Source organism: Hemicordylus capensis, chromosome 2 (genome assembly GCF_027244095.1).
Source record: "Hemicordylus capensis ecotype Gifberg chromosome 2, rHemCap1.1.pri, whole genome shotgun sequence".
Classification (NCBI taxonomy): Eukaryota; Metazoa; Chordata; class Lepidosauria; order Squamata; family Cordylidae; genus Hemicordylus; species Hemicordylus capensis.
The window spans coordinates 49,187,163-49,255,337 of NC_069658.1; the positions used below are offsets into that span (position 1 = coordinate 49,187,163).

At 43.1% G+C, this 68,175-nt stretch overlaps 1 protein-coding gene across 3 annotated transcripts; it reads left to right on the forward strand.

Annotated features, from left to right (window-relative positions):
• The first annotated feature begins 17,627 nt into the window (after nucleotides 1-17,627).
• ENC1 (ectodermal-neural cortex 1) lies at nucleotides 17,628-36,040 on the forward strand. Of its 3 annotated transcripts, none has more exons than XM_053295149.1 (3): nucleotides 17,628-18,086; nucleotides 24,825-26,626; nucleotides 32,366-36,040. In XM_053295149.1, the coding sequence occupies exons 1-2, from the start codon at nucleotides 17,679-17,681 to the stop codon at nucleotides 26,604-26,606; spliced, it is 2,190 nt and encodes a 729-aa protein (XP_053151124.1). In that variant the 5' UTR covers nucleotides 17,628-17,678; the 3' UTR covers nucleotides 26,607-26,626; nucleotides 32,366-36,040. The 3 variants fall into 3 exon arrangements, with proteins under 3 accessions (XP_053151124.1, XP_053151125.1, XP_053151126.1); XM_053295150.1 differs by lacking the exon at nucleotides 17,628-18,086 and adding an exon at nucleotides 18,727-18,859; XM_053295151.1 differs by lacking the exon at nucleotides 17,628-18,086 and adding an exon at nucleotides 20,183-20,309.
• The last annotated feature ends 32,135 nt before the right edge of the window (nucleotides 36,041-68,175 follow it).

The following is a 68,175-nucleotide window of genomic DNA, read 5'->3' on the forward strand; positions in this document are numbered from 1 at the left end:
GCTTGCAGATCATCCACATTCTCTGCTATCAAAGTGGTGTCATCAGCGTAACACAGGTTATTGATGTTTCTTCCTATGCTCATCTTCTTCCAGTCCAGCTTCTCTCAGTATATGTTCAGCAAATAAATTGAATAAGGAGGGAGAAAGTATACATCCTTGTCTTTCTCCTTTGCCGATCTGGAACCAGTCTGTTTCATCTTGTTCTGTCTGGACTGTGGTTTCCTGTCCTGTGTATAGGTTTCTCTTGAGGACAATGAGATGTTTTGGGATGCCCATTTTCCTAAGGATATTCCACAACTTGACATGGTTGACGCAATTGAAGGCTTTTCTGTAGTCAATAAAGCACATATTGACGTTCTGGTATTCTTTGGCTTTCTCAATTATCCAGTGTGCATCAGCAATAATGTCTCTTGTTCCTCAGCCTTTTCTGAAACTAACTTGAATACCCGGCATTTCCCTTTCCATGTAGGGCTCTAATCTGCATTGGATGATCCTGGGCATTATTTTGCTAGCATGTGAAAGTAAGGATATTGTGCAATGGTTTGCGCAATCTGTTAAGTCTCCTTTCTTTGGGATGGGTATGCAGACTGACCTCTTCCAATCTGTTGGCCACTGTGTTGTTCTCCAAATTTGCTGGCATAGTTTGGTTAGAGCCTTGACTATGTCTTCTTCTGTTGCCTGTCATATTTCTGTAGCTATTCCATCAATTCTTGTAACCTTCCAACTTGGTAATGACTGGAGTGCTGATCTAACTTCATCTTTCTGTACTAGAGGTTCTTTCAAGTTGGGAATATCTTCTAGAGTATCTTGGATGTTGACGTCCCTGCTGTACAGATTTTCAGTATACTCCTTCCATCTCTGTTTGATCTTCTCAGAATCAGTTACTATCTATCCTTTGGCATCCCTTAACATACCAATTCAAGGTTGGAACCTCCCTCTGAGTTCAGAGATCTTTTGGAAAACTTGCCTTGTTTTTCCATGTCTATTTCCATCCTCAAGTTCTTTACAGATGTCATTGTAGTACTGCTCCTTGTCTCTTGTAACAGCTTTCTGAAATTCCCTATTAAGTTCCTTCCTGAGGCCTTTATCGTTCTCGACTTTGGCTTCTCTCCTCTTCTTAGCAATTTCCACTGTCTGTTCTGACATCCCTTTTGCTTTCTTCTGTTTCTTGGTCTTTGGCAGTCTCTTTTCACATTTGTCCTTAACAACTTCTTTGATTTCATTCCACAGTTCCTTTGGTTCCCTATCAATGAGGTTCAGAACTTCAAAGTGGTTCCTGATGTTCTCCTTGAAAATGGTGGATACATTCTCAAGATCATATTGTGGAAGCTAGATAGCTTTGTTTTTCCGCTTTAGCTTGACTTGGAACTTGCACATGAACAGTTTGTGATCTGTTCCACAGTTGGCCCCTGGCCATGTCTTTGCTATTATAACTGAGCTCTTCCACCTGCTTGCACCAATAATGTAATCAATTTGATTTCTGTGTACTCCATCTGGTGATGTCCATGTGTATAGGTGGCACTTTGGTTGTTTGAAGAATGTGTTAGCAATGAAGAGGTCACTGGCTTGGTGGAAACTAATAAGTCATTCTCCTGCTTCATTTCTGTTTCCTAGGCCATATAGGCCAACTGTGTTTTCCTCTTTACCTTTTCCAACTTTGGCATTCTGTCTCCAACTACCAGCATCACATCTTGCTTGCATGTTCTGTCAATTTCAGACTGGACTTGAGCATAAAACTAATCAACTTCCTCTTCCTCTGCATCAGTCATTGAGGCATAGACTTGAAGAACTGTCATGTTCTTGTCGTAGTCACTGTCATAGACTTGCAGGGGGGAGCAGATTTTCTAGCTTATGGTTTTCTCACAATGTATTGGAATATCTTTGTGTGAAAGTACAAGATCTCTTCTGCAGGAGTGTTCGAGGAGTGTATCTGAGTTAAGGGTCAGCATGGAACAATATCAGGAAATGAAGGAGGCACCCACAAGGTTATGCTCTAGCTTGCATTTCAGCCGGCCTGGATTAGGTCTGTCAGCTGTCCAGAAGCTGGCCTTCTCCTATCTCTTTAACAGAAATTTGATATGCATAAATCAGCTGACGAAGCTTTTCATGGCATGCAGACAAACGAGATCACCTGCTAATTGTTACAGATCAAATAGTTAAAAGGGACAGCTACAGTGGTCAGTTCAGAAACTGGCAGCCTGTTCTCAATTATGTAGGAGTTGATGCACTCCTGGTGCCTCACAAATTGAGGATCAAGATTAGCAAAATTAATACAAGTGGTATCCAATCACAAATTATCAGTATAGATCATTACATGAAATTCCATGCAGCTTTATACCTCTAGCTTTGCAATACTTTTTTCTGGGCCTCTGCTTTATTTACTAATTTAACTAGTGATATGGGAAGCTCTATGTCTTTATTGCTATTTGGAAAGCATTTTTCGTACTTGTTTTGAATCACATAGTGGAAACATTAGAGGGCGCTCTTGTTTCATCCAAAATGCTAAAATATCCTACTATGTACACTTTCCCTAGCATTGCTGCAAGATGGAGAGAGAAGTTCAAGAAGAAATAAGGATACAATATTCCCAGCCTGTCTAGGTTTGGAACTGGTTGCAGTTAAACAGGGTTTATTGGGGGCAGGGGGAGAAGTACATTTATCCAGGAGATAATAAATACTCTAAAAACTGCCTGCCTTTATTGCTGTTTTAACAACTGTTTCAAAGTAATTTAAATCTGTTGTCACTTTTATTCTGTAATCTGTTATTTTTATATCATTTTATTGTATACAATTTAGAAATTTTTAATAGAAAAGAGCCCCAGCTATTTTTAAAATAAACAAAAAAAATAAAATATACATACCCCACTACAGTCATTGGAAATCCAGACTAAGTTACTATATAAAACCTTGCACAAATTTAAGTGTTACAGTTAGGGAGGCAAGCTACTACAGTCACTGACTCTCATCTACGCGAACTCAGAAGCAGTTTTACTGAAATTAATTTCCCATTAATTTCAATGGGAATCCTAAGTGCTAATTTTCTGAAGTCTGTCAGTCAGGCTGAGGGGAGGGGTATACCAAGCTTCAGCACATAGTCAGCCAATCAGGATCAGTCTTCACCCTCCTCCTTCCCCTTCTGCAGTGGACAGATCTGCTTCAAGCTGGTGATTTTCAAATGGGGAAGTTGGAACAAATAGTGTGGCCGTGGTGAGGCAGGAGGGCTATGAGCATTCCTTGGGAGCTCTTCTAGTACTCCTGTTGGGAATCCCAACCACCCTGCCCTAGTGGTTTATGTATGTGTTTTAAGTGAAAAGCAACCTAGGGAGATTGCAATCAATTGTAGAGGAATGGCAGGTGGAGGGAGGGGGTTCTTAACCCTTTCCCTATCAGCTGTTTTTCAGCCAAAAAAAAAAAAATTGCCCTCCTCCAGCTGAAGGGGGAAAATTTGGGTAAAAGGAGGTTTGGGTTTTAGCATTAAAACAGTCAGCAGGAAAAGCATTAAGCAATCCTTTCCACCTGCCATTCTGATTGCAGTCTCCTGAGCCTGCCTTTCATTTTAAAAGAAAAACCAACAATCTGCACACAGTATCTAGTTTGGCAATGGAATTTGCACACGTGCAAACCCTACAATTCAAATACGTTGCTTATGACCAGTTCTAGTCAGTGGTTTCTGCGTTGGTACAATAAAACCAGCATCTTAAGTGATGGAAGGCGATAATAGGAATGCTATCTAAACACAAATTTTCACACGCTCTTATGTAACCATTGCATTTCTGTGTGTATTTAAGTATTACTTTTCCAGTGATCACATACCTGCCTCCATATAAAGAGCAGGCTGCACTGTTTTCATTTCCAAATAGTTTTGAACTGAGCCATTTAATTAGACTGAGACATATACATACAATTTGCTCAATAGAGATCCTTTCTTTCAGGTGCAGACATGTCTGGGCATGCTTGCCAAATGGTACACAAACTTAAAATATCAACACTTTACTGCTTTTAACAGTGACCAGTCATTTAATTTAATTAATAGTCAGTCATTCAGTTTCCCAAACTAAACAGGACTCTCCAGTCTATGAAGGTCACACAGTTTTATAGATGCAAATCAATAGTCAGTAAAGAAGCATTTTATTGATCATGTTAAAAAGCCATTCAAAGCCCTACCATCAAAATGTGTGGGCCTTAGAGAGGCTTAGAGTTGAGTCAATACTGGAAACACAAAGATAATGGCCACAATCCTGAAACCACTTGTTCCCATTATCACTAAGGGATTTTTTTAGGATTCACTTTCTCAGTGGTTTCACAATTCTTACTAATGTGCAAACATTCTCTTCATGTATGCTATTTCCCTTTGGATGTAGAGTTGCAATGCCCCTTGAAATTCTGGGTTTCACTCAGATTTTAAGCATCTCAGATTGCTTAGCCTTATCAGATTTGCCCAGATTTCAGATTTCATTTAAAACAAAAACAAAAACAAAAATCTAAGCTCCAGCCCTTGTAGAAGCGTAGTTATGGAGCAAAACATGCAGTCACTATTCTGCTCAAAAACTATTTTCAAGCCAATTTACATAATATGCAAATTAGGCACCCGGATTTGGAAAGCCACAATATGGCAACCCTACTTGGGTGGGACTGAATATGCAAACACTTGAGAAAGCATTTTAATTTACAGTAATGCCTAACTTCCCTGTGTGTACGCATTATTTTTAATTAAGACAGTTTAGTTATAAATAGAAAGAAAGAGGAATCAGAGCAGCATTTATAGTAGCACCATGTAACAATTTTTACATTGTTTAATTGTTTTTAAGTTTTTGTATATGTTTTAAACTGGTTTTATGTTATTGTAAACCGCCCAGAAACGAAAGTTTGGGGTGGTATACAAATTTGATTTAAATAAATAAATAAATACATACATACATACATAAATTCTTAATAATAAAATAAAATAGCCTCTCGATTGAAGAGGTTATTGAAGTTTTTGTCTGGGGGCTGTTTGATTGAGCAGTGCTAAGATTGCCTTATGCTTTGGAACACATCACTCATGAAAGCTGTCAGTGCATGATAAAAAGTGAGAAGGGAGCTGCTTTAAAACTCAACAAGCTGGGCCGGGCGCAGAACATCTGCGCCTTTAGTCCCCCCCCCTCGGTTTTCTCTCCTCTCCCGCCACCACTTTTCCCACTGACTCCCGCCATTTTTTGTCCACCTTGCCCGCAAGCCTGGCTGCTGGCTCTGCCGCTTTCCTCACCCCCTGCCGGCATCTCGCATGTGAACTCTTGCGAGAGCTGCCACACATGGGATTAACAACGTGTGTGTGTGTGTGTGTGTGTGTGTGTGTGTGTGTGTGTGTGTGTGAGAGAGAGAGAGAGAGAGAGAGAGAGAGAGAGAGAGAGAGAGAGAGAGATACCTAGCATGGTGCAATGACGGGAATTATGGCTTGGATGCAGGAGGCCCATGTTCACCCCTGGTGGCCCCTCAGAATGAGGGAGATCATGAAGAAAATAGGGAGGGGTGGACCTGGGGGCTGCTTAGGAGCTGGGGGCCTGGGTTCTTTGAACCCATTCACTCCATTATAGCTACACCCCTACTTGGATATGGGAGATACAGGGTTCAGCAATCAAGCTCACTGAAAAGCCAGGAGTGTCACTGTCTCTCCATCTCTCTGTTTAATTTACCACACAGGATTGTTGCAAGGATAAAACACTATTGTAAGGCCTGTGAGTAGATGTGTGTACAGCCCTGCCAGTGCTGCATGGAAATGGGCAGGGGCATAACTATAATAGGGCAAGGGGAGACAGTTGTCTGGGGGCCCACTGCCTGGGGGGAGCCCCCAGAGGCAAGTCACATGGCTGACTCCCCCAGCCATGTACCAGCCCGGGTTTCCTTCAGTTGTATTCATCCTCCAAAATTGATGTGAGTGTTAAGACCTGGAGCTTCCAGAACAGCAAGTCTTTCTCTAGTACCATTAAATGACTTGCATCGTCCACAATTTACAAAACCTTTTAAAAAATAATTTAGGATGATGTTCTCTTGTCACACACACACACACACACACACACACACACACACACACACACACACACACGGTGTGTGTGTGTGTATCTCTCTCTCTCTCTCTCTCTCTCCATGCTTTTTGTTACCACTATTCAGCCTCATTTAAGATTTCTTTACTTTACTTCATGAGCTGAGTTTCCGTGAGGTGGGGGGCCCATTTTAAAATCTTGTCTCTGGGCACACTCCAATCTTGCTATGCCCCTGGAAATGGGCATCCCCAGCGTAGCTAGCTCTGCATAGTACCTGCCATTTTCTGCATAGAGGAAATCTCTTCTGGGGAACTGGAGCCCATGGGGACACTGGGAAGTTGCATGGGGATGTCAGTTCTTCTAGACTAGAGCACTTTCCGCATGGGAAAAGTGACATTGCTGGGCGCCTGCCCAGCTGTCCTCATGGGCTTCAGATCTGTAGAAGATGCTTCCCTGGCACTAGAAATGGGAGACATACATCTATTGGAACTGGGCATTCTGACATATAGGCCTACGTACTGTGAGCTCCTTGGAGAAAGGCAGAGTGGCCGGGCTGCAACAAGGACAATCATGTTGTAGCTTTAAAACTATCAATAAAGTAGGAGACATAGCAGCCGTTGCTATTTTCACCTGGTCCTTTTGTCCAACCCCTTCCCCTACCTGCTAGGGGGCTCGCTTGGAGTCCTGCTTGCTACAACATGTGGGAAAGTATAGACAAAAGGATCAGGGTCAAAAACAGGCAGGAGAAGCGGCACTTCGGGCATAATCGGTAGATTTAAGCCTACAACATGAATTCTCCAGGCTGCAATCTGGCAATGCCAGAGGAAGGATGGGATTTTATTGACTGATGGATTGATTTGATTTATATACCACCCTTCCAAAAATGGCTTTGGGTGGTTTACATCAAAATAAAAACAAAACAATTAAAATCAAAACGAAATCAATTAACCAGTTAAAATCATTTAAACATCAAAATCATTAACATTAAAATCATTTAAAACCAACATTAAAAATTTAAAACCATAAATCTAATTAAAAACCATAAATCTAAAAGGATAGACATGTAAAAAAATGAATGAATAATCCTAGCCATTAAAATGGGCAATGTAAAATGTGATTGAAGTCCTAAGGCTTGTGAAAAATGGCCTTAGGACTTCTAAGAACTTATCGGCACATTACAGCAAGGCCAAGGAACAAAGGACGGTGAAATAACTTACATGCTGGGTGGACTTCTGGAACAGCTGGCATCAGCAGGAGTGCTGAGCCAAAATGCGAGGGGTGATTTGTGGGCATTTTTTTTTGCCCCCTGTGAAATGTGCTTCCTATTGTTTTGGCAATTTTTGCAGCCCTTTGTGATAGGATATGAATCTGTAAGAGTGGTGTGTGTGTGTATTTGTATGTTTGTGTGTGTCTTCGAGGGAATGCATCCAGGTTGTTAAGGCAACTGGGCTAACACACCTCACCCTGATCAAGTCACACATAGTTGACTAGTTGGGGGAAGAATGTGAATGGGGGTGCACATTCCAGTGCCCATTCCATACCTTCCACCATTTCACTGATGAAAACAGGGACATGCCTGTAAATATGTAGGCCAAGCAACCTGGGGGCCTGGGGTACAATTCTAACTGCAAGCATGCCTCGAATGAGTGATGAAATGATATAAAACTTTTAATGAGTTGTTTGTTTTTATATTTGTGTACCCCCTAGAGCCATCTGGGTGAGGCAGCATAAACGTCTGTCATCTGATAGCTAGCTAGATAAATAAATAAATGGAAAGCCAGTAATAAATTGCAGGTAGAGCATGTTATTCCAGATGGACAAAGCAGATGAGCCAAGCCCTTACCCTCCAAACTTTTGCAGATGAAAATAGGAATATGCTTGTAATGACCACCAGTTCTCATACCAAGGGTTATTATGCCTTGCACCATACACATTACTGAAGACTGGATTCCACCTGCTATAAGCTGTGTACTGCATAGGGCCTTCATGTTGTGCTTCTCAGTGCACCTATTTACATTCAGGTGCACTAGAGGCATAAGGCATCCATTCATCCACTTGGAGATTTAATTTCTAGAGACTCTGGGAAGGGAGCTGAATTCTGAAGAATAACAACTCTGGCAAGTCATGCGTGGGATTGTGGGTGGGTGGGGGGAGAACAATACTTTCCCAAGAGGCAAAAATAGGGATAGTGATATATAAGGTTCCAAAGTAAAGGGATGATCCCTGGTAAATAGGGGCAGTAGAAGCCTATGTCATGCATAGGAACATGCTCTATACTGAGTCAGACCATTGGTCCATCCAGCTCAGTATTGAATAGACTCTACACAGACCGGCAACGGCTTCTCCAAGGTTGCAGGCAGGAGTCTCTCTCAGTCCAGAGGCGTAACTATAATAGGGCAAGGAGAGACAGTTGTCTGGGGGCCCACTGCCTGGGGGGGGGAGAGGCAAGTCACATGACTGAGTCCCCCAGCCACACACCCGCCCGGGCTTCCTTCAGTTGTATTCATCCTCCAGAATTGATGTGAGTGTTAAGACCTGGAGCTACCAGAACAGCATGTCTTTCTCTAGTACCATTAAATGACTTGCATCGTCCACAATTTACAAAACCTTTTAAAAGATATTTTAGGATGATGTTCTATTGTGGCACATAGGTGTCTCATTCATATATACATATACATATATCTAACACCATGCTTTTTGTTACCACTATTCAGCCTCATTTAAGATTTCTTTACTTCATGAGCTGAACTTCAGTGGGGGGGGGGCTTTTAAAATCTTGTCTCTGGGCCCACTCCAACCTTGCTACGCCCCTGTCTCAGTCCTATCTTGGAGATGCCAGGGAGGGAACTTGGAATCTCAGATGCTCTTTCCAGAGTTGCCCCAACCTCTAAGGGGAATATATTACAGTGCTCACACATGTACATAGGAACATAGGAACATAGGAAGCTGCCATATACTGAGTCAGACCATTGGTCTATCTAGCTCAGTATTGTCTTCACAGACTGGCAGCGGCTTCTCCAAAGTTGCAGGCAGGAATCTCTCTCAGCTCTATCTTGGAGAAGCCAGGGAGGGAACTTGAAACCTTCTGCTCTTCCCAGAGCAGCTTCATCCCCTGAGGGGAATATCTTGCAGTGCTCACACATCAAGTCTCCCATTCATATGCAACCAGGGCAGACCCTGCTTAGCTATGGGGACAAGTCATGCTTGCTACCACAAGACCAGCTCTCCTCATCTCCCATTCAGATGCAAATCAGGGCAGACCCTGCTTAGCAAAGGGGACAACGCATGCTTGCTACCACAAGACCAGCACTTGAAAATGATGCAGTACAGAAAGACATTTATACTGAATTCCTTTCAGTAGAATGCACAGACAAATATGCATTCAAATACACATCTTCATTCCCAAGTAGTCAGGCAAAACTACATACAAATAGAGCTGAGTTAGGTTGAAAGTTGTGCTATGCACTGCTGGAGGGTAATGGAAGTCCAAGCACAACACAGTAAGCCAGGGAGTATCAGCCTGGTTGTCTGGGAAACAGGAATGTGTTCCTTCCTGCCCATCCCCTTCAGAATAAGGGCAATGGCAGGAATTCATTACCTTCAATGCTACTTTGACTCATAGACAAATCTGACTGACCATTTGGAATCCATGACATCATTGTGTTCACTGCATGATCCCTGATTGTCCGGAATGACGCTATAGAGAACTCCTTTCAAATAATGAAAAAGGGGGGTCTAAAGCAGGAGCATATTGAGGAAACAAATGGCTACAAACAGGCATGGAAAAACACATGAAAGTGTGGAAGGTTTAGATGCTTACAATTAGGTGCAGCTTGGCTCCCAGTGTGCTTAGGATTGCAGCCTTAGCTGTGAATGTTTGCTAGAATGTGAGTGAGAAAAATTTGAGTACCAAAGATGACTCTGGAGGTCTTTTGCCTATCCTTAGATATAGGGAAATGTCATGTGGTAGCAGGCATTACTGCTGGTCAAGGACCGAATAAATATTATGTATGTATGTATATATGTGGTAGCAGGCATGACTTTTCCCCTTTGCTAAGCAGGGTCTGCCCTGGTTGCATGTGAATGGGAGACTTGATGTGTGAGCACTGCAAGATATTCCCCTTAGGAGATGGGCCCGCTCTGGAAAGATAATCTGCATGCTTGCATGCAGAAGGTTCCAAGTGCCTTCCCTGGCATCTCCTAGATAGAGCTGAGAGAGACTTCTGCCTGCAACCTTGAAGAAGCCGCTGTCAGGCCATGTTGTAGACCATACTGGATGGACCAATGGTCTGATTGGGCATATGGCAGCCATTGAAATCAATGGCTCACATTCTGACCAAATATTTACTTGAGAAAGTCCCATTGGAAGTCCCACAGACATGTTATTTTAATCTCAATGGGATTTCCTTCAGTACATTTCATCAGGATGTCAACCAAAGGTAATTACAAACCAATGAAACAAGATTAGAGCCCATGGAGCTTGCATAGGATCCTGATTTTTTCTAAAGCTGTATACTTAAAAAAAATAAATCACAGCATATACACTATGGTTTTGGAATCATAGTCTGAATTTTTTTTTTTTTTTACTATTGAAACAAAGCTGGCCCCCCTCCATACAAATAGCAAAGACTCAGCCACAAGTCCTGCTTTTGTTTCTTAAGTTCTCAAAGCTGTGATGATTACTAGATGCTTCACATTTTTCCTTAAGAAACTCAGATGACTCTTAGCCCATCCTCCTTCAAAGACATTAACCGTGATATATTTATTAATAACACTTAGCATTTACATTATCTTTACAGTCTGATAAACACTTAATATATTATCTAGTTGATTCTTACAATCCTGTAAGGCAGGTCAATATAGTTGTCCCAATGTTGCAGATGATGAGGGTGGTGGAGGGTGAGAGAGAGGCTACAGCCCATCTGAGAGAGGATTTGAACCAGGAACTTGTTAATGGGACTTCCCCATTAACACTCTTCTCTACTACACCACACACCAGAATTCTCCTCCAAATCAAGGAACAAGATTTCCATCACTTGTAGATCTGTTTTATGTTGGGCTAAGACATTTAGCAGGACAAATCCCAATGCATATTAGTACAATACAGAATCATGTCTTTGCACTGTACTGATGCAATTTTAGTAATTTGTCATAGCTATTGTTATCCAGAACCAAACTGTTCTTCTCTTTGCCTAGCTTTCAGCACTGTAAAACAGAGGCAACTTATTTATTCGATTTCTACACCGCCCTTCCAAAAATGGCTCAGAGCGGTTTACACAGAGAAATAATAAACAAATAAGATGGATCCCTGTCCCCAAAGGGCTCACAATCTAAAAAGAAACATAAGATAGACACCAGCAACAGTCATTGGAGGTCCTGTGCTGGGGGTGGACAGAGCCAGTCACTCTCCCGCTGCTAAATAAAGAGAATCACCACGTTAAAAGGTGCCTCTTTGCCAAGTTAGCACGGGTATGGAGTTAACTGTCAACTTATGGAGTTAACTGTTTAAATGCCTTAGAAAATAACATTCTATATGCTTCCCCATAAGGGATGGAAATATAGTTTTAGGATTACAAAGGGCCTTTTCACATATTATGAAGCAATAAACCCAAGTTTGCCAGTGAGTGTACAATTGAGAGGGAGCCAAGTCACATCCCTGTTCTCTGCAGTTGATCCCTGCAACTTGAGTAACCTGGATCATATCTGTGTTTCCAAACGCAAGTTAGATGCATGCACATCTTACATGTTTCATTGCACATTTAAAATTCTTAGCTATACACCTTAAAATGTTATGTGTGAAATGAACTGCAAGAGGTTCGAGCAACAGGTAGGTCTGACATCAAAATTGCCCGTACATTCAACCATCATCCTATGAATGCTTTTAAATATTTTCATTGGGAAGCAAGAAAGTATTATACAAAATAAAAGTAGCTTCAGTCATAGTCATGGAACAGAAGCAGCAAAAAAGCCCATAAAAGCAAATGGGTAAGAAAGGCAGGTGTTGACCAGTGTAGGGTGTGTGGAGCTGTATTCTCTTGGGATGCCTCCAACATTAGTAGGACTGTTGTCTAGCATTAATTAGATCATTCTGTTTAATTCAAAGTGTGAATTAGGAAGGCATGGATCTAAATCATGTCCAAAAGCTGCTAATACATTTCACCTCATGTTGTTTTCTTAGCTGTTTAAGCAAGTAACATTGTTAAAATGGGTGAACAAGGCAAAAAGGTCAGGATGGAGTTGCTTAATGGAATTGAAACCAGGACCTTTCCATATTGTGGGTGTAACTCTAAAAAAGCCACCATGTACACTGAGTGTATGGTATAAATAAGTTATATTAAAACCCTGTGGTGCAGGCTCAGAATGCAAACTTTGTACCCTGGCACATGGGTGTGGTGTCTAGAATGCATAGAGCTGACAATCTATACTGAGGGTTGGCAAAGCCCTGGTTCATAGGCAACAAAAATGGGATTTTAGCAAACATATCTATATGTAAGTTAGCAAGTTCCAACTTCATAAAAAGGCACAGTATCCATATGCAAGGATGGTCTTCTGTCCTTTAATAACAGCCAGGAAAATAATTTCCAGGCATTGTATATCAGAGGACTTTACTTTTAAATATTAATTGGTGGATATTGTCTGCTACTTCTAGGTGATGGAGAAATTATATACCAGATCAGGGTTGGTAGAAACTAGAATAATTGTCCATTTAAAAGATCAGGGAAGCTCCATATTCAATCAAGGTCTAGCAAATACTTTTCTTATTTCTGAATATTAGGTGTTATTGTCTTGTTTTAAACAAGCATGTTCTATATAGTCCTTTATTCTCATGCGAGTTCATCCCAGTTATGGAAAGGGAGGGGATGAGAAGCTTTGCTATTTAGTTTCTGTGGGTTTACTTATTTCAGGGATTCTGAAACATTGTAGCTGAGGCTGATGGGAGTTGTAGTACAACAACATCTAGCAGCCCAGGTTTGAAAACCGCTGGCCTATTTTGCTAATTGGAAGATAGCTTTTAAGCAAACAGTATTGTATGTATTTATCTGGAAAACACTGGGACGCTTCACACAATTACCACCAAGTCAAATGAGCCAGTAATCTACAGTTCCTGGTGAGCGTGTTAAGGGAACCCGCCAGCTACCAGTTCCCGTGCTGAGTTACTGAGCTTCTACCCAGTTTCTCTGCCCAACTTCAAATCTTGGTTATTTCAAGGTCTGAAGTAACCAGCCTTGGAAGTTAGGTGAATCGCAGTCAGGGGCAGAGCCACCGTTGGGCGAATGGGTTCAAAGAACCTGGGCTATGCCCAATCAGGGGCCGTGCCTCATGGCCCCGACACCCCCCGCACCTGACATCAGATGTGGGGGTGCTGGTTTAGCTCCCATAGGGGGCCGCGTGGCCCTGTTTGGGAGTTAAATGGTCACTACATTTGCAGCGCGGCCAGGAACGGCTCTTCGCTGCCTTTAAGGGAAGCGCCAGCCCAAGTCTAGCTCCCAAAGGGACCACGCGGCCCCTTTGGGAGTTAAATGGCCAATGTGCTGCAAATGCAGCGCCAGCCCCAGTCTAGCTCCCGAAGGGGCTGCGCGGTCCCTTTGGGAGTTAAATGGCTGGCGCTGTGAACACAGTGCTGGCCAGACTCCAACTCCCAAATGGAGTTGGAGCCCCCCATGTCTGATGTCAGAAGCAAGGGCATGACTAGCCCCCGTGTCTGATGTCAGACGCGGGGGATAGGGTGAGCGGGGCTGCCACCGCGGCCGCACACAGACTGCTGGAGGTCAGGCTCCACGTGCATGAAACAGCAGGTTCACAACACACCCGCTGGGAGTGTGAGCTCATCAGAAATCAGAGGTTCCCAGCTTACTGACTTAGCAGTGACCACATGAAGCCGCTTGTAATGTATTTTTATTGTATTTCTTTGTTATTCTTTATACTCGAAAATAAAAAAGTACCATATTTACTTGAATAGAAGGTGACTCTGAATTTAAATACCCTTAATGGTGTGGCGGGGAAATGACTTGACTAGCAAGCCAGAAGGTGCTGGTTTGAATCCCCGCTGGTATATTCCTCAGACTATGGGAAACATCTATTTCGGGCAGCAGCGATATAGGAAGATGCTGAAAGGCATCATCTCGTACTGCATGGGAGGAGGCAATGGTAAACCCCTCCTGTATTCTACCAAAGAAAACCACTGGGCTCTGTAGGCACCAGGAGTCAAAATCGACTCGATGGCACACTTTACCTTTACAGGTTATAGCTGTATTTACCCAAAAGAAAGAGGATGCTGAATCTAAGATGACCCTTGTCCTCCGCACCCAATATTTAACAGGAAAGAACTGAGGAAATACCTCATCTTAGATGCAGGTAAATATGGTAGGCTTTTAAAAAAAGATGGCATTGCCATTCTTTTCCCTTTATACTTTCTATGATCTCATATGTTTTCCCCTTGTGAGGAAGGAAAGAACTTGCCAAGCAGCCATATGAAAAGGTGAACTTCCTCTTGGCGAAGTTTAAATGGTTTACTTTCCTATAGAGCTATTTTTAAACACTAGGGTGAATTGCCACCTCTCTCCTGGCCTCAGGCTCAGATACCCAAGTTTGGAAATTAAAACTCTGACTCTTTAGGGAGGCAGAAAAGCATCAGCATAATTATCCTGGTGTTAAGTATTTTAGCAGTGTTAGTTGATAGTCTATTAAAAGGCAGCAGCCTTCTTGAAATGAGTTTGGTATTGCTCCAACTCAACCTGCAGGCTGTCATCTAGGTCTTTTCCCACAGGAGATCTCAGCCTCTTTTCTCTGAAAGGTTCAGCGGTGCTGTATTAAAGCTCTGGCTTGAGAGACAAGCTCCCATGTATGAATCCAGTAAGGAGCTGCAGCGGGGAGAGATTTAACTCCACCTCAATTTTAGCTGATGCTTGGTGCAATGAGCATTCTGCTGCTTTTAGTATAGTGCCAGGTCACATATAATCAAATGACAATTTGATTACCTTTGTCCAGTGCCTCCTTTACAGAGTTGTTTGTCTGGCATATGTGCTATAATATAGACAGATGCACATGTATGCAAATATGCTGCTTTCTCCTCATTCTTTAATGTATTCTTTTCTATCAGTTCCACAGCCATCGGTAGAAGTAATTGAATAATCCTGCTGTAGGAGTTTGCTTTCCATATCAGTTCTCTTCCCCACAATAGCTCATTGAGAAGTAAGTGTGCATTAGGATTACACACATTACAGCCTAGGAATTACCATACGTTAAAACTCAAAGGAAAGGGCAGTCAAAGAGCAGCATGTTTATTTCTGCAGAATAGCCCAGTCCAGCATGCAACGTAAAAGAGCCAGTTGCTTTGAATTCAAGCACTGTCAACCATTGGCTGAGAAACACATGGTGGGTGGGGGAAACTGCAGCAGAAGCAGCTGAGGAAAATCAGAGTGTGGTGCCATCCCTATTTTTGCAGCACTAGATGCTTCCCCAAAAGAAAACATTGTTTTTTATTTAAAAAAAGCAGAACCACAGCAAACTGAAGTAGAAAGAATCACTATTGGCTGCTTTGGGGTTTTTTTTTTAATGCCAATACGCCTCTGGCAAAGAAATACTCTTTTGCAAATTAAATAGGGTGGCATCCAGGGATGTAGCCACACTTGGGTGACTGGGTTCAAAGAACCTGGGCTGCTGCCTCTCAGGGGCTGCGCCTCGTGGCCCTGACACCCCCCCTGCGTCTGACGTCAGATGTGGGGGGGGGGCTGGTTTAGCTTCCGAGCGGAGCCCCGTTCGGGAGTTAAATGGCAGCGTGGCCAGGAGCAGATCTTCCCTGCTTTAAAAGCATGGAGAGCTGCTTCTGGCCACGTTCGCGCTGGCCCCAATCTAGCTCTCGAATGGGGATGCGCAGAACAGGGCTTCTCTCATACAGCTTTACAGGGGATATTGGATATCATTGGAAAAGAAGAAAGTGGGGTGAAGATGAAAAGCAGATGCTGCCAGTAGTGGGGCCAGACTAGCGGCGGCCCATGTCAAGCTGCCAGCGCGGCCCCACTCGCCTCACCCCCCACGTCTGACATCAGGCGCGGGGGTTAGCCATGCCATCTCCCTCTCTGGAGGGAGAGAAAGGGGAATAGATGCTTTCAGGCAACAAATGCTGCCTGAAAAGGATAGGCAAGGGCTTGCTTGGGGCTCTCGGTAGCCCGGTGTGTGTGTGTGTGTTCGTTTGGGGCACATCCCATGTGCGCGAGGTCATGCGCATGGGCCATCGGGTGGGGCTGGACCCAGAGGGGCCGCTGGGTGGGGCTGGACCCAGGCTGCCACTTGGCTGGCTCCATGCCTGGAAGGCTGCAAGTCTATGCACACTTTCCTATCAGCAAGTCTTACTGAATACCATGGGACTTACTTATGCCTAGGACTGTGCTTGGAAACCATTCTGGTGGGACATATCATTCCATATGGATAAGAAGCATCCTGTGCATTTCGTTATGCTCACTGTATCTCTTAAAATTGGTGTCTCTAGCCCTAGTCATGTTTAATGGACCTACAATCTGTGTACAGTTTACCCCCATTCAGTTCTGTGCACACATACAACCCGTTCCAGCGTTATCAAAACTGGGGATGCTACACTGACATTCAGCATCACAGGAAGAATCTCTCCAATGTTTGTTTCTGGAAACAAATGCTGCAACCATGCATGGTGTGTGTGTGTGTGGGGGGGGGCTTCTGAGCACATCACTGGGGCAGGGCTTGCAAATATGCTCTCCAAGACACTGTACAGGAGTACAGCACCCCCAAGTATGGATATCTGGAGGTGGCGGGGGGCAAGGGGCAGTTCCCCCCACATTGAGCCAGACCCACTGAATTCAGTGGGGCTTATGCACAGATAAGTGGACATAGGATTGCAGCCTTTTCCCTGCCTCACCCCCTGGAAAAAGTCCTGAGGACACCCATAATCCAGTAACAGTAATGTCTAAACACAGCCACTGTTATTCACATTATACTGAACTTATGTACAGTAGCACATGTCTTATCGGTAACCTACAAGTCAGGAGGTCTGCCACCAGGTTCACTGTTGATAAATGCATGTACAGTCATCATTCACACAAAAGTACATGTGTACACACACCTGCACGCTCAGGCAATGCAGTGTCTGCGTAGTACTTCTCCACCCAGAGATGCACCTAGGTAATTTTGGTGCCTGGAGAGGCCTTTGGATGCCCCCCCTCCCCTGCAAATTAAACATCATCATGCTCGGCTGGGTGACCACAAAACGGAGGCGGTGGGGGCGGGGGAGAGACTAAAGCGGATTTGGGGGCCCGCAGGGGCTGTGGAGGCCCTGGACTTGGCCCCAAAGTCCCGGCGTAAGAGCACCTCTCTTAAACTCCGCCGGAGCTATCCCTGAAAGAAACACACACTCGGCGGTGCCCTGAGATTTGGGCTGAATTTATTTGCTCAGCATGCAAGGCTGGCTCCTCTCTGCGGGAACTATCTTCTGGACGGTGGCCACAAGCCTGCAGGTTTCCCTCCGCGCTCGCCTCCCAGGCAGAGGGCGGCGCCTCCTGTTAGCTCCTGCCCCAGCCCCCGTTCCCCCACCTCCGCGCGGCCCCCTGCCTCGCCGTCGCCGGCCGGGAGCTTCTCGGCGGCTCAGGCAGCCTCTCCCGCCCCCTGCGTGTCACTCGCGCTTTGCGTATGTGGCCCTCCCCGCCAGCAGCAGCCCCATATACACTCTGCCTAGCGCCAACCGGGGCCAGAGGAGGCGCGGGAGGCGAGCACGCTGCAACTCCGCCTCCTTCTCCTGGCTGCCTCCCCGCCTCCGACTGCAGCAGGGAGAGCAGAGCCAAGCGCTGCCCCGGCAGTTCATACAAACCCGCTGAGGCGCTCGTCTGGGCAGGAGCGTGCGGCGGCGTCTCTTCGAAAGGGAGAAGCAGCTGCCCTCTCTTCTGCGGGAGCGACGGCGAGAGACGCCCGCTTTGCCGGTGCGCGGGGGAAGGAAGGCCCGGCTCGCGCTGCGTTTCTTCTTCCCGGCGCTTCCATGCCGTGAGCTGCCCTGTCCTAGGAGCTGGACGCGAGTGCCCCGGAGGAAGCGAAGCGCCGGCTGTAAGTTTTAAGCCTCTCTTCCCCGCCACCCCCACCTGTTGCAGCGTTAATTGGCTTGCTCGAGGGCTCGCTGTGTTCTCTGGCTGCAAGCCGGGTCAACGGGAGAGTGAAGGAGAAGGTTGCCATTGGCTTCCTGAGGATGGGTATTGCATCCCCTGCGCGGCATGCAGCCCGCCCGGTTCTGTGCCTCAGTGTTCGCTTCGAAGGAAGCCTAGCTGAATTAGTTCTGTGGGTCTTTCCGCTCAAGGATGGGGTTGCAGCTTTATCGGTGAAACCTGTTTTCAGGGCTACTAGAGCGGCGGAGCCGGTGCAGGGGAAATCAAGAAAAGGGTGCTTTTGAGCATGTGCAGAGTACACCTCAGAGTCCTATCCGCAACCGTGGGCCATAGAGTGTGATGGGTGGGAAAAGGCTTCCAGTTCCAAGCAGCTCTCATTTTGAAAGGAAGCTCTCTCTGTGCGTGATGCGCCTGGGTTTTGTCAGGAGAGGGCGACTGTTTCGGCAGCCCAAAAACGGTCGCTGTAGCTCCTGGCCAGGCACGTTTCTTCCTTTCCCTTCCCACAGGAAGAGGGTGCGCTGCCTCTGCTTCCGTCCTTCCCAGGGTTCTGGGTGGCTGTTTTCTCTTCACTTCAAAGCAAAGGGAAGGGGGAGGCAGCCGTTGACAGAGCTTTTGTGGGGACGCACATGGCTTCCTGCGCTCTCGGGCACCTGCGGAGCGAGGAAATGGACCAGGAGGTGGAAAAACGTCCCAAGTTGCACTCGTTTAAATTTCAGGGTAATGGGTCAAGAAGTATTATCAACGGCACCGCAGAATAAAACGTGATCCATTTTAAACGTGGGATAAAATTGCAGTCTCTCTATCCCTCCCCTTCAAAATACACTGAAAAGTTTGTAGATTGCATCGTCTAGCATTAGCACACCAAAATTCCAGAAACAAGCAAGATTCTGGCGTGTGTGTGTGCTGTAGTTTTATGAAGTTGAGATTATGCTATCCATTATGCTGTGATATTCTGAAATGAAGGGTCCTTCAAATGATAGAGACCCCAGTTAGTTTATCTTTTCAGTAGTGGTTGACTGCTACAGACTAGACTTGTTTAATTAGGGATAAATATTTAAAATGCCATACATAGGGTTATCCAAATAATAATCTTATGTACTAGCTTACGAAAGTGGACTGATCTGTTTTTGCAGCTTGTGTGTTTCTAGTGCATGACAGTCATAGTAAGAAAATATAATAGTGACTGATGCTTGCTTTAACCATTGAACATCTTGGTGACTATGACCATCTCTATGACTGTAGAAACCGACTAATTTTTACACTGGCCAGGAAATTTCTGTCAACCAACATTAGCTAAATAAACAGAATGGAATCTTTCCCTAATTGTTTGTGAGTACATGTGATAAGGAATGATGAACTGAATCAATATTTGCTTAGTAACGGAGTCTACCCTTCAAACAGCTCCTTTGAAGTTAAGGAGGTGGCTGAACACAGGAAGCAGATGAAGATTTTTGCTTTAGGGTGTGTGTTTTTCCTAATTTTATGGGGTATTAATGCTGCATATGGAAAATGCAAGGTAAGTCGGTGGATCATCTGCTTGGAACAAGGTGTGTGTAAATCATGTTTTTCAGACTTCATCCTGTGGCTGATAAGATCTGAAGCTCACAAATTTGATTGTGTGTGTGTGTGTGTGTGTGTGTGTATCTCCAAAGTAATTTTCAGAACAATGAGTGGAATTATTGAGTAGTCAGTAGGAAGATAACATTCCAAGAACATGTTTTATCTCTAATTATGCAAATTTCACTCATAATCTTTTCTTCACTCAATCACTTGGCCCAAACTCTCAGTTTTCACAGTTTGCTTGGAGGTATAAGCTCTCTTCAGGTGGTATGTAACTGTACACTGTATGTGGTTACAACACCCACAAGAGCACACTGGCAAGCCTTGTCTCTGCATCAGTGTGCTCCACAGCCTTGTCCACAAGTACAGTGTTTGTCTGCAGAGGCAGTTGTTCCCGAGTGAGGTCCTTCCCATGGATCAAGAACACAAGTGTTTGTCCCTGGTACAGCATTTGTCTTTGCAGACTCTGCGCTCATTGATTTGGAGGTGGGACTTGTTGGCATACTCGTGTGGATATTGTAACTCTGTAGAGTGTACATAGTTACATTGTTACATTATGCCTGAAGAGGGTTGTAGTGGAACCTCCAAGTTTAGAAGCAGTATGCCTGTGAGTACCATAGGTTGGGGACAAAGAACAGGGATAGACATTGCTATTTTGCCTTGCTTGTGCTCTTGCAGAGGTACCTGACAGACTGATGCTGGAAATGAAATGCTGGACTAGACCAGCCTTGGTTCGATCCAGCAAGGCATTTCTTCGCTTCTGAAAATAGCATGATTATTAAGAGCATGAGCCAAGGGTTGTATGGTTGCTACCTACTGAATTCCTAATTTTACCATCTTAACCCCTTGCCTTCTGAATGTTTTCTGGGGGAAATTGCCTGAAGGGTGTTGCTTAATCCTTTTTGCTCAATGTTTTAAATTACCTTTGCTGAAATGTTTGAGGTTTGCATAATTTGAAGCAACAAATGCAGGAACAAAGTATTTCAGTTGTCAGCTTGGATGGAATGCAGTCCAGCTTTGCTTGTGCTGTTGGCTTGTGGGGCACCCAAAATGTACAGAGAATCTAAAGCTCATATAAATGGGTGTGTTGTGTACATATAACTCCATCTCAGTGGAGCCCTGTTCAGTCATATAACAAACGTTTTTGATAACAGGGACTCTTATCATAGCCTTATGGGGATGAAAGGTTTTGGGATCATGTTTGGGATGAAATTTTATTGATGCAGATTGGAACTGAAATATTAAGGCGTAATAAATAATGTATATTCATATTAATATTGTATAAAGTAATAGTTTGGTTGATCTCAGAAGTATATGGAGAGTAAAAATTATGCCAGAATTATATCAGAAAAACTTGATGTAATACCCTGTCACAAGTGTGTGATTCATTTAAAGAACTTTCCTAAATCACAAAATGTTGGTATTATAATTATGTTTGGGGGAGTTGAGATCAGCATTGCTGGGTGATCTTGGGAAATTTACTTCAGTGTGCTCTTTCCCACTTCTGTTCCCTCTCTGCATGTGACCATTAGACTGCCAGTTGCTAATCACAGAAATCTAACTCTTAGGATGGTTTCTTATTTGTTTCATGCCTTTACTTTATATTCTCTGTATGTGATGTTTCCACACCTATGGGGCTTTGGGCTCTTAGGTAGTACATGACTTGCTGTAGGAGCACTTTAGCAAGTGTTTGCTCTTTGCATTTTGTAATTTATGCTGCTGCTAGTAATGTGTGTGTTTAATCTTCATACTTTCTCTTTCCTGCCAAAGAGTCCTCCTAAGAGGTTTTGATCTATAGTAAATTTTGAGAGCAGACAAATTTCTGCAGTAGTAAGTCCTAGATGATGTACATTTGTGTGTGTGTGTGTGTGTAGCAGTGTGTTAGGAGGATTGATTTCCTTCTAGATGTAGGGTTCACTTTGATTTCAGTGGGTTCAAACTTTGAGGCCATCTCTATCTGGAAGTGTTAACTCCTAAATATGAGTTTTGCTAGTCACAAAGAATATAGATATTTTAAACTGATGATTAATATACTCTCTAAAACCTTGAAAAGTAGTCTCACAGCATATACCAACCACAAGTTTTTCACCTATTGACTGTAATTGATGGAGTAATATTATCTAGTCTTCCTGTAGCAGGAGACTCCTTGGGGGGAAAGCATTTTGCAACAAGGTGAACTTTAACCTCTGCTATTGGCAAAGAAGCACCTTTTAACGTGGTTTCTCTTTATTTAGCAGGGGAAGAGTAACTGGTCCTATCCACCTCCAGCACAGTACCTCCAGTGACTGTTTGTGGTGTTTATCTTGTGTGTGTTTTTAAGAATGTGAGCCCTTTGGGGACAGGGAGCCATCTTATTTATTTATTATTTCTCTGTGTAAACCGCCCTGAGCCATTTTTTGAAGACTGGTATAGAAACTGAATAAATAAATAAATCCCAGCTACATGGCTGTGGCTCGCTCGGTTTAATGTTAATTGTTTGCCAGATAATTTCATTAGCTTGTAGTGGCTAATAACAAGTTTGCTCAGTACATGTAATCTGTTTTTTAAGATTATGGGACTGTTTTTCAAAATATGACCCAGAAAGGAAAATATGTTTACAGTATTGTGCATTTCCCTGTGAACTTTACTAAGCGACCAAAATGCCAGATAATAAAATGATTGTTTCATGTTTGACTGTCAAAGTATGTCTTGCATCTAGTGTTGGGTGAGGTATGCTTCTTAAACTGTTCATTGTTGGTGTCAATGTACAGATTTATCCTCTAAGTTAAAGCTGTGCTTCCCAAATCAGTGGGACTTAGTTTTGAGTAATCATTAGGGTTGGTTGTAATGTATTGAAAACCTCTGGTCTAAGAGAAGTTTCCACTTGTACTTAATAGAGCTCAATGCCTTTGCTGGGACTGTAACTCAGTGGTAGAGCATCTGCTTAGCATGCAGAATGCCCCAGGTTGAATCCCTGGCATCTGCAGGTAGAGCTGGGAATAAATCCTCTTAAAACCTTGTAGAAGTCGCTGCCAGTCAGTGTAGACAGTACTGAGCTAGATGGACCAATAATCTGACTCGGTTGTAAGGCAGCCTTCTATGACCCTATTTAACTGGAAGAGCTAGACTTATAACCCACAGTACCTTTCAAATACGGGAAACTTAGAAAGCTGCCTTTATACTCAGTTGTCTAGCTCATTGATGGATCAATGACTGAGTCACTGGTCCATCAAGATTCATATCATCTACCCTGACTGGCAGTGGCTCTCTCCCCACCCTGCCTAGAGATGCCAGGGATTGAACCTGGAACCTTCTGCATACAAAGCAGTTACCACTGAGCTTCGACCCCATCCCCATAACCTTCACCAGGCTGCTGAACATGTGTGGGGAAAATGGTTCTAAACTGAGTGTTTTTTCAGGTATCAGCAATATATTTGTGAGCAAATATATAGTGGAATAGGAAGGTGAATAAAATAGGTTTTCCTGGCTGGCCCTTACCTCCTTTTTAATTCCTTGTAGTGAAGTCTCACATCTCTTTTCTCCAAACAGAAGCTACGCTTTGTGTCTTTAAACAAACACAGTGAACATCCTGTGTTCTAAAACAGGCCAGTTCACCCTGAACTTCAAATTCCATATTTCTAGGGCCTGGTCAAGTGTCATATCTGACTCATCAGCCAGCAGCAGATTAATGAATAGCTCAGCGTCTTTCTTCAGGTTCTGTTGACTCGTTCCGGTTGGATGACAGGCTTAGTCTTGTGGGAAAGTTTCATGGAGGTCACGACAAATTATATCTTTCTGTCCTTCAACCTCCTGTACTCCTACCTGCAGCCTAGGCTGTTGAGACATAGGCTGTTTCTGTGGACTGCGGTAGTTTCTATGAAACCTGAATCAAAGCTAGTCTGACCTGTGCAGCAGGTAGACCCAACCCCACTGGTCTTGAAGCTCATTCCTGAGTGAGAGAGCTCTGTGCTGTGGTCAGCTGTAGCAGTGGCCCACACCTTCAGCTAAGCTGCTTCCTGTCCGAGCTCATAATGGCCTTCTTGTCCCCCAAGCCCTCCCATCCCTGCCTTCGAAAATGAGGCAAACTAATCTCACTTGAACCCAGAACTGATTTAAGGCCAGGGAGGCCACCGAGTGCCTGCCTATAGATTCATATTTCCACATCTTGCCACTTTATTTTGTCACCTTATCTTGCACCCTATCAGCTGCATTTAAATCCTGCTGTCCTCTGTAGTTAACCCAGAGGGTTTGTTCCTTGGGGAAGAATAAGAACCCTGTGTGGTTTCTGCCATTTACTTGAGATTAGTGGCAATTCCTCCCCCCCCTAAAAATTGGACTCCAATATTGGCATGTGTACTGTTGTTGGTTTTTTAAAAACTGTATATTCTGCTTTTACATGGGGTCCTCTGAGGTCTCCCATCCAGGTTACTGAACAGGCCTTACCTGCTTAGCTTCATCGAAGCTGCAGCATCTGTTGCTCCCAGACCATTTACTGTGCCCCTTAAGTTGCAGTGCTTCCTGTATTGGGATACTTACTGCTGAAGGCAGAAGCAAGTTGCTGTGAGGTAGAAACTGCCCATAACATTAGACCAAAAATTCAAGAAAAAACATGCTAGGAGTAATTATATCTGCTTTATCTTTATATATAATGTGTGTGTGGGAATTATCAAGATATCATCTTAATGAGGTTAATTTGTAGATACTTCTGTCTTACATTCCTGAAAGTAGTGTTTCCCCCTATGATTCAAAGCAAGAGAATGTTGCAGGAATGTTTTTTAAGAATGTATATCTATGCATATTTAGTGAATCAGGTGTTCTACCTCACGAAAATATGAGAAAATCAGGGCCAGGCCATCCCTCTTCCCATCCTGATTTACATTGCCACCTTTTAGTGCCATGAAAGTGGGAGATCTGGTTTGCTGAGATAAACCTGCTGTCTTGAGCAATAATTTTTAGAATTAGACGCTTAAGAAATCCATTAGAAAAACACAAATAGGTTTTGAATTCTTTACCCTCAGTTTCTGTTTCATATTGTTAAGTTTTGCATGCTGGGGAAAAATGTAGTTACTTTTAGTTGTTTAAAAAGTGTCTTGCGCTGCTCTCCTGAGACTTTTTAACTGTATCTTATTTCTATTATGTTTAGGTGTGGAAGAAAATGTCAGTCAGCATGCACGAGAATCGCAAGTCAAGAGCCAGCACTGGCTCCATAAACATATACTTATTCCACAAATCTTCATATGCTGATAGTGTCCTCACTCATCTCAACCTTCTGCGCCAACAACGTCTTTTTACAGATGTGCTTCTCCATGCTGGGAACAAGTCATTCCCTTGCCACAGAGCTGTCCTAGCTGCTTGCAGTCGTTATTTTGAAGCAATGTTCAGTGGAGGACTCAAAGAGAGTCAAGCCAGTGAAGTCAACTTCCATAACTCTATCCATCCAGAAGTCCTAGAACTTCTCTTGGACTATGCCTACTCCTCAAGGGTCATCATCAATGAAGAGAATGCAGAATCCCTTCTAGAGGCTGGTGACATGTTGGAGTTCCAAGATATTCGAGATGCATGTGCAGAGTTCTTAGAGAAGAATCTTCATCCCACTAACTGTCTTGGCATGCTGCTTCTATCAGATGCTCACCAGTGCACCAAACTTTATGAGCTGTCCTGGAGAATGTGCCTCAGCAACTTCCAGACTATCAGCAAAAGTGATGATTTTCTCCAGCTCCCAAAAGACATGGTTGTGCAGCTCCTGTCTAGTGAAGAATTGGAGACCGAAGATGAGCGGCTGGTATATGAGTCCGCCATGAACTGGGTTAACTGTGATCTGAATAAACGGCACTGTTACCTGCATGAACTGTTGCAGACTGTGAGACTAGCTCTTCTGCCAGCCATCTATCTGATGGAAAATGTTGCAACTGAGGAGCTGATCACCAAGCAGAGAAAGAGCAAAGAGATTGTAGAAGAAGCCATAAGGTGCAAGCTGAAGATCTTGCAGAATGATGGTGTGGTCACCAGTTTGTGTGCCAGACCTCGAAAAACTGGCCATGCCTTATTTCTTCTAGGAGGACAAACCTTTATGTGTGACAAGTTGTACTTGGTGGACCAAAAAGCAAAGGAGATCATTCCAAAAGCTGACATCCCAAGCCCAAGGAAAGAATTTAGTGCATGTGCTATTGGCTGCAAAGTCTATATCACTGGTGGCCGGGGGTCTGAAAACGGAGTTTCTAAAGATGTTTGGGTATATGATACTCTTCATGAAGAGTGGTCCAAGGCTGCTCCCATGCTAGTTGCTCGATTTGGCCATGGCTCTGCTGAACTCAGACACTGTCTGTATGTTGTAGGTGGGCACACAGCAGCCACTGGCTGTCTTCCAGCTTCTCCCTCAGTATCCTTAAAGCAAGTAGAACAGTATGACCCCGTGACCAACAAATGGACAATGGTTGCCCCACTTCGAGAAGGAGTCAGCAATGCTGCTGTAGTCAGTGCCAAGTTGAAGCTATTTGCCTTTGGCGGGACCAGTGTTAGCCATGATAAGCTACCCAAAGTTCAGTGTTACGACTTGTGTGAAAACAGATGGACAGTACCCGCTACCTGCCCCCAGCCCTGGCGATACACAGCTGCAGCTGTTCTGGGAAATCAGATTTTTATTATGGGTGGAGATACTGAATTCTCTGCATGCTCAGCTTATAAATTTAACAGTGAAACATACCAGTGGACTAAGGTGGGAGATGTGACTGCGAAGAGAATGAGCTGCCATGCAGTAGCATCTGGGAACAAGTTGTATGTGGTTGGAGGATATTTTGGTATCCAGAGATGCAAAACGCTAGATTGCTACGACCCCACACTAGATGTGTGGAACAGCATAACCACAGTGCCCTACTCGTTAATCCCCACTGCATTTGTGAGCACATGGAAGCATCTCCCTTCTTAACTGCATGTGTGGCCTATCAGGTGAGAAACCAACCGCACCTGCAGATACAAATGGCTAGTTTGCATTTGTATAGTGCATCTTACCTGTATGTCTCAGGAGAATATGTATTAACTACAGTGCTTTTTCAGAGAGGAAAGCAAAGTGAAAAGGGCTAGACTAGCGTGATTCAGCCAAAGCCGTATCATATGAAGAGGGAATTGGGAATAGAAATCCATTCTTCTAACCAATGCTTACTATGTTGCAGTGTAAGACTGGTCTACACAAGGCGCTTTGTTCAACAACAGTGAGTAGTCCTATTGCCCTGAGTTCTGCGTTTGTGTGGGCAATGTAAAGTGTGACCTGGCAATTACAGGTACAGCCCTTGGTGTTCATAGCAGTACTTTACCCCATTCCTACGATACAAGAGTTACTTCTGGATCTGTGCTTTCCTGCTTTGAATATTGTGTTTTTATACATGTTTGTGCCTGAGGGTAGTTGAGGCTGCTTGCACAGGGAACAAAATGTCTTGTGTAAATTAGTCCATAGACTTGTAAAATATATTGCTATTGTGACAGCTAGAGCAATGCTACAATTGGAATGATCTTGTAACAAACCCACACTAATTTATTTTTCCAAAAGTAGATGATCTAACTGTATAAGATCAGCATGTTCATATCATTACCTACTAGGACTCTGATTATAACTAAGTCTAAAATTGATAACAACACTTAAGAACATAAGAAAAGCCCTGCTGGATCAGGCCCAAGGCCCATCTAGTCCAGCATCCTGTTTCACACAGTGGTCCACCAGATGCCACTGGAAGCCACAGGCAGGAGTTGAGGGCATGCCCTCTCTCCTGCTGTTATTCCCCTGCAACTGGTACTCAGAGGCATCCTGCCTCTGAGGCTGGAGGTGGCCCACAGCCCTCTGACTAGCAGCCGTTGATAGAGCTCTCCTCCATGAATTATCCAAACCCCTCTTAAAAGCCATCCAGGTTGTTGGCTGTCACCACATCTTGTGGCAGAGAATTCCACAGTTGTGTGAAAAAGTACTTCCGTTTGTTGGTCCTAGATTTCCCGGCAATCAATTTCATGGGATGACCCCATCTAGTGTTATGGGAGAGGGAGAAGAATTCCTCTCTATCCACTTTCTCCACACCATGCATGATCTTATAGACCTCTATCATGTCTCCGAACAGTTGTCTTTTTTCTAAACTAAAAAAAAAATAGTTTTGTGCACTTAATTAAATGAAAATTAGTGGGACTAAATATATATGTTGTACAGTAAAAAGGATAGTTGACTTTGAAGTAATAAACAGGCAGTTTGCATAGACTATATCTTTTGAAGAGACCATGATCATTTAGAATAGAAAGCATGCCTAAATTATGTAGCTTGAATGTAGTGGATTTGGGACTTTTCATAACAGAAACAGATTTATTTATTTATTTAACACATTTATATACATATAAATGGATAGATAGATGCTTTCTGCTCAAGTGGGGTGGGGGAAAATAGCTTCGAAGTCTGATGGTGAATCATGCTGACCTTATGCTTATAAGAAGATATGCCATTTGGCTCAAGTAAGAACTTGGTCTGCAATTCAGAGCGTTCCAAAGCACATAAATTCTACTTTATAGTTTACTTCAGTGGCCTAAATTCACACCTGATGATGTGGGCAGGTGCAATACTAGTGACTTCACTGGAATGGCATCTGCTTGCAAGCAACTCTGAATTTGAACTAGTTCGTGCAGGTGGCTGTATAGGGTTTCTTCTTCTTCTTCTTCTTGCAAACATTTCCCCCCTCTGATGCCTTTTCATTTGAAATACCAATAAAACCTTTTGTAACCTTTTTTTTAGCAGTGGGGCAGCCACTGCTTTTACTTTGAACATACCTTCTTGTTCTTCCAAGCTTGAAAGATTTAAATTGCGGCTGCAATTCTAACTATACCTACTTGGAAGTCTGTGCTATTAAACCTTGTGGGACTTATTTCTGAGTTAATATGGTTAGGATCAAGGTGTGCAGCCTAGTCCTATGCATGTTTACTTGGAGGGAAGTCTCACATAGCACTATTATTTTTATTGCAACTAGTTAATTTGATAGAATACAGCTTTTTTAAAAAAAGGATTAAAAAACTCCAGAACCTTCAAATCACATTGACTAGCAGGGCCTTATTGCAGTGTAAGTGGTCCAAAGATTGCAGTTCGTGTTGCCTAAATAGGTACGTGTCCTGTAATTTCTTCTGGCATTTGGAAGCTGCATTATGGATCCATGAAGCCAATGTGGTTGTAAAGTCTCCTTGGTATAATTCTCTCTTTGTGAAGGTTAACGTTGGTGGCCAGATTAAAAGGAACTGGATAAGTGGCTCTTGCAATAAAAGTAGGACAATCTATTCTCTTTGCAACAGAGTAAATACCCAACAAGGAGGGTCATTAACAAATAGCTGTAAAATCTATTGCAAATTAGGCTCTTGAAGTGCAAGTACATCAGGCAATGTAGTTGGTGGTTGCAGCTTTTACTTCATTTTAAAATTTACTTAATATTTATATATCACTTATCTTGAACAATGAACAAAAAAACTCCTTCTCAAAACAGTTTATATAACAAGTGTTACTGTCCTTCCCTCCTCTTCACAATGTCATGCTAAATGCACTTGGGGGTAGCCCAGGGCTTGACAAATCCCAGGTGCCAGGGAGTCATGGCATCTAGAAATTTAACCACGCCTCCTAGACTAGGATATTCAGAGGAAGAGTTATTTAATAAGAATTTTATTGGTCTCAGGCAGCCCTATTTCTTTTCTAAGTAGTAAAGGGGATAAAGGGAATTCCATTTACCCTCCTGCTCCACAATGTCCCTCATGAAGTCCCTCAGTAATTTTGTCAAGTGTCCATTGTCTGGCTCATAAACTTTTTGGCTGGCTCCTGCATTCAAATAAAAGCTGCCAAGACCTGGGTTAGCCCCCCACCCCACCCCACCCCCCAGCAACCATGAAGAGGAGCTTTCCCATTCTATGAATGCATTTTCCTCTTTTACTACTGTACATATATCTGATATTCCTTCAGAAAGCTAGGAGTTCTTGACATGATGTTCCCTGTGGTCTTTCATTAAGACCACTACTTAGATCTCCTTGCATATCCTTAGCATTACCAGAACTATAGGATTTGGTGCTCCTAACCATTCATTTGGACCACAGTGGATCCTACTGAGTCTTAATCTATCTTTGATTCCAATTGAAACTTTAACTGAATAAATAGTCTAGAATTTAGGTTTCTGGGGAGGAGCAGTTCTGAGCTGGTTGTATAGAAAATAATTTTGCCCAGGGTTATGGCCGTAAAATCAGTTCTTGTTTAAAATAAAATAACCATCTGTAACGTTTCCATCATTCTTCTCCTGTGTTAGTTACTAATTCTTCCCTCTCTCACATCAGCAACAGTATTTACTCTACTCTATTTATAAATATTAAATATAATTTAGAATTTATATAGCACTTTGAAGTGTTTCCCATACATTGTCACAATAATTCATATATTAACACAGTAGCAGTCCTGTAAGATATGCCAATATTGCAGAGTGTGTGTAACACAATTGTGTGTAGCACTGAGGTTTTTAAAAGATATTTGATCTTTTGCAAGAACAGAGCTTGTTTCCATCCATTATTAGCAAACACTTTGATTTTGAGAACATCCTGTGTACCCTAGGCTGACATTTCCCCATAACTCTACAAATAAAACACAGGCTTCTTTGAGCCCAGTAGTGAAACAGCGGAGTATATCTTTTCACATCACACTATTTGTAGCCTAGTATTTCTGTGCTAATTAATGCAGTCATCTTAGTTGTCATGGATTCTTAGACTCAGAATTGTACTAAGAGAGATACAGACTGACATCCTGACTAACAAACTACTTGTGGAAGGACGCTGTGCTAGTGCAAAGCTTTACTGCAATAGCTGCTTGCCTTAAGTCTGGAATTTGCATCCCAGACTAGTGTTGCACTTCCATAACCAAGCTTGCACTTGTTCAACCTGTGGCACACTTCATTTGTGTTAAAGGGAAGTTCTGTGCAAGAGCGCTATAGTGCAGTTTCACAAATCCCTGTGTTCTCGTAGCACAGCTATGCAACTTTGCTCATACAGTTGCCTCACCAGTCTAGATGTCAGTCACTGATGCATTCTTTCAAGATTGCCCTGAATTGGTCTAATAAAAATAAAAATAAAATAAATGCATATTCTGTGTGAATTTACAGTGTTGCCCTTTCAAATTAATAAGGGCACAGAACAAATGGTGTTGCCGTGCTGTCCCCCCACCCCCCAAGCTGTGCCTTAGCTTCTGTAACGCGTTAAGATAACTGAATAGATGTGGCTATAGACTTCAGTCTCTGATGCTGCATGCTCATCCAGCTAGTAGACTTTTACTGGCTCCTGCTGCTCTGTCAGTGGGAGGGAGGGACAGAAAGGAAATTGCTTCTGATTGTGCTCTGTTTTCATGGTGCTGTGTGGCCCCAGCTTGACAGCAGTTGGGAAGATTTTAGTCGCCTTTCCCCTCCGACTTAGACTCTTGAGTAGGGTTCTCCACCGCTATATAGGGAAAAAAATATGGTTATAAATAACTATACATTATGACTGGAACCACTATATTGGCTTCAGTAGTTGAAGCAGAAGTTGCAAGGGGAAAAAGTGACACACCAGTCACAGGAATGTGTAGAAGACTCTAATCAACAAGAAACCTTTCAGAAATAACGAAGGGGGCCTGTATTTAATCTTTAAGACATCACAGGCTAGGTCTGTGGCATTATCTTGAATGAACCCTTCTGTTACTGAGGCATGGCTATGCTCTTTAATCTAAGGTTGAATTCAGCTTTCAGGAATAGACATGTACATTCAAATCAATTGCACCAGGTTAACTGGAGCAGTTTTCCAATTACACCAGCGGAAATCCCATCAAACTTTGCCTCATACATTCTGGCAGCACTATTAATTGCTACTTTAAAAATCAGCGTGGTGCCTAGTTTGAAAACTGGCTCTGAGCATAATGGAGTGAGAAGGTGGAGTATGGACGCCAAACCCTGGCATCCAAAGCCAATATTTTGCACTGAATAATCAACTTACAGAAAAGGCTTCAATGGGGAGGCACTGAAGCATACTATATTGTCACATGACAAAGGGCAGTGAAACAGAGTTCTGACATAATGAATAGCAGAAACGTTTTAAATAAGGGGATTAATATGTCTGCCATTCATATGCTGAATCAATTCTATTCAAGATTCTCCATGGTCAACAGAGGGCATTGGTTGGAGATTCTCTTCTCTGGCAGCCTGGCTTTCCCCCCCTTTTCCTTTTGCAAGTTTGATTTGGCACATGGCCAAAGTGGCTACCCTGCTACTTTTGCCAGGCAACAACTTTTTGTTTTGGAGTGAAACTGCATTTGATGGTCTTTCACTCTTATCTCTGCAGTGTTATCTGTTTGTATAACATTAGAGGAGACCTTTGATGCTGAATCAGTCTATTCTATTGAAGCACTGGCTTCTTTTTCCCTTAAAGAACTTTTATTAAGGTGAAATGTATGCTATGAATACTGTCAGAATAAGGAATGATTAATTGAAGTGGCAGATTCTGACTTTAAATAAGCAGGGTGGTGATGGTGGTTAGCTAATTATCTTAAGTATTGTACAGTTCCCTAAAAAGGCGGCATCATTTTCTGTAACCTATAGTTAGGTCAAAATAATATCATTAGGCATATTGTTTTTCAAAAGTACTTTAATCCTTTTTCTTCCTTTATTTCCTTAGTTTGTTCTATTATTTGATGAAGAAATGTTGGACCTTCAACCAACTCTGGAGGAGTGGCTTTCATGAAGAAAAACTAATTTTATTTTGAAGAAAATATTCTGCACCTTCTGAATTCTTAAGCTGGAAATGAAGGAATGGGAGGGGAAGACTGTCTCCAGTATATCAGCACATGGTTTAACTATGAATGAATGAACCTATGATCTGGTCCCTGTGTTAGTAATTGTGGATTAATGTCAAGTTTAATCAGCCCTTCAAAGTAGGGGGCGGCGGGGTGCGGGGGAAAGCTGAACTTTTCATAGCAGCACAACCCTCAATTTTCATGGACTCTGCTGTTGGTGTGCAAAATTTGAAATGGTTGTCACCTCTCTTTGTGACAGCTTGAAGTGTCAGCAGCAGCTGCAGAGGAAGTGGGCCATGTCTGGAGCAGCAAGATGTCTTTGTGAATGAAGATGCAGCTGTATCCCTGCTCTGGGAATGAGCTTGTTTTCCTAGGCAGTGCCTGGAGCATCAGTTTAGATGGTTGTTGCTGTGGCTAGTGACCTCCTTGCTACGGAGAAACAGCACAACTTTTTTTTTTTTAAGGCTTTTGCAACATGTGTGGGTGAAGGGACAGAACTCTTTTCTTCCCACCCCCCACACACATTTTGATTTCCTCTTGTATTTATTAATTACTACCAGTGTCCTGCTCCTAAGTTGTTACTTGTTGTAGATATAGCTATTTATTGTTCAGTGCTTGCATGCTGAAACAAAGCCTACAGTTGTCTTCAAGTTAGAAGGGCTTATGTGATTCGTATGTTTTGCACATTCTTTGGTCTCCGGCTTGTTCTGCTGTACAAGAAAAAGGCTGAATAATATTGAAGGAGGGATTGGTACAAGGTGGGGGTCAGAAATTGAAGGATTACAAAGCAGGATCTCAAATTACACACTCTCTCTCTCTCTCTCTCTCTCTCTCTCTCTCTCTCTCTCTCTCTCTCTCTCTCGGAAGAAGCCATGGAGGTCACTTTCTCAGGCCAGTGACTTCGCAGCTTACATGTGGTGTGGTTCGCTGATAGTATCCCTGTTAATGCATTATTTGCCTAGTCATGCCTTCTTGAATGAACTCATCTGGAAACAGCCACAATTGCGTTAAAGCTTTCTTTTTGTGCAGCTTCATCACTACTGGGAAGAGGGGAAACCCTGCAGAATTTCTGTATACAAAGGCCTATTCATAGCATTAGCCAATTTTTGTTGGCTTTTTGTTTTGTTTTATTTATTTAATTTATTTTTAGGAGATGGGATGTTTTACCATTGCCACATTGATCTGACCAAGGAAATTAGACTGGCCTGATATTAATGTACACTGTACCCTACAGCAGCATAATCTAAAGTCCAGTGTAATTGTTAGGATGTCAAAGGAGAAAAGTTGCAATGTCCTCAAACACTTGTATTATTTTGCATTAATCAGCAGTTAGACCTTGAAAAACTTAGTACCTGGAAATGTTACAAAAGATCCTGGTCAAATAGATTTTTTAAAAAATGCCCCCACCCCAAGCTAAGGCTTTTAGTTTACTCAGCTTTCAAACCTGACCCTACCCTTCTAGTTTTTCACATACGGCGTCTTTGCCAAATTTCTAGTTCTAAAGACACTATTGTGTTGTGTTTTCATAAGAATTGGTACAGCCCAAGCAACATAAAGCTGCCAGTCTTCCATTGTGGTTGGTTGTCTTATCTTAATGTTGTATAAACAGAAATTCTTTGAAATGCATGCATGCATGCCTAAAATAAGTTTATGATGGTAATGCCTGCCTACATGATGATACTGATGCTGATGTAGTTTAAATTCTTTGACAGTTCTTACCATATGAAAAACATTTACAATGTTCAGTTGTAGGAATTTTCTTATGCTACCCTAGGCTAATATTCCAGCCTCTCAGTATATTTATTTATTTCTTATGTATGATCTTATATAAGAAATGAATGGGTGTGCCATTTCGCAAATAGTGAGCTGTGCTTCTCAACAGGGTTAGCCAAAAGGTTTTTGAAAATTACTGCTGTAGTTCAGCGTTTCCTCAACTCTGTACTGTTCTGATCTGCATGGTTTTGACCAACTCTCACATTTTCTTAGGTTAGAGTCGTAACAAGGGAGACTACTTGTTCAGTGGGGAGGGGCTGTAGCTCAGTCGTAGAGCACATGCTTTGCTTGCAGAAGGTTCCAGGTTCAAGCCAAGATACCTGTAGATACAGCCAAGAAAGATCCATGTCTGAGACCCCGGAGAGCTGCCGCCGCCAGTCCACTGTACTGACTTAGATAGACTAATCGGGTATTGGACCGTTTCATATGCTAGAGAAGCTTCCAAATTAAGATTCCTTCTGCACTCTTATACAAATGTACTAAGTGCTAGGGGTGAGGGGAAAGAGGAAGGATTGCTAGGGTTGTGCATGTCCATGTCACTGAGCCATTTGTCAGTCAATACATTACGACTAATGGCCCCATGTACTTAGTACAGCTGCACTGAAATGCAGGAGTGAAGATGTTGTTTGCTCTTGGTTGCCGCTCTGGAGGAGGCCCTGGGCATTTTCCACTGTTGGCTGCATTGTGTCTGTCCTGTAAGGACAAAGATCAGAATCATTGCTGAAGTTGACTGTGAAATTCACTCTGCGTAAGCAACAGTATAAAATGACAATAGACTTAAAAAAAATTGAGGTGGGGGGAGGGAACCCAGCCACTTTCTTCTAGTAATAGCTTGTTTTTAAAACTGGGGAAAGCCTTTAGACTTTTAATTTTACAACCACCACCAATACATTTTAGCATAAAGTCTAATGGTACAAATCATTTATGCAAAAGTTCTCCCTTAGTTGCATTAGGGTTGGGGTCTCTAATTTTGCATGCAAATTAAGTAACTGTGTAAAGCACTGATGAACTATGAATGTTTTGCATTCACTTAGCACAGGCATGAATGACTCAAGGTATTTGAGTAAAGGGTCAAAAATCCTTTGTTTTCTTTGTTGAGAGAAGTGACAGAATTCTGTCTGCAAGAGCTCTCTACATAGCTGTTTAGCTTATGACACAAATCTGTTTTGTAATACCAGCCAATTTCCTAAAGCGTCTGAAGTTTCTGCAGTTGTATTTCAAAGCAGTGGTTTGCTTTCAAGTCCTTCGATTTAATTCCCCAGTATAGGCCGAAGGAAACTGAAAATCAGGGTAGGCCTCTAGTGCTGCAGGCGAATATTTTGGACTCCCGTTCTTTGAATTGACGTGGGAATTCTGGCTTACTCCTTGGCCATTCCAGTCCGAAAAACAGCTCACACTTCCAAGACAATGGCAATTCACACAAGAGTGCACACAAAACCCTTGGCATAAGACGAAAAAGTTCTTCGTATTTTGTGGGCTGGTTGCTGTAGAAACGTACAACAAAGGACAGCCTACCCCTTCTGGTATAATTGTGTAGCCCCTTTTCTCTTGGCTTGACACCTGTCTGAATAAGAGTGATTAGAGCTGAATAGTGTCCCTTGTCTGACAATTGAAGATGCGGTTCACGTACAAAAAAAGGAAAACCGTACAAGTGAAGAAGTAAAATATCTATGTTGTGTCTCTTTGTTTGCTACTACATTTTGAGGTTTTGTAAAACTGCATTTTTTTCACAATGTGAAACTGAAGGTCAATAAATTATTAGAGATTTTCTCTTCAATGAACAAGCTCTTTTGAGGTTTTATTTTGCTTGCAAAATGTTTGGATCCATTTATAACTCGTGTTGTCTTAATAAAAAGGGTATCTCCAAGAAGGAGTTTACTGATTTGTTTTAAATGTCTGCTTCAGTTACACTTGGAATGCTCCCCTCTGTTCCGTCCTGTCACTCTTACTATGAACTAGCTCTGAAAGTTCAACAGCTAAAATGACAGGAGCTTTAAGACAGCTCTGTGAACAGGAAATTCAAGGGCTTATAATCCCCCTCCCCCCACCCGCCCTTGAAGCATGGCTCAGTGACTGATATTATTTCGGAAGCAAATTATGCAAGTGAAATCCTGCAGAATTCTTCCTGGGGGCGGTGTGGGTGGGAGGGAGGGAAAATACTGATTTGTATAAAACATCATTTGGGTTGCCTACTATATATCCTACTTTTTAGTGTGTTTTTAAATAATGTTGAGTCTCCTATTTCCATAGCACATATGTAGCTCTTGGAGATAAGTGAGTATCTCCTTGTGTGTATGGGAGATATGAAAACAACCAAATCACACTAGACTTCTTAAATAATTGTATACTCTAGTCTATGGCCATAATAAAGATTGGATTGGATTTAATAATTTTATTTATTATTATAATAATCAGTTGATTATTTATTGCTTAAAATTCATTGGAAAGGTTCAGGACAAACACTTGAACTGATATAACGTCTTATACGAGGACTTTCACCACCCCAGTCCATCTGGGTTTTGAACTGTTGAAGTCCCTGAGGGCCTCATATAGACTCAACAGAAGTCTTGTATGCCTTATATATACTAAATGTCTGTATTCTGTTCAGACGGAACTCTGTAGCAGAGGTGGAAATGCTTCTAGTTCCTCATACCTCTCATCCTAGAAAAGCCCTAAAAGAGGCAGTACACAACACTGTTACTACTTGGGTTCACTCTGCCCTGTATTCATGTCCTGAATGTAGTTTTAACAAGAAGTTCTAGTAAGAACTAATCTGCCTACTTTCCTTTCACTATCCCCACAACTGGACTAAATTTGGTCCAAGTTGGTTAGGTAGTTCACAAGTTAGCTTGCTTGCACCTCAAACGTTCACATGTTGGCCATCTTTTGTTGGGGTGGATGACATCACAAACTATGCTGTCCAGGTGTCCCGGAAGCTCTACCCAGTTTGGTTCATATTGGTGCAGACATTGCAAAGTTGATAGGGGGGCGCGCGCGCACACACACACACACACACACAGCTAAAAAGCAGAATTTCTAAAATTCTGCATTTGGTACATGCACAGTTTGCAGTGGCTTTCAGTTCATTTGTCTCTTTCTCATTGTGCCGATAGCAAGCATTTGTGCATTGATTAAAATGCTGCAGAAAGCAATTCTGATGGCAAGCATACATAACATGCTGCCAGATCTAAAAAAGCAAGCTTGGTGTGTTATCAGTATACACAAGTACATTAGCAGTTTGGGAAGACATTAACTAGGCAGTATGATGCCAGGCAGTGGTCAATAGATGAATCCGGAATCCCTAGAGGCCAGGCCCAGCCACCTTGCTCTCGGGCACACGGGGGTGGGGGCTTATTGGTCTTATCTTTGCTGCACAGCCTGATGGCTGGAGGGGGTACTTTTGCTCATCAACCAGCTGGGCGAGGTATCTCAGTAGGAGTGTGGCTGGGCCTAAGTAACTATTGCTTCAGGCTTGATTTCCCTCATCTGATTAACTTGGTCTCCTTGAGTAGCCACATAAATTTGCTTTCTTCCCTCACCCCAAACCTAAACGAGTTCTCTGTCCCACTGCTGGACTTTGACTTCTGTCTGGCCTGACCTTTTACCTGGCTCTGCCCCATCTGGGGCTCTGCCCCATCTGGAACTCTGCCAACTTGTAACACAGGGGTACCAATAGGTTCCCCTCATTGTGTATTGACTGCTCCTTCCCCCAGAATTGATTGACAATCATGTAGTAGGCTCTGCGGTTGCCAGGAGTCGACATGGACTTGACGGCACAACTTAAGTAGGTCACTGCTGCCCTCTCAGTGTGCACAATGTACCGACTAGCTTTTGCTGCCACCCCACCCCCATCTCTGTCTCCTTGCCACAGACCTTAACCCAGGTTGTCTGCCCGTCTGCCCTCTGGCCCATTCTTTCCTGCCTTCATCTTTCCCAGCAGGGGCCTACCTTTGCTTGTCGCATCCTCTTCATCTGCTCCAGGCTGTACTTCTCCTTGAAAAGGAACATTGGAGCAGAATTGTATTCAGGCCAGGAGAGTCCTTATCTTGAGTGTCGCCACAGAGCCTCCATAGGCTCCTGGAGGTTAGCTGTTACCCCTGCTAACTGGGCAAAGAGGCACCTTTTACCGTGGTGATTCTCTTTATTTAGCAGGGGGAGAGTAACTGGCCCTATCCACCCCCAGCACAGTATCTCCAGTGACTGTTGCTGGTGTGTGTCTTATGTTTCTTTTTAGGATGTGAGCCCTTTGGGAACAGGGAGCCATCTTATTTGTTATCTTATTTGTTATTTCTCTTTGTAAACTGCCCTGAGCCATTTTTGGAAGGGCGGTATAGAAATCAAATCATAATAATAATAATTAATAATGAGGAGAAGGAGAAGGCGGCTGTGGCAGAAAAAGACCCAAATAATCCCAGTGGTCATTGGCGCCCTGGGTGCTGTTCCAAAAGACCTTGAAGAGCACCTCAACACCATAGGGGCCACAGAAATCACCACCAGCCAATTACAAAACGCGGCTTTACTGGGAACAGCCTATATTCTGCGACGATACCTATAATAACAGCAACAACATTGATAATAAAATTCAGCCATCCCAGGTCCCTGGGAAGGACTCGATGTCTGGATAAAACAAACCAGTCAATAGCACCTGTCTGACTGTGTAAATAAATAAATAAATAAATAAATAAAATTGGCCAGCATTCTATTGGCTTCAAGGGAGTGTACTGAGAATCTGAAATGTCTCTGGGCAAATGCTTGAGGCCAGCATTCTAGTGGTCTCCTTGTGTTGGTGTAGAGGAGGAATGGCAATGGGCAGGCAGGTGGGGTGGCACCTCCTCTGTTAGGCCCTCTGCTGCTATCTCTTCCAGAGCTGGTACAAGAGGTTCTTATCTCCTTCTCCCTAAATGGCCTTGTTGTCACATATGGCGCATACAACTATTAGAGCTCTAAACAAATGTCCCAAAGAATATCGAGCGTCAGAGAGTGGGAAGAGAACACAATAATTATCATTCAAACCTCAAAACAAAACACGTAACTGTCAATAAGTAACTTGGGTGATATCACATGCTGGCTCCAGTAATTGATCTGAACTCTGTTCCTGGTCTCTGAACTTGGCTGAAACCTGACAGAGCTCCAGTGTGCATGCAAGCTGCATTGCATAGCACTCTTGACTAGATTTGGAAATAAGCATAGAGGAGTCCCGAAGCATTGGTTCCACTCCAGAAATGAGACCAGGTAGGTTGGAACACCAAAATCTAGGGAGAAGTTCAGATGAGAATTTCATAAACATTTCAAGGTCTTTAAACTGTTGAGTGCGATCCAGAGAAAGTTTAATAACTTGTCCTTCCAAGTTCTTCTGGAGACACCCACCTGCAGTTGCCACCAGCTTGTGTTTGCCAACTCTGACATGGAATGCACTTCCAACCAAGATATGAGGTTTTCAGGTGATATGTACATGTAATAAATGAAATAAAAAAACCAAGTTCCAATCACTTTAATGGGAGTTAGGGCATGCTTTTTCTTTCCACTGAAGTCAATGGGATTTAAAAGTGCTTAAGCTTGAATGGATCATGTCCTACACTCCCAGCGCTGAAACCTGACCAGGTCCTATTCCTCAGGTAAAATTATGATTCCATTACAACTAAAGGGAATTTTGCCATTACAACCCATTGAGCAGAGCCTGGGTTTCAGCCCAGAGTTGTGTGCACACAAATTTCTTCCCAACATTGGAAAGCACTGCCACTGTTTCCTGTGTAAGAAGCAGTCAGTGATGTTAGATTTCAATTAGGGAGATTCCTAGAACGTTTTTAGATCAAAAGAGGAGGATCAGCTCTCAATTGCTCCCATGAAATTCTTTGCTTAAAAAAAAAAAATTGTTCTCTACAGGGGCATAACTATAATAGGGCAAGGGGAGACCATTATCTCGGGGGGCCCTGCCTCGGGGGACCCCCAGAGACATGTCTCCCCCACCCAACGCCCGGCCAAGCTTCCTTGAATATATATTTTTTTTCATTTTTAGAGGAAGGCAGTGATGGGGGACCCATTTTGAAATGTTGTTTCTGGGCCCACTCCAACCTTGTTATGCCCCTGGTTCTCTAGCATTCAATGGTGTGACCAAATAAGAATGTGCAAAGCTAAAGATGATAGGAACAGCTTTTCAAATGATTAATACAAGCACTAGTTATCTTAACACGATTGATTGATTGATTGATTGAGTGCTGTCAAGTTGGTGTCTTAGTGATCACATAGATAGATTCTCTCCAGGATGATCTGTCTTCAACTTGGCCTTGAAGGTCTCTCAGTGGTGTATTCATTGCTGTTGTAATTGAGCCCATCCACCTTGCTGCTGGTTGTCGTCTTCTCTTTCCTTTCACTTTTCCCAGAATTATGGATTTCTCAAGGGAGCTGGATTTTTGCATAATGTGTCCGAACTATGATTGTTCGAGCCTGGTCATTTGTGCCTCGAGTGAAAATTCTGGATTGATTTATTCTATGATGCATTGGGTTTTTCCCCCTGGTTGTCCATTGTATCCTCAAAAGTCTCCTCCAGCACCAAAGTTAAAAAGCATCAATGCTTTTTCTATCTTGCTTCTTCAATGTCCAGCTTTTGCATCCATAGAGTGTCACGGAGAAAATCATTGTCTGAATGATTCTAATCTTTGTCGGTGTAGACATGTCTCGGCATCTAAATATCCTTTCCAAGGCCTTCATTGCAACCCTACCAAGTGCTAGTCTGTGGCGTATTTCTTGACTGCTGGATCCTTTACTGTGACAGTTGATCCTAAAAGGCAGAAGCTATCCACCACTTCAGTGTCTTCAGGGTCAATTCTGAGGCTGGTTGCTGTACCCATTGTCATTAGTTTAGTCTTCTTGACATTTAGTTGTAGCAGGCTTGGACTGGCCCACGGCAACAGGGCATATTCCCAGTGCGCCCCATTGGTAGGGCACCCCTGTGCCCCGCTGCACTCGGCAGCAGTGAATACTCCCACCCTTAATTACCCATTCTGCTCAAAGCCCAGCGCCCTCCCCACATACATTCCACTGCCCTCTCAGTGCCCCCAGTCCGGCCCTGAGTTGTAGTCCCATTTTTTCACTGTGCTCCTTGACTTTCATTACTAGAGCTTGCAGATCATCTGCAGTCTCAGCTATCAAAGTGGTGTCATCAGCGTAGCCCAGGTTACTGATGTTTCTTCTTCCAACTTTAAAACTTCACTCTTTTCTCTTCAAGAGCATTAGAATGTAGTCTTCAGTCATTAGCAGATGGGTGGAAAGGCACACAGAACTGAAAACTAGTCGAAGGAAGCCACACAGGAGTGAGTCACTGTTCTTTCATAGGTAGCATCATCAGGCTCATCATTGCTCACATGATTCATTACATGACTTCTCAAAAGTCTCCAGGCTTTGGGGTGTATTTCCTCTCTTTGAGGTTTTACACCATAGACATTAGGAACCCTGCCAACACGAAAGCTCTGTATGTTTCCAGTTTGGCACTAGGGCTAAATTAGACGCATGGAAGGTGGCACCAAAAGAGTTACAATGTGGTGCAGGGTTTTGCATGCCAAAGGGAAGAAATATTTTTGCTGATAGATGGCTTCATCCTTGTTTAGCTCATAGGCCTCTGCAACTGATGTGTGTCAAAGTGCAGGAACAATGCAGGCTGAGCATGGGGTCCTATAACTTGCAGAGTTCGGATGGACCAAATTAGTGCACCTGAGACCTGTAACATCACCAGGCAAACAATGTTTGTGCTTTATTAATCTCAATGTTTTAAGGAAAAATGAGCAAAGCCAAAGGTCCAAATTTAGTGTTTTAAAGAAAATCCAATTATACATGCATTGCATTTGATTTACTCATATATTCACTATGGGCAGTATCCAGACTAAATCAGTTGCAATTGTCCAATTGAAATGAATGGGACTGTGAATAATTTGTCTTGTTGCATTAATTTCAATGGTGCTCATTCACAACTAACTTGTCTGGATGTTGCTCAGTGCTCAGAAATCCCAATGTATTTTGAGATGACTGTCATCTGGAAGAGGGATATAAAAACTATAAAAAGTGACATATAGATGAAGGAAATTAAGACCAATCTTGCAAGTCAAGAACAGCCAACAGAATTTAAATATGTAGTCATTTAAAACTTCAATATGTATCACTTAACTCCAGTCTAAGTTTTTCTGCCTTGGACTTTTCCAGTGAGTTGTATAAATGTAGACCACCTTTGGATTCCACAGGGAACTTGAGGCAAACTCACCTCAGGTTCACCTTCTGAATGATTGGAATGGCAGTTCCCGGACCCAACCACGGTTCCAATTCTCCCAGCCCGGCAAACCTGGAAATGAACCCTTGGTTCGAATTAAGTTCTGTTCACCAAACCGAGTGTCCGTTGCCTCCAGTATGAATCCCAGTTTGTGCAGCTTGCACAAACCATAGTCAAGGGAAGGAAGCTTCTCCCTCTCTGAAGTGTAATTGGCTACCACGGCTGTCCTACTTGCATTGGAGGAAGCCCAGGCAGCCAGTTACTCCCCCTTTGTAGGCTCCCAGACTGCAAAGGATGATCAGGTCATCCTTTGCAGGTACATCATGTACCCCAGGCTCCTTGAAGAAAGAGCAGGATATAGATATAAAAGTTGTTGTGCACTGTCCAGAGCCATTGAGATGTGGCGGTATACAAATGTAATAAATAAATAAATTAAATAATCAGCTGAGTTATTAGAAGTCTAGTGTGTGCTGCTATTCTCACATATTCACAACCCTGCAATAAAAAACTGGCATATGTAGCAGGGTGCTAATTTAGAACGCTTCTCCCTGAAATCTGGCTTTCTATGTGCAAGGAATTGTTTGTTTGAGTAGAGCACTCAGTCATGTGAGCCCTCTCACAGGCTGTTTGTGAGAGCTAGGCCTAAGTAACATAACTGGGCACATGAGTACAACCTTTGTGTGGTTTCAGTTTTGAATCATAACATCCATAGATATGATCACCTCTCATTTCCCCGCCTAATGGTGCAAGGTGGAAAGGGAAGAACTGAAGCAGGTACCTGCGTTCCATATGCATCGATTATGAAGGGGTGTGTGCAGGAGCATCATTTCTAGACATTGTATTACAACAGGGATTCTCCAGCTTGGTTTCCCAGACATTGTTGGAGTTCAACTCCCACAATCCCCAACCAAAATAGCCAAAGGCAGTGGTAGCTCAGTGCAGAGAGTATCTGCTTTGCATGCAGAAGGTCCCAGTTAAGGTTCACTCCCTAGGATTGGGAAAGACTCCTGCCAGAAACCTTGGAGAGCCACTGCCAGTCAGTGTAGACAATACTGAGCTAGATGGACCAACAGACTTTATAAAGGAGCCTTTGTTCCTGATGGGCACAAATGAACCTGGCTGCCTTTGTATGAATGTGTAAGATGCTATTTGCCTCAGTGCCGAAAAGGTTCACAAGGAAGCCATCTGTCTTGCATGTGACTTTCATCACAGTCTATGACTGGAAAGCATCCTTATTGTTTGAGGCCATACAGTGAAGTGTGTGTGTGAGTCAACCTCTAGAGCAGAAATGTGCATAAGGCATGACTGGGCATTGTAATGTGTTCACTTAAGTAAATCACAGATCTCGTATAATCAGGTTTAGGCTAGGCTTTTGGACCAATAGTGCTTTGAGAGTCCCAGGAAACGAAATTAGGAAAAATGTTCTCCCCTATGTTACTTTGCTCAGTTACCTTAGCAACCATAATCTTTATCTCTGAAGAGGTGGGGAGCCCTGAAGGAAGGAAAGCAGTAAGAATTTCAGCAACTGACTCTTGCTAATCCTTTTCTTATGTCATCAGACTTTAGCTGCTGTTATTTTACTCTTGCATACTAGATGGGTCTGGGGACATCCTTTGATATCTTGCCAATGCGCTGTGGTTTTTACACTTTTTTTTGGTGATGCTTTAATTTTACAGAAAATCTGTGACCGGCTTGACATCAGTGCTAGATATATTGCTAAAGCTAGATATTTCAGTGGAATTCTATGATCTGCAGTATAAATAATCATTGTTAACACAGCTGTTGCATCTCTCCTGGAAGAGCTGGAAGACTTCTGCAATAATCTATTGATGCTTCCATGGGGTAGTCATGATCAGTGCCAAGTGCTAACACCCTGTGAAGATCAGCAGCTCCCAAGGACCATGGATGGTTGGAAGTCGGAATGTCCTACTGAGCCAAGGCTTGGACCCAGCATGACCCCCTAATCCATCCTCCCATCTGTTCTCCTGGCATTTGGGAGATCAGAGGGGAGCTGGATTAAGCATCATGGAAGTTATACAAATAGCATATTCTCACTTGGCAAGGACCAGTGGATACTGTCTTTTGACAGCAGGTTCTTGCCTCCATGAGCACAGCACTCTTGTTCTTTCTTTCTCTTGTCTGTATCTTGCCCTTCTTCCAAGGAGCTCGGGGTGACAAATATGGGGGTTATCCCATTGTTATTTACACAACAATGCCTGTTAGCCAGGTTAAATGGAGAGATAGTAAATGTCTCAAGGTACCAGACATTTGAACCCAGGTCCAGGTACAAGATTCCATCCACATTACTACACTAGCTGCTTCTGCTTTGACAGAATCCCAGATTTGGTGATGAATTAAGAATGGCAGAAGCAATGGTGGCTCCGGGGGGCGGGGGGAGAGTGTGCTCTAAGAAAATTAATTGTCCCCCAGCTGCCTCATTTCTGTTTCAGAAATAACATGTGGGGCACAGCTTGCCCACCCAGAAATGCACTTTGCCTCTTTTTGTGACTCCCCTGGTCCCCCCCCCCCTGGTGCTGCCACTGGATGTGATGTGATGTGATCTCAAAGAACGGGGTTAGGTGGTGGGTGGGTGGGACTCTTGCTTGTAGAGCATCTCTCATACAAAAAGCTTGACCTAACAATGGTATGAGCTTTCATCCTGATTTTTGGAACAGATCAGTGATTTGTCCGGGCTGGTCATAGAGGAAACCTGAGAGGGAGAGAGAGAGAGACACCTTAGTCTCCCAGGGTTCAACCTACCTTCCCCCAGATGATCGATCTTCATGTATTTGATGTGCAGGGGCGGATAAAGCTTTTTGCTGCCAATAGGCAAAAAGGCTTTTTTTTGTCCTTTTACCTTAAACAAAAAAGATTTGCCTTTTTTAAAAAAAATAAGGTAAAGGGGGTTGGGACTTTCTCCTCAGCCACTCCACCCTTGCTGCAGCAGCCACTTCACACAGAGAAGGGCAAAAAAATTTGACGAGGGGCAAAATTTGCTGCTCCTTAAATTTTGCCGCCATAGGCAAATGCCTACTCTGCCTCTCCATTAAACCACCCCTGTTGATGTGTGAGCTGCAACCCACATGATCCATGCTGCTCCTGACAGCATGGATCAACAGAGTCCAGGACTTGTTTCCCCAGACTCTGGATATCCCACAAGGTACTGTGCGACGAGCACAGTGCCTTGAGGGATTCTCCCACCAGATGGGCACTCTAGGCCCATCTCTGTGCCAACCCAAGGAGTGCAGCCCAAGGAGACGCACGAGCCCAGCAGGCAGGTTAAGGACGTGCTCATGCCCTTAACCTCAGCTAAGAGCCAGGCTAAGAAGTGGGGCTGGGCTGGGTGGAAGTGCTGGGATCCGCTCAGATCCAGGTGCTCCACATGAGCGGCATAGGCTAGGCTGCTTGTAAGAACAGCCTACACACACACACACACACACACACACACACACACACACACACACACACACACTGAGCAGTATCCAAATATGCTAAATAACTCTCTCTCTCTCTATAAAATATCTTGCCTCTAATTAATAAAAGCTTTAGGTTCCTGTAAGGAGTGGTTGCCAAGCAATGGGAAAAACTCTAGCTTTTTATTCGAAAGCAATCTTTCTGTAGTCATTTACTCTCTCCCATTATTTTTAAATAAAGAAGATGAGCCAAATAAACAGCTGTCTGAAGGCGGTATAAATTTGTACTATGTAACTTTCTTTCAAATGTCCTGCCTCCCCATATGTATGTCAAACACCTACATACATATACACCTTCTGGATTCTGCTAGGCACAAAACCAATGGAATGGATGCATTCAGGCACTTTTATTTCTGTGGGAGAAGGTTAGCAGAAGCATCAGAATTCTTCTTTAGTTCCTTTTGGGATTTTAGCAGGAAACTTTTAGGTCTGATTCACATTTTGATGACCATACCCATGGTATGTACATTAGTGTCTTCACCTTAGCTACCCGCACATGTCCATGGCATACACTGAATTATGTGTGTATAAAATTTATTTATTACATTTATATCCTGCCTTTCCTCCAAGGCACAGAGAGCGTATAGGTGGTCTGTCACACATCCTCACAGCAATCCTGTGAGGTAGGTTAGGCTGAGAGCTACGTGACTGGCCCAGAATCACCCAGTGAATTTCATGCCTGAATGGTGTAGAAAAGGGCAATCAAAATGATAATAGGATGGAAGAACGTTCCTGACCAGGACAAACTTCAGTGTTTGGGGCTTTATATTTTAGAAAAAGGGGCAACTAAGTGGGGGCATGATTGAAGCTTGTAAAATTATGATTGATGTGGAAAATGTAGATAGAGAGATAGTTTCTCTCTCACACTAGAACCAGGGGTCATCTCAAGAAACTGGCAAGAGATTTAGGACAGACCAAAGGAATTAATTTTTCTCAGAGCACATAATTAATCTAAGGAATTTACTTCCACAAGATGTGATGATGGACTTTAGCTTAGAAGGCTTTAAAAGGGAGTTAAGCAAAATCGTGGGGGACAAGTCTATCAATGGCGGCTATTAGTCTTAATGGCTATATGCAGCCAGGTGCAGAGGTAGGTTCAGAGACAATATATCTAGAATAGCAGTTGCAGGAGAGTAATGGTGGGTGAGTGGAGTGTCTTCACCTCCTCCCTGTGGGCTTCCTAAAGGCATCTGGTTGGCTCACCTTCTGTTCTTATGCTGCCTCACTGTTTCAAAGGTTTCTTTATTTTTTCTCTACTCTCACTTTTACTCTTCAGTAACACAGTGCCAAACAATCCTCTAGTGTTGCAGTGGTATAGATGCTGACAGGGGCGTAACTATAATAGGGCAAGGGGAGACAGTTGTCTGGGGGCCCACTGCCTTGGGCCCCGCCCCCGAGGCAAGTCACATGACTGACTCACCCAGCCATGCACCCACCCGGACTTCCTTCAGTTGTATCCATCCTCCAAAATTTATGAGTGTTAAGACCTGGAGCTACCAGAACAGCATGTCTTTCTCTAGTACCATTAAATGACTTGCATTGTCCACAATTTACAAAACCTTTAAAAAAATAATCTAGGATGATGTTCTATTGTGGCACATAGGAGATATATATAACTTTTCTTTTTGTTACCACTATTCAGCCTCATTTAAGATTTCTTTACTTCAGGAGCTGAGCTTCAGTGAGGGGGGGGGCATTTTAAAATCTTGTCTCTGGGCCCACTCCAACCTCGCTACGCCCCTGGATGCTGAGATATCATTTCAGCAGCCTGTTCATAAATTGGTGTTGGAATATGCAGGCATACATGCCACTGATGTTTAGCTTTTGGCAAGTGGAGGCAGGTGCCAGGAATTCAGACAATTTCAAGAGAGCTATGGCTATGACTGCCTTGTTAATGCTGCCATGACATGAACCCCAAGTCAGGTATGGGTAGCCTGATAATTGTACAGATACAATGGGGGAGAGGGCCGGAAGTCATGCTCTGCGTGGAAAAGTTTGTTTCTTATTGGGGCTGTTCACATGACCACGTCTGCGCGTGGTTGGGCTGGTAGCGGGGAAGGGCAGGGTTCGACTTACCTTTCCCCAGATGGCCCTTTGCAGCCTGGGTGGTGCTCAAGCCGCATGCCAGCACAACCAGCACTGCCAGAAGCAGTGTGGGTGACTCTCCATGCTGCTCCCAGCTGCTCTGGTAAACAGAGACCGGGACTCATTGTCCCGGCCTTCGAGAATCCCACATTGCACCATGCACCGAGCGTACTGCACTGGGGGATTTCCCCAGGGGATGGGTGCTGTAGGCACCCATCTCTGTGTAAGGATGAGCTACAAGCACCTCATGCTGACACAAGATCCTGGAGCCAGGGTTAAGGGCTCATTTGTTAAGAGCCAGGTTGAGATGCTGGGTTTGCTGCTGCAGCACTGCCAGACAGCAACTGATTAGTTATTCCAAACCCAGCCCCACCTTCCCCTTCCTTAGTAGCTCCTCATTGCCTCAGTTCCCAGTCTCCTTTTCAATTTCCTTCAAGCCACCTTATCCTTCAGTTACCCTTCCCTTGGGTTTTTGTTTTCCATGCTTGCCTGCTCTAAGGATTTATTTAGCCATCATCCCTCTGGGCTCCACCTGGGATCTATTTCTATCTTCTGTCTGTCCCACAATACTGCTCCTGTCCATATAGCCTGTGTGAAGTTTTGAAGTCAGCCAAATTGACAATTTCCCCTTTCCTCACAGAAGTTGAACTGAAAGTACTCCGGAGAAGTTAGAATGTTCATTAACATTCCATGCCTTTATGCCAGCTCAGCCAATCGGTGACAGAGGCTTCACTACCACAAACACAATACAACATAGAAAGAGAAATGAAATTGCCCAAACTGGATTACAAATAGTGTCTGGTCTATTCAATTTCACTTCCAAGAGGAATTTTTTAAAAAGTTTTGAAATGGGACATATGATTGACAGGCAAAGATAGCTGTGCACTCCTCCCCCCCCCTTTTCTTTTTAAAGGGCTGCATATGCAAGTATGTGGATAAGCACTTCTTTATCTTGATCATACTTGTTTGCACTCACAGGCATTGAGGACAATGGTGGTAAAAGCAACAGTAGACTCAGTCTCCACACTGTCAGGAGTAATGTCAGTCCAGATTGTTTTTCATTCTCCAGGTACAATTTCTCATGTTGTTTCTTCTAGCGATAGAAGCCAGTGGGTATGGAAGGAAACTGTTCACAGAGAAAGGCCTACATTTTAAAAACGGTTCTTCTATTTTTTGTTCCACATGCAAGTGTGATTATTCAATAATCCACTATGGTTGCTCAAAATCTATCAAAATAATCTATAATTGGCTTGTGTGTCTGCAAACAAAATTCCACACTTTAGAGAATGAAGTGTTTTTTTAAAAATATGTTTGGAATGTGAAAAAAGCAATAGAAACAGAGTCCCACTGAACTCAGTCTAAAGCTGTGAGAGAGGAAGAAGAAAAAGGATTCCTCATCTGATTAGCAGCCTTATTTGTAGTCATCTAAAGCTGAACGCAGGTCTAGAGTCAGGATCTGTGACCACCTATAAATTCTCAAGCATTGTAATCAGATCTTGACCTCTGAAAGCAGGAGAGCCTTGTTTTCACTTGAAAGCTTTCTGGGAAACCAGACCTTCTAATCTGCAGGAAGGTCTGAATGAAAGCCTTGTTAGAGAAGGGATTAGAGACCAGCAGGCCCTGTCACTTCTATGGGGCTGTGTGCAAGGGGTTTTGGTCATCTTCTGCAGAGGCTGCAGGTGGTCCCAAGGCCTCCTCTCTGTTTTATGAGAACACACAGGCAGATTGGAATTCCCAGCAGGTGCCGAGGAGAGATTCTGCTAGCCTTGAGCCATCTATCCTGTCTGTAGCTGCTGCTTTTCCCCCTGTAGCTTCTTTCTTTCTTTCTTTCTTTCTTTCTTTCTTTCTTTCTTTCTTTCTTTCTTTCTTTCTTTCTTTCTTTCTTTCTTTCATCCCTTATGCTGTCACCAGGGAAAGATAAAGTCACGTGGGAAGAGGGAGGGATTCCCCCATGCACACTATGGGGTCAGAAGGCATGCACACATAAAGGATCTGAAATACAGCAAATGATGTTGCTTCATTTTAATTTCAGGGTTGAAAAGGCATGTTTATTATCCTGATAGTGAAAAATCTGTTTATTGCTGTTGAAATTAAGTGTACCTAACCATGCACTAGAACAAAGGAGGCCAACCTGAGGGTCTCCAGCTGCTGTTGGACTACAATTCTCATTTGCAGTTGGGGATGATGGGAGTTGTAGTCCAACAAAAGCGGGAAATCCTCAGATTGGCCACCCCCTGGATTAGAGTGTGGCTACCACTTGAAAACATAGCTCTGAAATCTATGGGACTAAATTCCAAGTTATATATTTTGGATCAGGATACCAGAAAGGGGGAAAATGGGATCTTTATTGTTGGCATTACCAGCCCATTTTGCATTATCAGTGGGGTGGGCACTGATGGGGTGTGAATGGGGTGGACACTGGAAAGGAAAATGATAATCTTCTAATAAATTGAAGAAGATTTCCCCAGCTCCTTGGATGTTTCAGAGAGGTCCATGGGATAAATGACTGCAAAAGCCTTCAGGAGAAAACGGCAACTCAGCAGCTAACATTTATACCTGGAGCTGCTCTAAGTACCAACAACACGCATAGGTGACATGGAGGTCTCTGTATACATCATTGGCTCATGAGTGGTTGCTGCATCCAGCTGAATTATTTCTCAAGAAAAATGGCCTGCAGAAACCAGAATGTGTTCAAGAGTTATGATCAGATTTGATCTTTTTTCATGCAAGGCTTTGGAACAGAATATGGCTTACTGATATTGGCCATATAGCCCCAAAAAGTTTCTTTTTTAATTTTTTCTTTCTTTTAAAAATATTTGTATTATTTGTAGGACTGCAACTTTATTTATTTTTAATTAAACCAACTAAAGCCATAAAGATTCTACAATGTCTGCATAGTAGAAGGCATGAAGAAAGGCAGCAGTAGGTAGGGATGAGCATAAACCATTTGATGACAAACTGGTTCGGCAGCTGGATCACAAACTGAACCGGGGGTCAGTTGGTCAGTGATCAAACTGAACCAAGCCCAGTTTGAGGCGAACTGGTTCGGCACTGAAGGGAGGCCGGGGGGTGGGGAGGCAATGAGAAAAATAGTTTAGAGTGCTTACCAGCCAGCGCAGCTGCTAGCACTGCCACTTGCCTCCCTGGCACAGCCCAAGCGCATGGTGATCCATGATTAGCAAGCTGCCCACGTGGCGGTGGCATGATTCCGGCCTCCAAACACCCGGAGATTGGGTGAGGGTGTTCACCACACACTTGGGTTGCACCAGGGGGCGGGGGTCAGATGCGGTGCCAGCAGCCACACCGGCCAGTAAGCACTCTAAACTACTTTTCTCGCCGCCACCTGGCCATCCCTTAGCGGATCTCCCTACCTCCTTCTTGTAAAGGGGAATCTGTACAGAATTCCTCGTAACATGTATAGACGCTTGAACCACTGAACCAGTTCGATCAAACGGACTAGACTGGATGGTTCCGCTGAACCGGTTCAGCAGCACATGGTTCGGTTCAAATTGGATCCAAATTGAACCAAACAATGGATTTTGGTTCATGCACACGCCTAGCAGTAGGATTGGGAAGGATAAAAATTGAAGCCAAAAACACACATTACAGCTCACAAGTGGCTGATCAAACCAGCTGTCTCCTCAGCTACTGCTTATGGGGGAGAGGAAAATTACAATGTAATTATATTATCACATATTTTGCATTACTAAACATTGTGGGGTACAGGATGGGAGAAATAGGGTTGCTGCAGCAGTCATATGTCAGTCTACTTTCAAGTTCCAACTATAGATTTTTAGTATAATAGTTTATATTCCACACTAATAAAAGAACATGATGCTCATTTTGAAGTCTGTAACTGTATTACTGATAAGCCAAGAAACAGTGAATAACCCACACAATAACTCTCTGCAGTCTGCAATCCCATTATTCGGCTCTTGTTATGGAACTGGCGTAGGGCTCTTTGGACTGATAATTCCTGAGAGGCAGGCAGAACATTTTGAAAACATTCTGCATAAATGACTCATTTATCAGCAAAGAGGCTGTACGGGAATTACCTCAGAATGATACAATCAGGTTTTGGCCCAGGGATTTTCTGTGGCTGAAATGTAAGAGGCCATTATGTCATTATCTAATGGAAAGGCACCTGGTACTGATGCCATGCCACCTGAGATTGATCAAGCTACTCACAAATATCTTGTTTAACATCTTGCTCAGCCCCCCTCCCCCACCCCCGGCCATGAATGTGGTGTCAAGCAAAGATACCTGAAGAGCATAAAGATGTCTCTGTTGTTCTTCATCTCTCATAATCATAGAGGGATTTCCATATTAGTTACAGATTCTAAGAATCTGTAACTCATAAGGAATACATGAATCAAGCACCACTGCTTTCTGACACACGCTGCTGAGGGCATGTTTACCTGACAGCCAGTCTGGTTTTAAGTAAAGTAGAGGCCAGGGGTGTAGCTATAATTGAATGGATGGGTTCAAAGAAGCCAGACCCCTCAGCTCCTGAGGGCCCTCCAGATCCACCCATCCCTACTTTTTTCATTATCTCCCTCACTCCAAGGGCCCCCTGGGGATAAGGGCGAACATGGGCCTCCTCTCCCCTAGCTACTCCCCTGGGAGGCAGTATGCAGAAATTTCATTGTTCTATATAAAAAGTGGGTATATCACCAACCAACAGATTTCCTCAGGGAAATTTCACAACTCAACTCAAGGGAACTCACAGCAGCTCTTAAGCAGTTAATATAATGGTCCAGGCCACAAGTGATAGTCAGGACTCAGATCCCAAGAAGGAAGAGCCAGGCAAATCCTTAGCACCAACAGCAGCTGCTGAAGTACAGAACCCCAGCCTGAGTGGCAAGGATGAGCCGGGCAAGAAGGAGATGGTCCCTGAACCCAGAGATGGCCCCCCCTTGAGCTGGGCTTGCTTGAGGGGTCAGGCCCGGATGTATTAAGCACCTCTCACCCTTCAGTGCTTACTTGCTGACACAGAGAATGCATCAGGTGAGAGGTGGCTAAGAGATGGCCAGCTGTTCTCTTACTGGCCTGGGGCTGCCCCTTTGAGTATTCACACCTTGCAGCTGAGGAATGGAGCTGGGGGAGGTAGCCAGGGCCAAGAGACATAAAAGGATTCAGTTGGAGCTGGGACTCCTAATCAATTTCACCCCACTAACTGGGCAAGGAGGCACCTTTTAAATGTGGTGATTCTCTTTATTTAGCAGGGGGAGAGTAATTGGCCCTATCCACCCCAGCACAGGACCTCCAGTGACTGTCGCTGGTGTCTATCTTATGTTTCTTTTAGACTGTGAGTCCTTTGGGGACAGGGATCCATCCAATCAATCAATCAATCAATCAATCCTCTATTTAAATTGTTTTGGAAACTTGTTGAAAAGCAGTATATAAATATTTGTTGTTATGGTTCCTTGGAATTTTCCAAGTCCTGCCGACCAGCCTTTCCTTGCCTCGGGTGCTTGGACAACCACAACAGGACAGTTCAAAGCATACACAATGTCCACAGGGATGTATTTTCTCACCATCTTTGTTGCCCTCCTTGAAACTGGAATGGGTTCGGAAAACAGCAAGCAAGATGGTGAGGGTGGGGGGTCTGGAAACAATGTCCTATGAGGAACAATTGAAGGAAGTGGGTAAGTTAAGCCTGAAGAAGATGAGACAAAGAGGGGATAAGTTAGCTGTCTTCAAATATGTGAAGGCCTGTCACATGATAGAAGGAGTGGCCTTGTTCTCTGTTGCTCCTGAGGGCAGCACTAGAACTAGTGGGCTGAAATAACAAGGAAGCAGATCTAGGCTGGACATTAGGAAGAATTCCTAACTGGAGGTTTCCAATTAGCAGCTGGACAGCCATGTGCAGGGGCGTAGCAAGGTTGGAGTGGGCCCAGAGACAAGATTTTAAAATGGCCCCCCCTTCACTGAAGCTCAGCTCATGAAGTAAAGAAATCTTAAATGAGGCTGAATAGTGGTAACAAAAAGCATAGCGAGATATATATCTCCTATGTGCCACAATAGAACATCATCCTAAATTGGTTTTTTAGAGGTTTTGTAAATTGTGGACGATGCAAGTCATTTAATGGTACTAGAGAAAGACATGCTGTTCTGGCATCAATTTTGGAGGATGAATACAACGGCTGGGGGAGTCAGTCATGTGACTTGCCTCTGGAAGGCCCCCCCCCGCCAGGCAGTGGGCCCCCAGACAACTGTCTCCCCTTGCCCTATTATAGTTACGCCCCTGGCCATCTGTCAGGATGCTGAAGTCCTTTCCTGCATTAAGCAGCGGGCTGGAATAGAGCACCTCCAAAGTTCCTTCCAACATTAAAGTTCTATGAGTCTACAAGTAGTTTTTAGGAAACAAGTAGAGACATGGCTCTTCACCCAGGCTTTTAAATGAAAGTATTGTTTTTACTGCTATTGCTTTGTGTTTGTATGTATTATGTTTTTAATGGGGTTTTCAATTTTTTAATAGAGACATCATTTTTATGTTTCTATGATCTGCACTTTTGTGTTTTAATTATGCATGATTGTAAACTGCTTTGAGATTATTTTAATGAAAAGCAATATATAAATTGAACAAATAAATAAATAAATATCGATAAAGAAGAACAAAATACCGGGTCTTTATGACAGAGCTCAAAACCAGTTAATAATCAGTTGCCAACATAGATTATTACCTACATGAATATGTATTTAGCATCCTTCTTTAAAAAGAAAAGAGCTAAGTGGGCCTTCCTGGGAAGGGATTCGAAAGAACAAGCACCACTACCAAGAAAGCTCTGCTTCCTTGTAGCCCTGTGCCTAATTTGAGGAACAGAACTTCCTCAAAAGATCTTTGAGCTTGTGGGAACACATATGGGAAGACCTCCTCGTTTTGCAGGGATAGGACACCACATGTAAAAGCATTGCTGAGAACAAAATACATTAAAATGTTGAAGAACTTACTTTTGACATCGTAGAGAGAGCTTTTGAAAGCTCCTTGTTAGAATTGGATGCTAAGATGTACAGGTGAAACTCGTAAAATTAGAATATCGTGCAAAATTCCATTAATTTCAGTAATGCAAATTAAAAGGTGAAACTGATATATGAGACAGACACATTACATGCAAAGCGAGATAAGTCAAGCCTTAATTTGTTATAATTGTGATGATCATGGCGTACAGCTCATGAAAACCCCAAATCCACAATCCCAGAAAATTAGAATATTACATGGAACCAAGAAGACAAGGATTGTAGAATAGAACAATATCGGACCTCTGAAAAGTATACAGTGTACTGTGCTTGATTGGCCAGCAAACCCGCCTGACCTGACCCCATAGAGAATCTATGGGGCATTGCCAAGAGAAGGATGAGAAACATGAGACCAAACAATGCAGAAGAGCTGAAGGCCGCTAATGAAGCATCCTGGTCTTCCATAACACCTCATCAGTGCCACAGGCTGATAGCATCCATGCCACGCCGCATTGAGGCAGTAATTGCTGCAAAAGGGGCCCAAACCAAGTACTGAATACATATGCATGCTTATACTTTTCAGAGGTCCGATATTGTTCTATTCTACAATCCTTGTCTTCTTGGTTCCATGTAATATTCTAATTTTCTGGGATTGTGGATTTGGGGTTTTCATGAGCTGTACGCCATGATCATCACAATTATAACAAATTAAGGCTTGACTTATCTCGCTTTGCATGTAATGCGTCTGTCTCATATATCAGTTTCACCTTTTAATTTGCATTACTGAAATTAATGGACTTTTGCACGATATTCTAATTTTCCGAGTTTCACCTGTATGTATGAATTGTGAATTAATCTATCTTGATTATGATGAATAGACCTATCCTATCATTTTGCCTGCCTAACCTAACTGGTGATAAGGGGATTAATAAACAAAGTTGAATACAGTAGTCCTTGATAGCCTAGAACCAATTTCTAAACTTTGGAATCTGACATCTGTTATTGCTCAAGGAAGGGACAGAGTGAGAGAAAGAGTTTGCAGTTCAGGCAGAGATACAGAATGGGAGCTAGGACTTTTTAGATGGAGTTGGCAAAAACTGAGGTATTCTTCATATGGAATTCCTCTTTGGGATCTGGCATAGGATTATCTGTTCTACTTTAGGAGTCCATTTGCTTCCAGTATGCTTGACTGTAAAGACTTGACAAAGACATCTGAAATGCCACCCCAAAGCATGTTTTAATTGTGTTTTTAATAGTTTCAACATTTTAAATTTTAATTGTTGAAATGTTTTAATCTTTTTATTGGTTGTTTTTATTGTTTTGTTGTAAACGGCCCAGAGACTTGTGTTTTGGGTGGCATACAAATGTGTTAAATAAATAAATAAATAATAAAATAATAAATAAAAGAAACCCCATAGTGGTGCCCCTAGGTTTCTTCCTACATGGAAAGTAAAGAACACTTAACAGTTTTTACTATGTTGTATTACTAGTCCAGTGAAACAATGGTGATGATAGAAAAGAAGAATGCTTCTACAACCTTTCCTGATTAATGAGCCAAGCGGGGGTGTGCTCTTGCAGAAGCTCTTTGTAGTCTTTTATTTGCTGTTTTATGAAATAAATATATAAGTAGATGTGAGATTTAGGACAGCTCTTTAACATCAAAAGGTTATGAGCAGAAGCTAAAGAGGCTTAAATAATAGTTCAGGAATAGTTGTTTGCATGTTTGTCTTTGTAGCTAATTCTCCAAGAGGATATACACATAATATCACTTTCCAGAGGCATATGCACATTTCAGACTAACCACCATACTGAAAAAGACTGAAGATTTATATTAACCAATGTTGTCTAAGATTTATGTTCCACTAGAAATTACAATGATAATCACATGCTCTGAGAGGTAGATAAATGGGGGCAGTATTGGGGAGTCAAATATTGATTATGAATTTGCAAATTAAATAGCCAAAGGTAGTGCATATTTTGACCCATCCTTTGTAAATCTCTTTGAGAGTAGAAGGATGTAAAATCAAGAGTTGTAGTACTGATTTAATTTCCCTTCTCTATACTTGGGAAATCTGAACAACACAGAGCTGACATATTAATAAAATGAAACATTTTAATCAAGGCTGCCTGAGAAAAGTAAATTAAATTAAATTAAATGGCAGGATAAAATTCCCACCACTTACAAAGGACAAACTTAGAACATAAAAACAGTCCTGCTGGATCAGGCCCAAGACCTATCTAGTCCAGCATCTTGTTTCCCACACTAACCCCTGCTAATTTGGCAAAGAGGCACCTTTTAACATGGTGATTCTCTTATTTAGCAGGGGGAGAGTAACTGGCCCTATCCACCCCCAGCACAGTATTTCCAGTGTCTGTTGCTGGTGTCTGTCTGATGTTTCTTTTTAGATTGTGAACCCTTTGGGGACAGGGATCCATCTTATTTATTTGTTATTTCTCTGTGTAAACCGCCCTGAGTCATTTTTGGAAGGGCAGTATAGAAATCGAATGAATGAATGAATGGTCCACCAATTGCTCTGGGAGGCTCACAAGCAGGAGATGAAGGCATGCCCCCTTTCCTGCTGTTGCTCCTCTGCACCTGGTATTCTGAGGCATCCTGACTGTGAGCTTGAAATAGTTTATAGCCATCAAGATTAGTAGTCTTTGATAGATCTTTCCTCCATGAATTTGTCCAAGCTCCTTTTAACATTACCCAGGCTGGTCATCCAAACTCAAAAATGTCTTGTACCTCCAATGGCTCTCATATGTCTGACAGGTTCCACCACAATAACTAAGTAAATATCCAAGCTTCTTGTTGTCAAAGGTAATGCTGCTCACTGCGACTAGAACTTGGAGAAGCTTGGAGCCATTGGAGGTACAAGACATTTTTGAGCTATGCTTCTTAAATAGATAACAGAAATCTATTTCAAAGTATTTGGAGACCAAGAGACACATCTCTGCCTGAGAAAGCATTCGAAACCTTGCAATAGCAGTGCAAGTCTCAGCCATTTGTTCCTTCCAGCATCCAGATATCTGTGCCATCACCCATTGAGTTTCTTCATACTGTTCAACTTTTGTCTGTTTCAGTATTTTGTACTTTGTGTTATTTCCAGTGTTCCCTCTAAGGCGTGTGCACGTGCCTGCGCTCACAAGTTTTTTGATGTCCGCTCAGTTAATTTTAGATCCCACTCAAGTTGAATCAGGAAGGCCCCACTCTGAATGCATGTATGCACACACTGCCTTGATACTCCTACCTGGAACTCATTCCATGCACAGATGACAAAAATTAGAGTGAACACTGGTTATTACCTACTGGGATATTTGTATACTGTATGCTTACTCCTCACTTATATGTATATTCTCTTACCATTGATATTATAATACTAGCTGGGCTGGGCGCAGAGCATCTGAGCCTCTAGTTCTCCCCCCTCTGCCTGCCCCCCACTGCAATTTTTCCACCCCCACCTGCCTACCGCCACCAGGTTCTTTGCCCACCTGCCCACCCCCCACCCCCCACCCCCCACTGTTTTCTCCCTCCTGTCTGCCCACCCGCCATAGTTTTCTCCCACCACCACTGCCACCTCCACCACTGCCGTCATTTTCTCCCCACCCACCTGTCTGGCACCACCACTTTCTTCTTCCCCTGCCAGCCGCTCGCTCGTGAACTCTTGAGAGAGCTGCCACACATGGGATTAGCGACGGGTACGCCTAAGACATAGATAGATAGATAGATAAGATACTTCAACATTGACTAGGTACTTCTTTTTGTGTCTATGTTTCACTTAAACTGTTTTCTTCCCAAATCAGATTGATTCATTCTTGACTGCCTGTATTCAACATTCAAAATAAATCACAAGAGTACTATGTTGTTTTTAATACAGAATAAAGCTCATAGTTTGCATTTTTAGAAAAAAGTACACTCTTATGTTATATTCTATGTATTATCTAAAAAGGTAAAATCTTCTGTAAAGGCAACATATGCTTCTTTTATTGTAGCACTAAAACCAGGTGAGTCAATAGGACTGCATGCTGCAGACAGAGAGAAGTTGAGATTGCTTGTTTATCTACATTGGTTGCATAACAAAAATTAAATGCAAACCACAGGGCAGGTCATCCTTTCCTGTCTCACAAAAAATATCTTTTCCAAGACAGTTTTCACTATGGTTATTCATACCCACATAAGCTGTAGGCTGAATAACCTTGCTTCTATGAAGCAAGCCACAAGTACAAATAGGCTTATAGTTAGTGTGCTGTTAAGGGCAGCATCAGGGGTGTAACTATAATAGGGCAAGGGGAGACAGTTGTCTGGGGGCCCACTGCCTTGGGGGCCCCCCAGAGGCAGGTCACATGACTGACTTCCCCAGCCGCGCACCCACCCGGGCTTCCTTCAGTTGTATTCATCCTCCAAAACTGATGTGAGTCTTAAGACCTGGAGCTACCAGAACAGCATGTCTTTCTCTAGTCCCATTCAATGACTTGCATCGTCCACAGTTTACAAAACCTTTAAAAAAATAATTTAGGATGATGATATATACATGTACTATGCTTTTTGTTACCACTATTCAGCCTCAATTAAGATTTCTTTACTTCATGAGCTGAGCTTCAGTGAGCGGGGCATTTTAAAATTTTGTCTCTGGGCCTGCTCCAACCTTGCTACGCCCCTGGGCAGCATCATGATAGCTACAGGGCCTCCATCACCCATCAAACATCCCACATTTTAACAACACCCCTCCTGGCTTTTTTAAAGCTTTTCATCATGAAACAATTTACATTTATGCAGTAACTGTTTTAATCTTGTGCATATGTGGTGCAATGTTGAGCTATACTGTACACTCCTATAAAGCATCACATACAATTATGTTTAGGGTGATCTACCAAAGTAGCATTACTATTAACTGAGACAGTCACCAGAAGACAAAGATATCTTATCTAGAATGTAGGCAGTGCCTATTATAAACGTATTCTGCATGTAAGGAAAGAACTGGGCACTCTGAATAGCTTGGGGAGAATAAAAACTTCTTGAATGGCAGGTATCTATCCAATGAAGGATAAACTAATAGGCAGGGGATGGAGGAGTAGATAGAATTTCTTAGGGGACCAGAAGAGTAGATGAACAAAGGCTTGTGCTTCATTTGTTGGAATAAAGAATTAATTTGTACAAGTGGCCCTTGTTATTTGTGGGGGTTCCATTCTTGCCTATAGGCATAAATATGGCAACTGTGAATCACAAAACCTTACCCCTGTGGGAATCCAGGGATTAGGTTCCTTAAGCTTAAAAAAGGGCCAAAAACACAGAAATAAAGGGAATAATGCATAGTTCCTTGCTCTCCATGCCTCCAGCTCTCCAGCAAGCCCCTCCGAAACCTGCAAATCCTCGAAACTTTTATCATTCTTTTGCCAAAGATCTCAGAAATTTAGAGAGAGAGAGAGAGAGAGAGAGAGAGAGAGAGCGCACCAAAATGGCTCCGTGCTGAAAAAATGGCAGCCGGAATGACATCAGAAGTCATTTCTGGCCACCCAGAAACTGCAGATAGGCAAATATTTGCCTATTTTAAAAAATAAAATAAAAGTAACTGGTTCTCTTAGACCCAGCCACAAATAGTCGAAACTGTGATCTGCAGATAACAAGGGCCACCTGTATTATTCATACTTACTTTACTGATGTGATGAACCAAAATAATGGCAGCATTAAGTAATTATATGGAAAATAATATTTTAACAAGTAAAAATCTATTTGCAGCGATGCAAATAGCCAGGGGCAGGAGACTCCTGTGGTTCTGTTCTAGAATTCTGCCATATGTACACAGACCACACCTCTTTACTAATACTCCTAAGTGTAGGCAAGTTATAATAGGATAAAGGACATGCATGGACTGCCACAAGCAACCCAAGGAGGTGTATGGGGCCATGTGTTGACTTTTAGCTCTGAAGAACTTAAATTCTTTAGGATTTTAAGAATATGGGATCTTTTTCTTTTGGAAAAAGTTACTGTAAAGAGATTTCCTGTGCTGTGTGGAATACCTGGAGTTAACAATTCTAGGACGTTGCTAGGTAACAGAAGTTGCCGCATCACTGACTATCCAATGACAGATTATTCTGATGATGTAATGCTTCTGTTTGGTCTGTGCTGATATCATTTTAGAGGAAATGAAGATACAGCATTGTTCTGCAAATTCAATTGAGTCGGATTGAATCTCAATAATCTGTTAAAAAAAACTGGGACAAGTTTCAATTTGCTCACTGTACAGTTATTTCAAGACGGAGATCACAGTATTGTCTCCTTAAAATCACTTTCGTGCCCAAAACAATATACAGATGTAGTAATACAATTCACCTATAAGCTTAAGAGCAGGGCTACATGTTACACTTGCCTTGAGGGAATTGTTGAAAATAGTATCTCCCGTGATGAGCTATGTCTCTCTCTGCCATAATGCCTAGGAGCATTCAGGGTGCATAACCACATTGTGAGTTTCTCTGTCCCTGCTAGCATCAGCTATTGATGGGGAGTGGAGGTGACTGAACACATGTGATGATGCTGTGTCATATGATGAGTATTTCTGGAGCCTCTCCACACGAGCTGTGTGGAGAGCCTGATGGGGTTTGGTGAGGGGAGCCGGCTTGGCTCATCCCTGCAGATGATCATACAGCCCTCCCTGGGTAACCGGATCAGCTGCCCACACGATAACCAGCTCTGTCATGGAGTCGGTTGGGGTTGTGGGGATCAGCGGCTGCCTGGACCCCAGCAGTCCCAGCCCCACGCGAGTGCATGGGGCATTCTGAGGAGACCCCTGATGCTGGAAAGATTGCTGCAGAATAGCCTCCTGGCTATTATGGCAGGGAAGACGAGAAATCTCTCTGGGCTATTGTTTTTGGTAGCTTCACCAAGGTAGGCACAATGTAGTGTACTTCTAACTCTGGGCAAGAAATCTGCATAATCCAGTCCAAAATTCTCTAGGTATTCTAATACACATATGAGCTGTTTCTTGGGCAAAATCCCCATAATGGAAAAACCTAAGATTCACATGCAAAGAAATTATTGCCTTAATATGCTCTTGGAATGGAGTAATGAAACAGTTCTGGGCAGAGAAACTCTGTGATTATGTTGGTGCGTCTATGTCTGGAATAGATCTCTAGGTTAGGCTATCAGCTACAAGTTTATTTTAAAAGCATATAGACATATGAAGATGCTTTATACAGAGTCAGACCATTGGTCAAGCTAGTCCAATGCTGTCTATCTGACTGGTACCAGATATCTGGGTTGTCAGAAAAAGCCATGGTACTTAAGCTCTTTTAAATAGGAGAAGAGGAGAACTGTCTGGACCTAAAAAGCCACTTGAGACTCAAATGGGATTTTCTGACTATCAGACTTTTAAGCGGTCTGAATTCTAGAATAGATTTAAAGGACATATTCTATTAATCCTGTATTTACCCACATAGAAGATTACTCTGAATTTAAGATGACCCCGCCCCCCAAAAGTACACGTTAAATAAAGGTTATATCCGTACTTCACCAAAAGGAAGCAAACTCTGATTTTAAGATGACTCCACAATTTCTCACATCAAAGAACTTGGAAAAAACCTAGTCTTGGATTCAGGTAAATATGGTATAAATGAATACATATGAAAATCTTTATTGTAATTTTAAAAAATATATATTTGTGTCCATTGTTCACCATACTATTAATATAACCATCACAGTCCCCAAGTAAAATCTGATTCTTGTGAAACCCTAAATAAACATTTTTACCTAATATGACATTTGGTATATACTTACCACAGCATCTCCTTAGTGTTTGCTAGAATGCAATTGTTTGGGTTGGTCTTTTAAAAAAAGCCATGTAATATAATGAAATTAATGGCAGCTCCTGATGTAAGTACATGATACACCAATTACAATGTAATACTAATCAGTTGTTATCAGGATAATTTTAGTAGTGGTGTGCACGGAACCACACCTCTGTGGTCTGGCACTGGAGAAGGGGGCTCTTTAAGGGCGAGGGAGGGTGTACTTACCCCTTCCACCGCTGTCCCCCTTGCAGCGCTCCCGGTTTTGTAAGCATTTGGGGCGGCAGGGTACCTTCCTACTGCCCCTTCCCCTGTTCCTCATCAAAAGGCTTCAAAAGCCTCACTGCGCATGCACACATCACGGGCATCATGTCCGTGTGGCGTGCATGTGCACATCATGTGTGCACATGCCTGATGTGAGCATGCACGCAACACAGGACGTGACGTGCACATGCGACGCTTGCACGTGCAGTGACGCTTTTGAAGCCTTTTGACGAGGAACAGGGGAAGGGGCATCAGGAAGGTACCCAGCCGCCCCAAATACTTACAAAATCAGGAGCGCTGGAGGGGGAAAAGTGGTGGGAGGGGTAAGTACACCCTCCCCTGCCCTTAAAGGTCCACCCCCCCGGCACCGAACCACCAAACTGGCCCCAGGTCCAGACCAGTCTGGGGGCCCTTAGAATGGGCTCCGGACCAGTCTGTGCACTTCCCTAAAGTTCAGATACAAACTAAACATTAACATGAAGCTAAAAAGCAATACCAATTAATTTGGGAATTATCTGTGACCATGTGTGTGAAATTGGTACTTGGCTACATTGTCCATCATTGCTCTTGTACTATTTCAGGATGCCAGAGAAGTAACCAAGGTCCTGTGAAGGAAAAGGAATGGTGTGGCTCATGAGGACTAGCACTGGAGGTCTCTTTGCCGCCTGTTCAAGTGATAACAACATGACAGTATCAGTGATAATGATGGACTGTATGACTGTAGTGATAAGTCTCCCTTCCCTCTAAAGAGTTAACAGGGAGTGAACCCTTGTACCTAAATGCAACCTAAACTCAAGCCTAAGATGGCCATTTTTTTTAACCTACTGAGTATTTTTGAGTGTGTCTAAGAAAGCTAGAAGCCCCAGATGGAAGCAGTCTGTAGTAATTGAATAAAACTTTTTTTTTGTTCTTTTCTTTTTACGACCCTCTCAGAGTTGGTTTTTAACTCAGGAAAAAGTGGGGGTGAAGGGGGGATTTCTCTAGTGCAAACATGTCCTCAAGCACTCAGTAGCTATCAGTTTTCTCAACATGTGTAGGCCTACATGTGGAAGGTTTTTGTACTTATCCAATAGCAAAATGAAGAGAGTTTTCCCTGGGATTCCACCCCAAGCCCAGGAAGGTTCAGGCTCTGTTGATAAGAGGGGTGGCGGCGGCAGCATTTTAATTCTACTGGAAATATAGATTAGTTCAAATGCCCAGACAGGCAGCTCACCAGGGATGATTCAGCATTTCCCCCCTCATGTGAGCTGCTCTGAGACAAAGGCTTTAATTCGCTACAATGATACTGAATGACCCTAAATGAATGGGATGACATACTGTAACTCCAATGGATTCAAAGTTGGTATACAATATTTTTTGTTTTCATGTGGTTTGACGTGGTGGGTTGTGTACATGAATTGGATACTAGAATTAAGCTTTTTCTCTTAAAATGATTAGAGAGTCATAGGTTTAGAACATTTTGAATAATACTTAAGAGCTAAATGGTTGCCAATATAATGGGCATAGTATGAGCAGTGGAACATAGGAATCCACCTTATACTGAGTCAGACCATTGGTCTATCTAGCTCAGTATAGTCTATACAGACTGGCAGCGGTTCTCCAAGGTTACAGGCAGGAGTCTTTCCCAGCCCTTCTGGAGATGCCACAGACTGAACCTGCACCCTTCTGCATGCAAACATGCAGATGCTCTTCCACTGAGCTATGGCCCCATCCCCTAAGTGGAATATCTTACAGTGCTCACATGTAGTCACCCATTCAAATGCAAACTATGGCTTAGCAAAGGGGACAATTCATGCTCACTACCACAAGACCGGCTCTCCTCTCCAATGGGGGAGATCCGTCCTGCAACAGGCCTTGCTCTCTTGTGGTGCTGCCAGTGGTCATTGCGCTTTGAACAAACAACAACACTGTGGCTTCCCTTCACTCATGCCTTCTACAAGGGTCAATGTGACCAAGGCAGCGGTTAAGGCAAGTCATCTTTATGTGCAAAGCTCTGCAACACCTTGCTTCCACCCAAACACTACAGCGTTAGTAAGGCTCATAGAATCTCATCGGTGCAGCATCAGGAGTGATTTTAGATCTCCTCAGCCACCCCATTCACCTCACCCTAAGGTTCATGGCCCAGGTGGCCCTTGCATGAGCTTTTGTGCAGACACACCTTAGCCTGTGCGGATGAGCAGAAGGACCTCCATCTTCAAAGTGAACAGCAGCAGAGCAGGCCCCATGCAGGAAAGCAGGGTTGGCCCTAGGCAAGGAGTGCTGTCATGCCCCGCCCCCGCCATGATCAGTGTAACAGTGTTGCCAAATTGTGTGCCTTATGGAAGCTCCTCCTGTGCACCTCTTCAGGTAGGCACCCTTGGCAGCTGCCCGGGCCACCCCCCACCCCCTGCTAAGGCTGGCCATGCAGGAAAGTGAGCTGATGCTTCTTGGCCTTTCTTATTGCAGGGCCTCTATCAGCTAGAATGCTACTGCCTCTATTTGGCTCAACAGGGATAAGGCACCAACCTGAGAGTGGATACAGAGCTGAGAGGGGCCGGACTGCCTTTGCTCCATGTGGGCCCCCTGCCAAGTGTCATGCGGACACCACCCTAGGCAAGCAGCACCGGCTGTAGGATGGGTCTCCCCCATTGCTCACACTGTGGCCACTATACAGGCAACCGTTTAGCTCCTAAGCAGTGGTGTAGCCACCACCGGAAAACGGGGGAACAAATGTCCCTGGGCTGACATGGCACCCCTTGCCCGTCCCTCAGGGCACGCCTTTGTCCTCCTCCCATACCCAGCTGATGAACGAAGTGAACGCCATCTGGGAACACGAGGTGTGGCCCCTTGCCCTCTCCTTCCCAGCTGGCAAATGAAGCGCTGGCTGATGTGTGTCTCTCCCTTGCTCAGAGCAAAAGCAAACACCCAGCAGGCCCTTCATTCACTAGCTGGGAGGGGAAGGAGAAGGGCTGAGTGACCCCCCCCTTCTGGGTGCTGGGCATGCCCCCCTCTGCGTCTGACATTGACACAGGGGACATTACCAACTGAGTGCACACGCAAGTGCACACACCCTGTCCCCAAGTTCCCTACCATCCTGCTTCTAAGCATTAATCAAAATGTTCTACACCGATGACTCTCTAATCATTTTAAGGAGGGGGGAAAGGTAATTTATAGTATCCAATTCATGTATGCGAGCCACCACATCAAACCATATGAAAATGAGAAAAAAACCTACACCAGCTTTGAATCCATTCAGGTTACGTCACTCAGTTCATTTATATAAACATTATATCTGCTCAACAGCTGTGGAGCATGTAGTTTCTTTCTTAAGTATGCCAAAGTTATTTAAAAGTATTTTAAAACATGAATGTGTATGCCATTTGTAATAAATTAGGCCCATTGCTTTTAATTAAAGAGGCCAACCAATCATTTCAGCCATGTTTATGCAATACCTTTTTTCCACAACACTTTAAAATCCCTTTCCCTTTGTTTTTCTTTGACTGAAAGGCTTAAGGAACAGTCTTTAATTAACACACTGAAATGAGCCTTCTAACACTGAGAAATAGATTAAGAAAATCCTTTTAATTACTGGAACCAGATTTAAGTTTGATGGTGAATGCTAGTTAAATACCTTTTTTAAATTAGGCCTTAATTAAAAGTGGTGAGATGCTGTGTTAAATCTCCTTATTTACATGCGCAACCAGTTTAAACTGAAACCTTGGCTTTGGTGGAATTGGTGGTGGTGGGGGGCTCATTGTCCAATCTCTCCCTTGTTTAAGAATTAAACAAAGGAAGTTGGTTAAAATTGGATTGACCAAACGTAAGGGTTTCATGTAAATTACATGAGCTCTTCTGCCCCATCTATTTATTTCAGCAAATATCTTGGGATTATCAGTGATCATGTATCTTTTTGATGGATATAATAATCCAACCATATGCTTAAGGTGTCTGTTCATAAAAATGCCATATGAAGCAGGAAGTTCAACATTTGTACCTTGTAAAAATCTATTTTTTAATATTTTTTTTGTAAATTTAAAAATTTGATAAACAATTTTGGGTTGCAACATTGCTGTGCTGTAAAGACTCAGAACCCCACCCACCCACTTCTGAAAATCAAGTGGAAAAAGTCATTGAGAAGGATCCAGACTAGCATTGTACCTGGTGTAAGATGAGCAAATGCACTCCTCTAAGCATGCTTGCACAACTGCTAGAGGAAGGAGAACAACAATAATTGTTTTATTATATGTTTTTGATTTTAATGTAAACAGAAATTGAATAAAATAAATAAATAAATAAGAACTAACTTTCTCTAGGATATAGGGAATTGTGTAAGGGATAATGCAACTTGCTGTTCCACAAGCACCTAGTGAGCCCTCTTCTCCTAGCAGCCCAACAACATCTTCCACTAGTGCAAGAACTAGTCTGGAAGACATGTTCCTTTCCTTGTTCCACACGCTTGTAGTCGGTCATTATTCTTGCGCAAGGCACAATGCTAGTGTTTATCTGGATAATTCTAATTGTGCTCAGTCTTACCTTTGCTGGCTGCAAGGAATTATCAGTTACTTTCTATCAACCACCACTAAATATCTTTCTTTAATATTACATGACTTTCCTTCTTTGTCCCAGCATGCCTCAGTGCAATTTGTGCTTTAAAAAGATTTTGCACTTGGCACAATCTAATTAATGTGAAGAGAGGAAAAAGAGCTTCTGATTACCATTTTATGACTGTAACATACTGAAGACTGGGCTTCCACCATGCTTTGTAGTACAAATATCACCCTCTCCTGCCCGGTTCCATTTTTAAAGATACAAATTGATTCACATACTGTATTCACCCCAATACAAGACAACTATGAATTTAAGACAAGCCCCTTTAAAAGGAGATGTTAAATACAGGTTATATCTGTATTTACCGAAAAGGAAAAGTCTCTGAATTTAAAATGACTCCCTGATTTCTAACATCAAATAACTTGGAAAACTAGTCTTTGATTCAGATAAATATAGTAATCTGAGTGGTAATCTAAGTAATCAGACCTCAGCTGGTCTGAATCCAAAATGAACCAGGCTTGGTTCAAATTGAGCCAGTTTGGAACTCTATTGGTAAACGATAAAAATGGTT

Bases quoted from the DNA above. Each gene is read 5' to 3' on its own strand.
- ENC1 (XM_053295149.1), top strand. From the start codon at position 17,679: ATGTGGCCCTCCCCGCCAGCAGCAGCCCCATATACACTCTGCCTAGCG. The intron at 18,087-24,824 runs GTAAGTTTTAAG...TATTATGTTTAG, and splicing joins GAGGAAGCGAAGCGCCGGCT to GTGTGGAAGAAAATGTCAGT.